The sequence below is a fragment of the Polyodon spathula genome, chromosome 2, assembly GCF_017654505.1.
Source record: "Polyodon spathula isolate WHYD16114869_AA chromosome 2, ASM1765450v1, whole genome shotgun sequence".
Classification (NCBI taxonomy): domain Eukaryota; kingdom Metazoa; phylum Chordata; class Actinopteri; order Acipenseriformes; family Polyodontidae; genus Polyodon; species Polyodon spathula.
The window spans coordinates 55,302,497-55,374,585 of NC_054535.1; the positions used below are offsets into that span (position 1 = coordinate 55,302,497).

A 72,089-nucleotide genomic window follows, 5' to 3' on the forward strand; every position below is an offset into this window, starting at 1 on the left:
TTATCACAATTATTTTCCGCAGCATACTACATGCCTAGAGGGTAACAATCAAATCGTTGCTTCACTTTTCTTTATGCGGCCATTGCTGTTAGGTGGGGGGTGGGGGTTGCACTGTATTTCCACCTTGATCTGCTGTAGGTGGGTAACAACCATACCGTTGACCCTCCATCATTATATGAGGCCACTAAGCATTGTTGTCTCACCCTGCGCAGAGGGCAGTGTTGGCTGCTGGGATCATCATGTAGTCAAATCATCTGGTTTTACGTTATTTAACGAAATAGCTTGTTATTTTGGAGGAGGTGAAGTCCTGCCTTTGCTTAACTATCAAAGGCCAGGTATTTATCATGCAGCAGGTCAATTGGGTTGGCGATTTAAACAGCCTTGTCTTTCGGGGAGGGCAGCTACATGCCCCCTGCCCATGGCTTCCCTACAGTCTGCCTCTCCACTTATCAGCGGGAAAATTTATGGGCAGGGGTTCCCCGAGGCGAGGCCAAAGATTTATTATATGTTAAATGTTTTATCCAAGAACGTATAATATGCATGAATGTGTTATTGTGTCTAATCTGTGATAAATATTTTATCTCTTGCATGAGTCCCTGACAGAATGGGAAGGGGGGGGGGGTGGTTATCACATGGTGATAAGTATATATATATATGAAGGATCATTGAAGACATGGGGTAGGATACAAATAAAATATATGACCTTGTACCTTGTGATCTCTACGTAAGTTTGAAATATTGAGATATTTCATTTCTATAACATTTATATAACATTTCTATTTCATTTTTTCCCACTGTCCTTAATGAGCCACCATATATATTAGAATTGTTATGGGGCTTTGTTGGCTGTGTTTGAGTAGTATTTGGGGTTCCAAATATTTTCTTTGAAATCGTGACACATGGTGGTGATGTCATCAAATTAACTTCTAAATAATCAGAAGGCCACAGACTATTAACGTATTAAGATAGTTTTGCAATCTCAACCCTGTAAATATGAAAATGGAAACCCTGCTAAACTAGGATACTAACTTTAAGGCAATAATACTTATGGTCACTTAGGCCCTCTTGTCTTGTAAAATACCGCTTCATTGTATTTGGGCATTGAACAGTTAAGGTACTTAAGATTCAGTAAAGCTATGAGGCAGTTTATTTTTTTATATTGAATAAAATAAAGGGAAAATACATGCCTAAGGGTGTCAGTGTATTGTGATTTCATTAACATTCTCATTTTCATAAATAAAACTCAGAGAGGTGTTTACCCATCAGTTAACATTTAATTTAACCCATTTACTGCTTCAGTCCAGTAATTGGGCCCTTGGCTTTTAAGTATACAGTTGATACAGTACAACATTATTTACCGGTCTATTGCAAATTATATAGTGTTCAAAACAATCACTAACTCAGATACTAGATTGCTGCAGGTCCAGTTATGTCTGTTGTGTAATGCCAAACGTTTATTACAGGTGCAAAAATTCAGTAAATATATAGCTGTTTAACCTGGAGATGTTATGGAAAATGATCATGTATATAGTTTAAAAATATTTCAGGCTGAAGATGAGTCTAGACACAGCCACACTATTCCAAGGAGACTTGGCTTATGGTGGCATGCAGTCACTAAAACAATTATAATTTAAAATAATGAAGCCATTGATAAAAATAGAATTGAAAGTGCCAATTAAGTAAAAACACTATCCACCAATGTATAATTTCCCAGCGGTTCTGTAACAGTGGTGTTTGTTTTGGCCTTGTTTAAAACTTCCTTTAGCTGTAGAAAATCAAAAACACGAATTTGGAGGAGATGGGACAAGAGCAGAAATGAGAATGACCATTAAACTATGAGACCAGTTATCAGACAGAATGGATAGCTTTCTAATAAAGACTATACAGTTATACAGGTTTAATAATGTATATTTCATAAAATATCCTCAGTTTTATGTGGATGTGTGGATGTTAATGCACTGGTTGAACGTATTGATTACAGTATTGATTCTGGTATACAGAAATGAATAAAAAATGGCAAAGCAACAGTGGCTTTAACCCTGTAATGCCCAAGCATTTTTGAAATGAAAAAAAAAAACACTTTAATTATTAAACTAGATTCTGTTTCATAATTAAAGTACTGCATATGAACAATTCTGGCTCGTGAGGCAAGATTTAAAAAATAATAACATAGAGGGGTGGTAAAGCATTGTATCATATGTGATACAGAAATGGGCATTACAGGGTTAAAAAAAAAAAACTTATAAGCAATATCTTTCAAGTCTCTTCTTATTTTGCTGTTAATCTTTATGCTATGTTTATTTCATATTGACTCTGGTAAAGCCAGTTTATCCTATGGGCTTTACCAAGGCTATAAAGTATATAGGTTGCTTGTGAGAGTGCTGATATGCTAATAAGATCTAGTAACATTACAACGTACATTGAAATAAAACAGCAAAGAACCATGAGATCAGCACAAGAAAAAGAGGGACACATGGTAATGTTGCTCGTGCCAGTAAGGTAAGGAATGTATGATAAAGCTCTGTTAATATAATATATGTTTTCTATTTTTTCGAAATTAGTATGTATAAAGTACGAGTATCATTACTTACAGGTCCATTTCTGTCATTGATATAAGTAAAAAGACAGCATGTGCAGAATGTGTGTAGCCACTTTATTTACATTAAATTAAAGGGGACTAAATGAAACTTCGAATGGCTGTTTTCAGCCTATTGACTGAATGATGCCTATTCCATCTATTATGGATTTAAAGCCTCTTATCTCAAAACCCAGCTATCTACGTCTTATTGTTTGATCATTTGAGACCCTCTTACATTTATTTGACAGCATAACTGCTGATTTCAGATTGTTAATCAGATAGTAATTAGCACAGTTGTCATTGGACTAGGAAACCATAAGATTGATCTCCTGACTATACTGCCTCAGGCTTGATGCAAATCCCAAATTTCTACCCTAGAGCAAGCTGGCTGCATGTTTGGCTGTTAGAGATTAAATCCTGTATGATAAGATAACAATGCCATGGGGAACTGAGTTACCCACACAATCTGCTAAAGAATATGGGTACTGTCTGTAATTGCACATATTGGCAGACAAATAAAATGTAATGCTGTTCAGTGACACAGAGAAAAATAGCCTGAATTGTGCATTTTACCCACAAGGTTCTCTTTTTTTCTTTCCTCTTTGAAGTGGAGATTGATTGCTTATACAATTTTAAATAATTGATGTTCTTAATTGGATGGTTTGGTTTCCGTTGTCTACACTGGGCAAACAGCATGGAATAGAATTGACCCTCACCATCACAGGAGCAGATCCAGACTTTCATGAAGGGGGCGGGGGGGATTCCTCATATGAAACATACAATATAAACAATATTTAGACATTTATTATATGGTATATTCTTTATTTTGCCTAGTTTGTCATGGGTGCATTCTGCATATAGCCTCGCTGTATATATCATTATGGGCTGGTTTTCTCATAAATTCTCAAAGAGTCGTTGAGGATGACTCTTTCAACAACCTCATTAACATCAATATCCATGTGATAATGCATGTTCATTAGAATTAGAGTAGCCAACCGATCTCCCATTGTAGACCTTAGCACTATTTTGGTATGTCGAAATAATTCTTTATTGCAGTGTCTTAAGGATGCAACGTATCAACATTTCTGATCCACCTGTCTCTCCACATTTCTAGCCATATTGCAACACTCTCATATTGTGGCATGTCATTCTTGTAAAGAATGAGATCAGATGCCAATCGGTCAGAGGCACCTTGACTAAAATTTTGGGAATCGGTTGAAGTAATTCTCGCACATTTTTCTTTGAGTCATTGGAAAATCTGGTTTTCATTTGACACAGACATCATCAACAAATGGAATAATGATCGATTTCTTACAGTGATCTCTAGGTGTTTCTGCCGCATGATTTGTACGGTGCAACTGTCTACTAGCTGTGCGAGACATTTTCTCGTCTGTACCCAAACGATTGCCAAGGTGTTTTACTTCAGTATACCACTGATTGTAAAGTCTGTCTGTATTTTCTGGATGTCCTGTATAGCCAAGTCGATGCTGCAGTATGCTCATAGATATCAAGGTCATGTTTTTGTAGCTTGTCAGTTTTACCCCGAAGAGGAGCTCTTTTAAAGTATGTAAACATAGTAAAAATACATACTCTTTAACACTGTACAGTGTTCCTGTGCACAAGTCTTTGTATCTCTGTCCCAGTTCCAGTTTTCTAACAAAATCTCAGAAAAATCAGGCTCGTTATTGTACAGATGGGGGGGACTATAATTTTGCATGCAGTAGTCACAGCTTCTGATAAATAAATGTTCTCTATGGCCTCGAATCTTTCGACCCATCGAGTCTTGTATAGTCCAACAAGCTTTTGGACTTTGCTCATGCTGTCCTTGTTTACAAATTTCTTCCTCTAAGAAACGCTGACGTTTCGGTGATCTGTTGAAAAACAAAAGCCCCTAGTTGATTTTTGCCATACAGTTTGTGATCTATGGAAGTTTGCTTGCTTTGGCTATTATTAAGTTGAGCTTGTAGCTCTTACATGGTGAGTAAACAGCTTCAGGAACTACTTGCCTGAAAAGACCTTGTAACCCATCGATATCTGAAGACATCGGTGAAGTTGTATCGTAAGCCTGACTCCTAATACTCTTTCTGGCAATGCACTCAAAAATAACTAAGTTTTGCAATATCGCTCTTTCAACCAAAACAAAGTCAATACAGCTTTCACAGATATATGGGCTAGTGTCTTTATACTGAAGATACCTTCGTCTTCAATGATACTGTAAAAGAGTGATTCCTGGCATATGTTTCTAGTTATCGACTCCCGCATCACTTCTCCATTTACGTAGATCATTTCATTCTCTTATCATTTTCGATGTATATCTCGCATTGGCCGGACATGCACCTCTTTCAACTTTTTAGCTCAGATCAAAGCTAATAGGTTTCCCTTGTTTGTCTCTGTTAGAGCTGTTCTGTCATCTCTATGGCCCTTATGAGGTATTCCCTGTTTACCAAAATACACAATGCAGTCTACTATGCTTCTCAGTGCTTTCTTGTTTGTCATGTACTTTTCTCTCTGGCTAAGTAGAATGCTATCAGTGTGTAAGAACGGTTCCTGCTGTTGCTGAAGAAAAGATTCTGCACTTAGCACTGCAGCTTGATAATACTGATTCTTTTCATGTAGAGCAGGGGTGTCAAACTCAATTTTACCAAGGGCCATATTTTAATTTAACGTTTGATTCACGGACCACAAAATGCACAACTTTTACATATACACATGTATTTTAATAAGTGATATAGGAAACAAATGTTTATATTCACAGTTTTTTAGGTACTTACACATGCATGTTATGTATGACATTAATTTAAAAGGTACGTGTTATCTATCTTACCTAGTTGCTATCCTGTGCGTTCTCATTTACTGATGAAATTGGCACATTTTTCGTGAGTCAAGCATGTCAATTTCAGGATACGTCTTTTGTGCTGAAACGATCTTTAGCATGGAGTGTAGATGCTTGTCATTCAGGCGAGCTCTTTGAGGGAATTTATTTATCTTCATCCAAGTATGTACTGCCAGACATTGACACGACGTGTGCAGCCTGAATGCAGAGCTGTGGGAATGTGAGCTCTTGTGAAAATCGGTAGCCAGGTCATCCACTCTTTCAGCCACCGTATTTCTTGAAAAGACTGGGAAAACACACACTTTTCTTAGGACAGACTATTTCTGTAACTTTATGCATGCAGTCTTTTACAAAAGCACCCTCAAAGTGATTTGACAACTTTGCGATTAGCTTTGACTCAAGGAACTGCCGCATCACTTTCACTTTTTTGCCTTTTTAAACATGTTCAGCTGTAAATCAAGGGTTCTTTTTAATTCGGCCAGCTTTTCTTGCCTTTGCTTTCCTTCAAAAACTTTCCATATTTTTTCTTTGTTTCGTTTCATAGTGGTGCCTTAAATTCAGTTATTTCATCACCGCAATACTTCCCTTACATACCAAGCAAATGGGGTTTTCTTGCTGCGCTACAAATAAATATTCAAACTCCCACCTTTCCTAAAACAAACTGCCTTCTTTCTTCTTTTCTTGGACATTTTGAGAGTTATATTATCGCTTTTGACGGCCAGTAGGCTACAGTGTCTAACAGAAAACACGCCTTAAATACCAAGCATGAGATGTGATTGGCTGTCTCTCGCTGTCTTCTGTTTCTTTAGCTCTGAGATTCCTGCTACTTTTCTGATGGCTGATGGGATTTGGAGTTCTTGCGTGTAATAACCCAATAGACTCAAACAGGGCTGGGCCAAATTACACTGTAATGAATGAAGTTTGCGGGGGGCCGGATAAAGTACCTCCAAGAGCCATGAGTTTGATACCCCAGATGTAGAGGAAGAACACCTTCTTTTCCGAGTGCTTTGGAGATTAAAATAAAACCTATGCACTGTTTTATTGTAGGTGAAAACTTCAAAAGATGTGCCTGCTCTGGTTTAGCTTGTTTAGAACAATGCTGGTCCGACATTAAACATTGTTATCTCTGACGAAATTCATACAGCAATAAGATTGATTTGTAGACACCACAAATAAAATTGAACATTATTGTCATTGGGAGCATCACCTCTAATGACTCATCCATTCCCCACTAACTAATACACGTTGTTTTTTTCTATAATGTTGGAGCACTGTGTGTCGTCGTTCAAGGAAAATTATTAAGAATAACTCAACCACCAATCCGATCTATATTTTAGCAGAATTTGTGTTAGACATGACAAGCCCTGAATTCAATTTAAATGTAAATTCTGCACTAGATTTACGATTGCATATTTAAGATGTAAATTGCTTACTAGATGTAATAAAAGTGCAATGCACGTAATGAACTGGAATGAAGTCTACCTTTTTGAAGCAAAAGCCAACATCGACCTTTATCTTTTACAATCCATGCTGCAGTCTGTCTGGCTCTGAAGTTTTATGGTGGGGACCGGGGCAGCGGTAGTGGGAAGTCCTTGCAGACAGATGCTGACACAGAAATTAAATTTAAAAAATCATCATTTAGTGGTATAAAAAGTCAGTCCAGTAACTTTAATTTTGTCTTGTACAAAAGTTTTGTTTTTTAATGAAGGGGGGTTGTTCCACCCATGCCTCACCTCTGTTTTTTGAAGTGCGAAGCCTAGTGTTGTGTTCAATGCTTAGGTCCAAAGTTCAAGGAAAGACAGTACCATCTGTTCTCAAGCAAGTAAATAAAGCAGCAACTGTGCACAGATGCAATTCTACGTAGGTAACAGATGCAAAGCGGTCACAGTTATTATCAGGTACAAGAGTAATGTATTAGCTATAATGGCTAATTAAGAACAGGGCAAATCACAACACAAATCAGGAATTTAAAACTGTTATATTGAGATTTCAACATAAAATATCTCAACATCGCAACATTTATAACCATTATGCGGAGATCACAATTTTTCATGTCTTCAATGACCTACCACATTTAAAATGTAGAAGTAATCACAAATCACATTTACTATTAACCGATCCCATGCGGAATTACTATATTGTTTCATGCATCAGTATAAACCAAATTGCTAACACAGATCTAAGAGTGAATGGAAAAGGGTCCAACTTTAAAGTACATGGCAGAAAAGAATTCCATGATATAAAAATTAGCATAATGAGTTTTCTCTGCATGTCATGCAGAATGGATTTGAACTAACAAGTTCAATGTTCAGCTGCGAAGAACAATACACAGGCATGATCTTATGAACTTGAAATACAGTAGATTTTGCAGTTTATTGATCTAACTTTAGGTGCACCATTCTTAGTGTTTACACCTGTGACTGCACTTTCAAAACACAGAACCATTAATTAAAATGATGTGAAAATACACTGTCCTGCAAAAATTCTGACTCCTGTGATCATTATGATTTGTTGAGCTCCCCTTCTCCCAAAACAGTTTAGGTATGCCTGGGTAGCCTGTGCATCTAGCAGACAAAGGCTGTCTATGAACTGGTGACCACACATACTTCAAGTGAGTGTCTTAAACATGACAAAAGAGACTTTTAACCTCTTCTCACCTGCAGGGGTCAGAATCCGGAATGGCAGAGCATTATACAACACTGTCCGTTAGTGTTACAGTATGATGAAAAGTATTTTCAGATACAGATACTGTTGTAGCTGATCAATGCTGTGCCTGAACAGGACAGTGTTCCAGGTGTACAGGCAGGCATGGTTACATAACAGCTGCACCTAAATGCAATGGCAAAGACAGGTTTTGTCATCTTACTTCCCTTATTGGTACTGCAACTTACTATCAATATAGGAACTGGCATGTAATAAAATACATTGATCATTTATGGTGGACCTTTATATTAAAGGGCAAAAGGCAAGAATGAAATTCTGTTTTTTTTTTCTTTCTTCACAGATAGGCCATGCTTATGATCCGTCTAAGTAGGGTGGTCCTTCCACCCTTCGGTCAGGCAATTTTTCTTTCTTCCAAGGAAACAATGCCCAGAGGCAAAACACATTAGTGATATTATATTACAGTAGTTCAGCTAAGTATTTAATTGATACCATTGGCAGATAAAGTGGAACCTTCATATATCAAATCTTTTATTACTTGATGCACCTCTCGAAGTTAATAATAATAATAATTCAGAAATTCTGGCGCAAAGCCAGGATTTAGATTCACCACAATGTCAAAAATACATTTTATTAACATGCTTCATTGTCCCTTAGGAAAAAAAATGAAACCGTCTTAAGTTTCAGTATGAAAGTGTTGATTTAAAATGGTTGTTAATGGACTTTTTTTTCTTGTGTTTTTTTGCTAATGTAGAAAACTGTTTTGGTCATGCAACTACTTCAAGATAATCTTTTGAATGAATACTGTATCAAGGTACTGGTGCCTTTCTCAGTGCTGTGGAATGTGGTAGTGGCATTAGGTTTATCCCAAAGAATGTGACCTCTTCCATCTCAGCCCGTGGCACTTAGAAGAGAATGAAAGCCCTGGTATGTGTTACTTATTAGTTGAATGCTCTGAATAGCACCTTGACATTTATATAGGTTGGCATGCCAGTTGAATAAGGTTATGAACAGGAGCCAAAAGCTCCCTGCTCACATGTATTCACTACCTGGAAAGTTGGCCATAAATCAGCTTCTAATCATGGATGGCTAGAGAGATGGAGGAGAGATCACCCAGTTATATTAGGAATAATGATTGCAACTGTTACACCTCGCAGTTATGACATACCTGCAGCTTGAATAAGCAGAATGAACTTGCTTATTCTATGCCTATGCAGTTACCCTTTGTTTATTAGAATTAGAACTTCTTTAGTAAACACAATTACATTAGTTTTTGTTAAACTAGAAATAGTTCATTGTTTATTTTAGGTAAGAATAATGTGTACACAACAACATTGTACGCACTTCAAATTGCAGGCAAATGAACTTGCGTTGTTACACTTTTGCTAAATTATTTAATATATTTTCTTACAACAAAATGATATGATGGAGAACGTTCTCATTACAAGTTATGAAATGGCTTGTTTAAATTAAAGGCCGTGATTGGCTGAACAAGATCTCAGACTGCAGGATCTGCAATCGGGGCGAAGATCAATTGCATTGGATCTTAACAACGAAGACCAAAATAAAAAAACAAAAAAATATTACACATATTGTAAAGTGTGTGTGTATATCTATATATATATATATATATATATATATATATATATATATATATATAATATTATTTAAAATGCATACAAATTCGGAACATGTAATTTGAAATTTAGTTTTGTCTGTTCATGTTAACCTTGGAAAAAGAGTGCTTGAAGTTGTATTGCCTAATTAGTATTGTAATCATTCAGTGGATTCTTTTTATTTTCTAATTCACACACACTTGTTTATGTTTTGTGTTTTAATTGTTTACCGATCTTCGATTTTGTGGTGTACTGCATTTTGATCTGAACTGTATAACTTTCAAAGGCGATGGCAAATTGTGTTTCTAGGTGTGCAAATCAGAGCATACATTTTTCTAAATTGTTGGTAAAAAAAAAATTAAATATGTAGACTATTAATTGACATGTGACTGCAACACCAATATAACTTCAGAAAATGCTGAAGTGCACTGATAATCTGAAATGAACCCCATTACTTAATTCAATTGATGTGGCTAAAGCTTTTCTGCATCAGTTATGGATTTCCCTTCCCCTAAAGTAAGAAATATTGTATCCTTTAAACAAGTGACAGAAGGCCTTTTTATACCTCGGTGTACAGTTCCTGCTTGTTGTTTTGTGAGTTTCATATTTGCTTTACTTTGCTTTGCCAGCGGGCAATTCACTGAACCTTGTGCTCCGTCTTTTGGGTGAGATGTTGTTGTAAGTGACTCTGCAGCTGATGCATAGTTCACACACCCTAGTCTTGTATCTTGTAAAGAGCTTTGTGATGGTGGTTCACTGTGAAAGGTGCTATAGAAAAAAGAGAGAGAGATTAGGTAAACATTTGGAATTAACCTCTTAATAAATAATACACATTTACAATGAAAGTTAAGAAACTTCAGCCTTTTACAACAGATCCTGATCCTGATGCAACCCCATATAACCAGATTTCTGCCAAGGAATGCTGTTCTAATAAGAAATACTAAGATATGGGAATATCCAGAACCATACTCCCAGAACATTTTCTGAAAAATTATGTAACAATTGTTCATTCTGGAAGAATGTTGTAACCTATCCAGATATACTAGGCACCATGCTTTCCTTCATGCATATCTACAGAGTAAAAGACTGCCTGTCATAGAGAACAGATGAACATAATGAAAATCCATCTTAAATTCATACAAACTAAATCTGAAAGTGCCTCGTGTACTAGTGCATGTGACTTAATAATGCCTGGACAATAATTTCCCTGCTATAGAGTAAGGTAATTAGTAAGTAATTAGTGGAACTGGAGCTATACTTTGATGCATTGGACCAGTGCTTGAACTCATCCACCATATTAGCATTGTCTAAGAATTCATATTTCATCAGTACATTAGAACTATCCACTTGTTCTTTTGCCATCCATTATCTTCTTGTGAGAGAGCAAAAAAAAAAAAAAAGGTTAATTTTAATATTGTAATAGTCCAGGTCTCACCAACTTCTAACCACAAAATAACAATGTATTACACTGTACTTAAAATGTCTTAATTTAATGCATAGAATACTAAAATAAAACACTTGCTAAAGTGGACAGTGGCTTGTGGCAGCTGTTTCTGTTTCATCCGCTGTCAACTCTTTCATTCTTGGAACTTTCTGCTATCTGGGATTCAGCTATATACTGTACCATTATCCTCTGGGGATGCATATCCCCAGCAACAGAGATATAGAGGTGGCAGCCATATGTACGTACGTCAGCACATTCGTGTGTATGTACGCCACACTTCAGGTTATCTAAGGAGTCACTCGTATCCAAAGTACTTAAAGGAATTATTTAGCACAATATATTAACAGTACTCTGGGAGGAATTTTTGTAGAAAAAATAGACATTTCATTCCCATGCCTACTAAAGATATTTATTAATTTGCTTAAAATCAATATGTAATCAAACTAAAAAACACAAAATACTTCAGAAATAAGTATCATAATCATTTGAAATGTAAATGTAATATTCATTAAATACATTATTGAAACAAACAACAAAAGAACATGCTAAACAAATACAAAATGTTGTTTCATATTCTGAAGCATATCCGACGGGTAGTAAAATAATCCAAAAGTTTTACATCACTCTATAGAATTAACAAAGTTTGCATCATAAAGACAATTGAAACCTGCTGAATAATGTTACGCTGCCATATTAAATTACATACTGCTTTATAGTTTCTTATACTTAATGAAAAAGTGACACAAATTGAAAAATGTGGCATTTCTAAATCTAAAAAGAAATACTGTACTACCATTATCGCTTCCAAAAGACTTTAGTTAACAAAGAAACTGTGTGAGTATGTCACAAAGACAGCAGTAGTGGCTGACGTCAGACCAGAAACAGGAACCAACAAAGAAGAGACATATAGAGGTGGAGTTTTGGTGAAGCTGAGCGCTTGGTTGCGCTCAGCATTTAATAAATGAACAGCAGAAAATAAAAGGTTGAAAGACAAACAAAACACAGGACATGGCACTCGTAGCCAAAACAAAGAGACAAACAAAAAGGAGTACACAGACAAACACGGTAAGCTGCTATTATATTTATTATTACCTCCGTCTCCAATCCCGTTCTCCACTCACCGAACACACAACCCCAAGTGAGCTTTTAAGCAGCTGTACAGAGACTCTATTGCTAATCAATCATTCAGTTGGAGTCTCGGTACAACTGCACGTGAATTAATAAAGTGCAATTCCCCGTGCTCACATATTATTACATTTTACCTACACGTGAAGCGCTGTGCAACATACAACACTGAAATACACACAGGGGCGGGACAACACTGCCACAGTATTGTAAAATTAAAATGCTGATAAAAAAATGTAATAAATAGAACATCCTAAAACCAACATAACACTATCACCAGGATCAATATCAGTACATATTATATACAAGAAGTCGAATGAAGTGCCATGAAAAAATAAATAAATAAACGGACAGATTTGGGTAGTTGTATTTTATTATTATTATTACACCGTGTAACATTTTTTTTTTTTTTTTTGTTCCTGGGTAGTAAGTGTTATTTCCTAATTGCTTATGCCTCAAAAGTATAGAAAATGGCACACTACCACAGGCGGGACTGGCCACAGCGGACCGAGTTCTCTGTGGGGAGGAACAACGTCAAGTGGGAGCCACTGGTGGACCCCCGGAAGGTGCTGATGCCACCACTGCACATCAAATTGGGCCTTATGAAACAACTTGTCAGAGCTCTAGATAAGGAGTCGGCAGCCTTCAAGTACCTTCAAAACTTCTTCCCTAAGCTGTCTGAGGCAAAGGTCAAAGCCGGTGTCTTCGTCGGACCACAGATAAAGAAGATCCTGGAGTGCAATGAATTCCCCAAGAAGCTCGCTAGTAAGGAGAAAGCGGCTTGGAACAGCTTTGTCACAGTGGTTCGGGGCTTCCTGGGCAATCACAAGGCCGAAAACTATGTGGAGCTGGTTGAGACTCTGGTGAAGAACTACGGCACAATGGGCTGTAGGATGTCCCTCAAAGTCCATATCCTTGATGCTCATCTTGATAAATTCAAGGAGAACATGGGAGCGTACTCGGAGGAGGAAGGCGAGCGCTTCCACCAGGATATACTGGACTTTGAACGTCGCTACCAAGGACAGTATAATGAGAACATGATGGGAGACTACATTTGGGGGCTGATTCGTGAAAATGATTTACAGTATAATCGTAAATCCCGAAAAACTACTCACTTCTAAATCTTTTGTAGTCATTTTTGTATTACTTTAGTATAAATACATGTTAATATGGATTCATATGTTGTTTTTTTCTGACTTTATGTGAACGAAAAGACAGTTTTCTCATTGGAAACAGGTAAATTTCAAAATATCACTGTCCTGGTAGAAAAAGCAAAGTTTGTGGGGAATAATAGCCATTTTCTATACTTTTCAGGCATAAGCAATTAGGAAATAACACTTACTACCCAGGAACAAAAATTGTGTTAGATAGTGTTATTATTTCTTCTGTCAAAAACCCAAAGCAAATTTAAAAACGTCATCTTGGTGCTTCCGAGATAACCTTTATAGCTATTACGTAATTTTGTTATCTACGCAGATTTATATGTTTCGAGGGGGCCGCTTGGCATGCTGACACGGTGTAATAAAAAAAAAAAGTGTGTTTTAGAAAGTTCTAGAAATGCGTTCGAGTTCTTCTTTGCCCTTGCCCTATAATAACCCCATATCTTATATAACTTGTTTTTGTCACGTTTATATAACTTGTTTTGGTTAGAATGTTCTAGGGAAAGGAAAAGTTTATTCAGAGGGCCGAGCCTCGAGGGAGTGATCTGGCCAATTACTCTCTCGCATGCAAAAGCCTAACTTGGTAAGTTATAAAGGACGGGGTTCTCCTCTGCTCTGATGAGAGTCAGCCGTGAGGATTAGCGCGCAGTCCTGCTCGGTAATTTCTTGGAGACAGCTGCTTTCTCTTACCAGGGTCGAAGGGCTCTCCCGATCCGCTTGGAAGGGTAAGAATTAGTTCAGTTGCGTCTCATGGATTGTATTGATCTGTGATTAATATAACCTTTGTATGTAACCTTGTTGGTTTGTGTCCCGTTAAGGATATCGTTATTCGCAGTATAGCATCTGTGTATGTAACTGCGTGTGTGTGTGTGTGAAATAATAAAGGACCTTTTAAAATTACTCTGTGAAGTAATTGCCTTATTTACTTCCACATCAACTTCCTTTTAAATTTAAAGTAATTAAATTTCACACAACACACGGTATAGCCAAAATGTGCTCCCTTGAACTGGAACAGTGGGCTTGTTCTTCCATGCCGAGGATTTGGGCTTCATAATGTTTTTGTGTAGCCCAACATTTTGAAGTACTTTACGAGAGAAACTAAAAGTCAATATCTTTTAAAGCGGTTAAAACATTCATACGTTCTTTTAGTATTTTAGTTTGTTTACGTTTGTTAGCCTTAAGTTTGATTGAAGTTCAATGTAAGGTAGCACTGTGCCTTTAAGAAATTAATAATTTGAACAGAGGTAGGTGACGTCACAGATGACGTGTGAATATGGCCATGGACTTAAAAATAGTGTAATGTCCTGTGAGGCGAGAGTGTATTAAATGGAATGTCCAGACAGTAATTTATGTGTACAGAAATAAAATAATTTATTTTTATTCTCTATACACAACAAAATGATTAAATAACAAAAGAATACAAAATGGTGTGAGGGAAGGAGTGCAGGGGTGAAATCCAAAACAAACCGTGATGACTCGTCTTTAATTGTCTTCGTGGCGACCCATACATAAACAAAAAAAGACAAAAGAAATGTTAGTGTTTTTTGTTTTAAAAATCCCGCTGCACCAAACCAATCTCTCCCTCCACCCGTTACTCCTCCTATTTTACTTTCGGACCAACCCCCAACACAGTAGTACGTTCCCTTTAGTATGTAATGTCCCGCCTCTGTAGTCAGTGGAACACCAATCCTCAACTGACAAGTGTCCTTCTCCTTCACTTGACTCCAGTGGCTGGAATTTACATACTCGTACTTCCGCCCCTCACCAAGGTGCTGCCCCTCAAAAGATGACTTTTGCCATGGTCACGAGATCTTGGTAAGGGAAGTCCCGAGTTGGTTTGATGCCATCTACTGTCGGGAGGCTGAATCACAGACCGAAAACCCTTTGACTCATCACATGTCCATAGTTGTAACTTACTACAAATATAAGAAATAAAAGAACATATACCTTAGAAGCTTTCCATCACTGAAAGCAACATTGCTTCAAGCAGACCTCTCTGTGAGTAGAAAAGAGTTTATTGTTTGTACGTATTGTAACGATCTGTGCTAAGTGTGTGTGTGTGCTGTTCCGCCATTTTTGTGTTACCCTGCATGAATCTGTGAGTAAAGAGGGTTTTGTGTCGAGGCAGTGCTCACACGCTGCCTGGGGTGTCACGAGCACAGTGCAGCTGCATGTAGATGGGGGGGGTTCTGTGTTTGCTGCTCTGTGATTTGTGTTCGGTTCTGCAAGTCAGCTACTTGCGCGGGTCTGAGTGTCTGAGCGATTGGTCAGTGTGTATGCAATTGTGCCCTTGTGTGTGTGAACCAATAGGGCTCAGGGGTTGGGGTGGGGGGATCTCTCTTTAGGAGCTGCCTGTGAACAGCTCAGGGCTGTGTTGTGGTGTCCTGACCTTAATAAACATCTGAATGAGATCTTACTGCAGTCGTCTGCCTCTTTTGTTTACCCTGAAACTCTACTGTAATAAAGAAATAATACTTATTGCTTTATTAAACATAGGCTCAAGAAATCTTGTTTAAGTTTGCAACAAACACAACATATATTATGATAATAATAGGAATAATACATATACCAGGATGTTTAGTGTTATTTTTACTTTTACTATTTGCGTAATACACAATAGCTTTCGACAAAGTTGACTATAAAATTCAGTCCTGCAAAAGTCTTGCGATGTAATTTATAGCTGGAATTGAGTAGATTTTGTTGGGCGATAGTAAACCACTCCCCCTTCTCAACCCACTTTTAGTCAACAAGCGATAACTGCTTTTTGAAGGCCGAAAAGGTCTTGTTTTTGCGCCACGAGAATTTTTCTTGTGTGTTGTTACCGTTAATGCTTTCGCATCCTCGTTCGCCAAGTGCTAAGTTTGATTTAGTCCGGCCCTTAGTAGGGAAAATAATGACCAAGGTAGAAACAGTAGAAGATAATTTTACAGAACACAATGTGACATTAAACAGGTATACAATTAAATATTAGGAACATTTAAAAGTATCCCTTGAAGTATCAAGTTTGTATTAAAAAAATTCATAATTAGAATGATTTCTGCTATCAGTTTTGTTCTGGCTGCTATTAAATTGTGACATGCATCCTAACAAATTTAAAAAGAACCCCAATGACATTGGTCTTCAAAGATGATCATCTTCAAAGTGTGACAGGGCAGAAGTCCTGCACATGTAAATAGTGGGTTTGTGTGGTCTTGTGTTTAAGCTAGGCAGGGATGGGATTAATTCCATCCCTGACAAATGCACATGTAGCATGTGGCTGGGTCTTGATTAAATAACTGATAACCAATCAAGTCACTACCACATGGTATAAAAGGAAGCAGAAATCATTTGTCGGTGAGGGTGAGTGTTTGTACTGTTTTTGGTAAGACATTTTAGGAAAGACCCTTGCCCAGTGTTATTTTGTGTGAACCTTTTTTGTTTTGGCCATTGTGCCATGTTTCTTTGTCTTTTGCTTTTGTTTGTTATGGCGCTTAAACTGCAGCCTGTTTCTGAGTTTCCTTCCTGCTAAGTAACAAAGCCTTGGCCACTATGCTGCCCTTTCATAAAAGCTAGAAATATGATGAACACTGATGCATCCTTTAGGTCAACAGACCCTTGAGGTTGAATGTCTGGACCAGATCTGGTCGAATCTATCGAGCAGATGTGACTGGATAAAGTAGGACAGTAAGAGAAAAAAGAAAATGCTCTCAACAGGTTTGAAATTGTGCATTGTTGAAGTTGCCAAAATACATGTTAATCGCAATGCTGAAAAAATCAGTACGTGACTAGAGACGGAACAAAGACAAACTTACAATGGCGAAAGAAAAGTGAGCTGATAGAGGAGGAAAGTGTTTATAGTGCAATATAGAAATGGAGTTACTTTAAATGACTTTATAACATATTGTAACTTGTTCTACATGTCAGTGCAACGCAGTAATACACTTGTAAAGTATGCATGGTTATGGCTCTGATTAACAAAATAAAATGAATGTATTTGTACAGCTGGCAATTGTACTGCACCATATGCAACACTGAAATGTTTTGTTTACTGGTTATTAAATGGTGCACTGTTTAGTTTTATTTTGCTTTTTGTTTGTTTTTTAATTGATAGAGCACCACTGTTTAATACTATTCTTTTAAATTTGAATTAATGCAATGAATTTGTAAAAGCCAATGCAACGGAAACTATTGTCTTAGTATGATTTTGGAAAGAAATGTTTAGTAAAGCAAGGAAGATATGTTCTTGAACACGTTTGGTTACTTGATAAGCTAAAATTTAACACAGATGTAATGTGCGATGTATAACTTGATTTTTACGCTCTGTTAATTACTACTTTTTAAATTCTGAAAAACGAATAGTTTCTAGTAGTCCAACTAAAAACGAAAAACATCAATGTAAAATGATTAATAGAATAAAATGTCGCAAACAAGGGTTATTTTGAAACTAAACCTGTGTATCGTTCTTTATTTATAGTGTAAGAAAAAATTAAATTGTAAAAAGGTATTTTAAACACAGAAAAGGTGTTTTCCAAAAATTGAAGTCTCAAAAACAGGGGAGTGACTTTTATGCCAGTGCGACCTATAAAACTATTTTTATGATAGCCTTTCCACGGACCACCTGAAGGAAGCCGGCGGACCACAGATTGAGAACCGCTGGTCTAAGGGTCTGTGTGGCTTTAGCAATGGTAGTTGACCTATGACAACATGCTAAGGCTTTGACATCGGTGGGAAGCGAAATATACATTTCAACTGGATAGATAAGTTTTATTGCACATTTATTATAGGTTGAAGAGGACAGTTGTGGTGTGTTCTGCCAGCTAGTTTGGTTGCCTAGGAGCGCAGCTGCATCTTAATCTTCATAGGATCGTTTCCAGGGCAAAGGTGCTTGTTCAATTTCCTGTTTTAATTGTACTGGCTCTGAGAATATCATGGAAATCAATGGGAATGCTACCAATATAATTGGCAAAAGTCTTTTGGCACTGCTGGGTATAAAATGGATGACTGTTCTGACTGTTAAGATACCAACTTCACTGTAACATCCAAATAATGACTGTGTGTTACTGTGTAAAACCAACAATCCACGATGTGGTACGGCACAGAAAAGCCAGAGCACTTCAAACCATAGCAATTCTGTTTGGAGCAAAGCCCCTCATTATTTTGTAATGTCTTACACAGCTCCAGAATGATTGACACATTGGATAGCCAATCTAAAACATAAAACTGTATAATCCCACTATCATGTGACTTTTTATACTCACATCACATGTTCCCCAACAGCCTGACACTGATTTGCTTTGGCGACAGCAAACAAAACACAATTCGTAGACTACTATAATTTCTTTGTTTTCTTTGTTTATGCGAAATGACTGATACTAAAAACTGAAGTGACATTGATAGTGATATGTCAGTAAAGGATGGAGTACCCTAAGGCCTACTCCACCAAAATATAAAGTAAGCGCCTGTGCAAATTCAGGACATAAAGTTTACAAAAGAGAGGCCATTCATCCCATCTTGCTCGTTTGGCTGTTATTAACTTATTGATCCCATAATCTCATCAAGCAGCTTCTTGAAGGATCCCAGGGTGTCAGCTTCAACAACATTACTGAGGAGATCGTTCCAGACTCCCATAATTATCTGTGTAAAAAAGTGCCTCTTATTTTCTGTTCTGAATGCCCCTTTATCTAATCTCCATTTGTGACCCCTGTTCTTTTTTAGGTCGCAAAAAACATTTGCATAACAAGGTGCAGATCTTTGACTCTCCCATTGGTTAAACCTACTCAAGACCTTCAACTGTTTATGTCCCGACTTCGCTCACTTATGATTGGACTGCCACAGAGAATGCAGATCTTCTATTGGTTGATTTTATTTTATATATAAAAAATAAAATTTTGTGTTATTAAATTGTAAAAAAAATAAATATATATCTTTAGTTGATTAATTGGCCCAATCAATCTGTTAATCAAAGACAGAAATACACCAATGCACAGGCTCCCGAGTGCCTCATCCAGTAAAGGCGCTCTGCCTGGAGTGCAGGTTGTGCCCTATAGCCTTGAGACTGCAAGTTCGAATCCAGGCTATGTCACAGCTGACCATGACCGGTAGTTCCTAGGGGGCAGCCCACAATTGGCCCAAGTGGGGAGGGTTTGGGTCAGCAGGGGAATCCATGGCTGAGCGACCCTATGGCCGATAGGTCACTTGTGGACCTGCAGTGGAGCCACCAGATCTGTGTTGTCCTCCAGCACTATAGGTCTGGTGGCATCACCGTGGATCCGCAGTGCTAAAAATGATGGCTTGGCAGGAGCATGTTTCGGAGGATGTGTGACTATTAAAAAGGTATTCAGGTTTATCAATGTATATATTATGATCCCTATTAATACAGTACTGTGATAATATTCACACTTCCAACTGTTATTGCTTAATTAATTAGACCTTTGTTTTCAATGTGACAAGGTAGCTGAGTGGATAAAGGTGCAGAAGTGATGCAATGCAGGAATGAAACAGACAGAGAAGATTATAATCCGGTTTGGAAAGGTTTTTATTAGTTGTATCCAGGTCTGGTGACCAAACAATAATCCCCCGGCAATACACAATATTGTGTTCTTCACAGGGTAAATAATAATGGGATTGCAGTCCCAAATAACAAACAGGTAATATCCACCCCACAATAATACAAACACGGTCACCAGTCCTGGGTGCGTGCAGCAGTGCTTGTGGTGGGTGATACAAGTTTATATCGTGACAGTGGTGAAGTGTTGTTCTGGCTTTGTGCTGGCTGATGGCGACAGCTCTGGAAACGTGTTAGCTGTCTGGTAATTTACAAACAAGACAAATTACTAACAACACGAAAACAAACAAAACACTCACAATACTGTTACGTTCTCTGGGGTCTCTCACAATCCTTCTAGGTTCAAATGCAAAACCAAAGTGATGGAACAGATTACGATTCTCTGTCCCCTTTTATGCTGTCACACATCACCCCTTGGTAAACGAGTGCAACCACCTCACCAATGGAGTTTCGCCTTCTTCCAGACTGACCAACTTCCCGATCCTGGGAAAGTACTGAAAGGCCAGCCCGTCCAAAGAGCTCTGTTCTTGCTGCTTAGCTCCCTCACAGGTTGGGAGGGAGATTTACAACCAAGATTAATTGTATTTCTGTCATAAATTCATATGGTCTTTTTTCTTGTAATATATTGTAGGTTCAGGAAGCAACACACTATGGGCCTGTGGCAAAGTGGTGAGTACATGCAGGTGAGTGCAGTGCAGAGAGGATTAATCACACAGACAGTGATTCACAGGTGTAAGGGTGTTTATTAATAATTATAATGTCCAGAGCCTTAGGGCAAAACCTGTAAAATATAATAATGATGGAAGTTGTACAGCGGTGTGTATCACTTCTGTTTTGTAAACTTCCATGGGTTTGACACGCAACCAAAAGTCCAGTCTTTTCTCGCCCACACAAAACACAGACACAGTTTCTACAGACCATAAATTAAGTGCTCATGGTGCAAAGACAATTCCGTAGTGAAAAGTGAGTGTTGGTGTCTGGGTTTGATGCTGACCTGCGGCTGCAGCTCCGGATCATGCTAGTAATCTTGAAACAAAGAACACAACAAACAGTGTTACAAGACAGACTGAACACTCACGGTTTTCTCACAAATTATAGGGACTCCTTCTAGGTCGTTGCTAACCGTATGCAAAGGAACAGATCACTTACGCTATGCCCCCTATTTATAACCTCGCCCATGACCCCTAGGTTAACGAGCGCATCCGCTTCTCCAATCATCGGATGCCACACCATCTCCCGTCCGGGTCATTGAGCATGGGTGCCGTAGCTCCATCCCCTTCCTAAATGACCGACTTCCACCTACTCTAAGGAATAAATTGTCATGCCATTTGATTAAGGATACTCTGTTCCTTTTTGCTAGTTTCCTCACAGGTTGGGAGGGAGATCCAACACCAAGAACCATTCGATCTCCGTCACAGGGCCCTATTCATAAAAGTACTTGCCGACAGCTATAATAAAATTAATTTAATTTAAAACTAATGAAAGTGATCCATATTGCTGTTCATAAAGTTACCTGAACAAATGGGTGACTTTCGCAAAGCACTTTATGAATGGGTATACAGTAGTTCAAGAATGACAATCCACTCTTTTGATGACATCACCATCATTATTAATGTTCCCTGGATGGTGTCAGCACTGTTGCAAAAAGAAAAACGGAATCCACAGACAGTACTACTGAAACCCGAGTCTGCAGCTGCCAGTCACGGACAGCTTGCAAAACCTGATTCCGATGCCCCTATCACATCTGCCAAAAATCCAGGACATCAGAATTTAGAAAAAATAAGTGTTTTTTAAATAAATACTTTGTATTTTCATTTTGTTTGGCAATGCTAGTAAACAGATTTCCAAAAAACAGCTAAACAAAAAGCACTGTAGGAGGACGTTTGACTAATACTATAATAATAATAATAATAATAATAATAATAATAATAATAATAATAACAACGCTATGTAACACAATTTTTGTTCCTGGGTAGTAAGTGTTATTTCCTAATTGCTTATGCCTGAAAAGTATAGAAAATGGCTATTATTCCCCACAAACTTTGCTTTTGTGACCAGGACAGTGATATTTTGAAATTTACCTATTTCCAATGAGAAAACGGGTGAATTTGTGTCTTCGTTCACATAAATTCAGAAAAAAACAACATATGAATTCAAATTAACATGTATTTATACTAAAGGAATACAAAAATGACTACAAAATATTTAGAAGTGAGTAGTTTTTCGAGATTTACGATTATACTGTAAATCACTTTCACCGATCAGCCCCCAAATGTAGTCTCCCATCATGTTCTCGTTATACTGTCCTTGGTAGCGACGTTCAAAGTCCAGTATATCCTGGTGGAAGCGCTCGCCTTGCTCCTCCGTGTACGCTCCCATGTTCTCCTTGAATTTGTCAAGATGAGCATCAAGGATATGGACTTTGAGGGACATCCTACAGCCCATTGTGCCGTAGTTCTTCACCAGAGTCTCAACCAGCTCCACATAGTTTTCGGCCTTGTGATTGCCCAGGAAGCCCCGAACTACTGTGACAAAGCTGTTCCAAGCCGCTTTCTCCTTACTAGCGAGCTTCTCGGGGAATTCATTGCACTCCAGGATCTTCTTTATCTGTGGTCCGACGAAGACACCGGCTTTGACCTTTGCCTCAGACAGCTTAGGGAAGAAGTCTTGAAGGTACTTGAAGGCTGCCGACTCCTTATCTAGAGCTCTGACAAATTGTTTCATAAGGCCCAATTTGATGTGCAGTGGTGGCATCAGCACCTTCCAGGGGTCCACCAGTGGCTCCCACTTGATGTTGTTCCTGTGGTAGTGCGCCTTGGTGTCCCTGCTGTCCCAAAGGCAAAGATAGCAGGGAAACTTGGTAAAACCGCCTTGGAGACCCATCAGGAATGCTACCATTTTGAAGTCTCCTATGACCTCCCAGAAAAATGCAGATATGTATCCACTTAGGCAGCTGGAACTAAACTGAACTGGTGGGCTTAAGGCCCCTTTATTTATACTACTATTTATATTACTGGAAAGTTCTAGAAAGTTCTAGAAGTTACTCCAAGTTTACTGGAAAATAGGTAAATTTCAAAATATCACTGTCCTGGTCACAAAAGCAAAATTTGTGGGGAATAATAGCCATTTTCTATATTTTTGAGGCATAAGCAATTAGGAAATAACACTTACTACCCAGGAACCAAAAAAAATAAAATGTTACACAGTGTAATAATCATTTTGAAAACTTTAAATGTTAATCTTACAAAATCTCAAATATTAATAATAATAATAATAATAGTTGAAAGATCAGTGAAGGTTTCATGCTATATTGCACAGTGTACTCAAAATGGATCATTTTGTAGTGCATGAAAAAGACTCCCTTTCGTTTTTGCAATACCAGGCAAGCCCAGATTTCCCACCGACTGCATCAGCAGCACTGGTATACTGTATAGTGTAACACTCCATGAAAATAAATGGGTTCACACAGGCAGTGTTCGTCCAGGCTTTTTATTGTGAACACAGGTAAAAGAAAAGGGCCGCTGTCGGCTGCGGATCATGGAAAAGATATAATAATAATAATAATAATAATAATAATAATAATAATAATAATAATAATAAAAAAATAACTGTCTATTCTCCGTCTCTCACTTGCTCTCCACTTCACAGCACTGTTTCAAATGTTTTATGTCAGAGAATATGTTCTTGTGTGAGTACATATTTATATTAAACATTTTCCTTGATATAAAGCTACATTTTTTATTTTTTTTTTTCAAAATAGGCAGTGTTAATCACGGGTATGTCAAACTGTATAACAGAGCAAGTGTAGTAACAAAATATGCCTTTAAAAAAATAGTCTGCCCAGACTGTCGTTAGTTTAGATTCGACTCTAGAAAGCGCTCAATAACTCCTAACTATCGACATCATTTTGCTGTTGTCCACTCTTATGAATAGCAAGTTGATGCTCAGGACTGATGAAAATTTTATGCTAATGAGGTCCTCGTTAACCTTTCTCTCAGTTCGTTACAAACATGCCTTCATAGACGAAAATCACTGGGGCTTAACGACGCATCTGAATTATGTCTTATGAATAGCAATTGCCGTTAAATAGGCGGCTATAGATTAACCCTTTACTAATATACCCCTATGAGTCCTGTTTTTGGTACCTGAGGCGCTTTATAAAAGGCTGCTCAACACAACAAGCCTCCCATACAAGCTCAACAAATGGGTAGTTCTGTACACAAAAGTACAATTGTAAACAAAATATCCACAGCCTTGTGGTAAATGTATTGGCTAGAAAGAGGCCAATGTGGGATCTTATAATTGTGAATGAACCTTAAATCGAACACTTGATGTCTTGCTTTCCGTGAAGGTCAAATCAAACAAAGGCAGTCTATTTCTGAATGCTATAAATATGGAAATGTATTCTACTTCCATGGCAGAATTCTCACATAAGTATAAGAGTACAATATAAATATAGAGCATGAGGACACCAACTACTGTTCTATTCACATTAATGTGATGCTGCAAATTAACTTCTACCCACTCATATAAAATACTGTAATTAATTCTCCAGTGCTTCAATTGGCACTTAACGTAATATTTATTTCTACAGTATGGTTTAATACTACTGTATAATCCTGAATTATTCACAAGTAGTGTTTCTATTTGAAGTGTAGCCTGGGTTCTGCTATTTTCCATGATGTCTGTTGTCGTTATATGCAAATATTTCACATATTTATAGCAGGAAAAGTGGTACAGACAACATTCTTTTTTCATAAAACTATGAATACATTTTCAACGTGCTTTTTTCGTGATGGAGCTCTGCTAATGCTCAGTGAAACAGTGGAGCGACCACAACTGAGCATATCTAGATATAATAAAACTGGCAGTGAAGTACCATTGGGTTGGTTCCTCTGCACACCCCCCCCCCCCCCCCCCCTCCCCTCCAAAAAAAAGTAATCTGTAGACGAATGCAAGAAAATACCTCTAATACCTCTAGAAAAGATTCTATATCTACTGAATTTATTGAGACAATGCATGCAGATTTTACATGTATTGCAGTGCATTATTGTTAATTGCATAGAAAAGTGTATACATTTTGCATATTCTGATTAAATGCATACAACTGTTAGGCACTTGGGGTATGTAATTAACAAGAAAGTACTGTAATATGCGTATGACTTAAAATGGTGTGCTTCTGGTAATATTTCAAATCGAATTTCAGTGTTACTTGCATGAATAAACATGAATCTATTGCATGTGAATTTTCATTAGAAATGTGTTTCATAGTTTTTTTAAGTTAACAGGAATATTCAAACACCATACTTGTAAAATTCTTAAAATGAACCTAATATTATATTGAAACACCATGGCTACATTGTAAAATCATTGGCAAAAAAAAAAAAAAAACAGCTAGAAAATTATACTGGCAGGTTAGTTTTTTTTCTGTAATTTTTTAATTATTATTATTTTTTTGTATATATTTTCTGACTGGTACAACACCTGTCACACTGCCATTACAATTAAATTAACTTCCTGTGCAACACGTATTAGGGACCCACCTTTGCCCCTCAAATTCTATGCAGCACAGACTCTGTGTGGGCCTAGGGGCCCTAATACCTGCTACACATTGATCTGATAATGTTGTGGCAGTTAAAGTAAATCTAAAGTCGGGTTATATAGAAATCTGTTGTCGCAAAGCAGAAGAGAACTGATTTCAGGCAGAAAAAAATCCTCAAATTAAAAATGTACCTTTAAAAAAAAAAAAAAAACTCTGCTCATTTCTAGACTGACTGAGTAGAAATGTAAAATCTCTGGCAGCACTCTTCCTGTACAATTGATAGCCCCCCCCATCCAAAAAAAACCAAAAACAAAAAAACAGCAAATGAGCCCCACATATAAAATGGAAGTGGATAATGTTTGAGTTAAAAAAAAAAAAAAAAAAATAGCTATACCCTTTTTCCTAGGGTGAGTGTTTTGTTAATCAATTAAGTTATCCTTACCACATGTTTCAAAGACACTACACTCTTAATAAAAATGCATGAAAATAACAGCTTCTGAAATGTATGGGTTTGTTGTGTGTGTGTGTGGGTCGTCACTGAACAATACTGAGGCAGATGCAGAGCATTGGGTGCTGACATGCCGCACAGGTGTGCAGATTTAATTAACACACGTGCTGTCACTAGGGTACCACCAGTGGTAGCCTTAGTGTCATATTTAATAAAGAAAACAAAACAAAGCTAAAAAAAAAAGTTTGCCACACAAGGTGAGCGCTAGTCTCACTAAAAGAGGCATCCCGTTCCAGGAACCTACTACACTACGCAAACCCCCTCTATGCATTGATTGGGATCAACCTCCCCTATAATAACCTATTCCTGGGCTCCCAGAGTCCCGACCTTCTCATGGCGACTCCTGCCTCGTCAAACGGCCTGGACTGGTCAATGCCTTCACGAGCACTGACTTGCAATTGAAGGGTTCCGCAGTATTTAATCCTCCGGAGCGGACGCTCTTCTCCTCGCTGTTAACAAGTGCAAGCTTCAATTCCGCACAGCCTCCCTGGGCACACACCCCAGCCATTCTGGACCTCCCAATCCGTTCAATGCTGGGAGAGCCTAACTGATCAATTGATTACCCAGAAACGTGACTCCTGTTCTGCATCCCAGCTACACACATTTGCACAGGAACCAACGACAAGGCTCTCTATCACAGGAACTGACGAAGTTTTCTTGACAAAACAAAGCCAAGCCTGCTGTGAAGTTCTGCTGGCATGTCACATCTTGTTATCAGCCCTCATTCCAACAGTGATGATCCCTATTTAAAATGTGCATATGATGTATCCTAAATTAGATTCAACCAGGCTGCAAATAAACCTGCCTCCCTCTTGCTCAGGCGATATGTCTTGCTTTCACACTTCCATTTTCTCAAATGAATGCTAGTTGCCTGGAATTGTAATTAACAAATTATGAAGAAAGTAAAAAAAACAAAGCTTCATTAGGGTCACACAAATTCAATTATGCTAAATTGTAAAAAAAAAAAAAAAAATAATAATAATAAAAAAAAGACTGACTGACACTGTTCGTCCCCTTTCACTGTACTGTAGTCGCACACATTATTTTTAGTGCTGAGCCAAATATCCGAATATTTTTTTACGTGTATTTGGATACAAAAATCAGATGTTCGTATTCGTTAGAAATGACCATGTATTTATTTACCACCTCACCAAAAGTTGCGTGACAGTTTCAAAAATGGCAAATGAAAAAGAGCTCCATGTGATATATATATATATATATATATATATATATATATATATATATATATATATATATATATATATATATATATATATAAACAACACAGGATCAACAAAGCAGCTCTTCAGACTCTATTTAAAAGTTTTAGAGCGAGTCAGAATCTCATGGAACAGAAAAAAGGCAAGAACTTCATTCTAAAATGCCTTGCTTAAACAGTGCCCAACTTGCTGGAAATGTTGTGTAGTGATTTTTATTTAGATCGTATATATTATGTATTTTTTGTTGCGACTTTGTTATGTGGAATGTAATAAACTAGAACCAAAATGCTAAGTTTTTTCCCCTTCATTTTACAACTCCATTTCCACGTTTGTTTTATTTGAAGTGTTTAAAGTAAAATTTTAATTTTCATTTGCTTGTTCAGCTACAAAAAGGCACAAGTAAACCTCACGTTACTACTTTATGAAAACATGTCTATGGCCACTGTTTAATGCGAAGAAACGACAATGGCAAGGAATGAAAACAAAAGTAAAAAATAAATAAAATGAGCTGTCAACTTTATGTACTGTTTATTTTGGGAATAAACAAAAAAACATTTAATTTGAACTGCTGTTTGGCATCCTTTGTTTTGTAGTAAGTAATTCAGTGGGGTAAAGTAAGGCCGTCACAACGTATTCTTTACTTCTGGGATATTTTTCTACTTTAATGTGTTACATAGCATAACATATTGCTGTAAAATAAAGACACATACAGGGGCCACGCCCCCTGCCCTGCTGCTATGCTGTCCCTGGCTGCGTACAGCACAATATAATGGCTTTTATTACTTTTTGAAAATGAATAAACGAACGAATATTTAAATTGAGTGAATATCCGAACATGAAAATCCTGTGTTCGTCCCAGCACTAATTATTTTAGCCGTCTTTGTTACCATTATCCCAAGTGATTAAATTGAACAGGAATTAAAAGTACTAGTCTTAGATTTGTGAAAGTTTGATCTTTTTTTTTTTTTTATTATGCAAGCAGCATTACATAATCCTTTTAAATCAGATTTAGAAATGCTAAGAAAAACATTGTCTTCATACCAAATACACATTTCAGAAATGCTGTAGTGAATTATGGTTTCAATCACATAGCAGTATTGCCTCTAGTCTTTCCAGTATTCAATGCATCTTTCTACACATCGGTCTGGCATAATTGGCTTTTCCAGCTGATAATAGATCAAAACACATGTGATGCATCACTCATGCCTGTTTAACAGTGGTAATTTAGACAAAACAGCACTTTTAGAAGAAGAAACATTTTTCCAGAACCTGCAAATCTCCTTGTTTCATGTGCCTGTACTTTACTGTCATATTGTACAGATTCATATCCAAGTGTATTATCCTACTCTTACTCTAAGTCCATCAGTATGTCATCCTCTCCCCCCATTTACTGTATTTCAGAGCTTTTATCAAGTACTCTGCTGATAGTCCATTTGTCAGTTGAACCTGCCAGTTCAATGCAGTATAGGGCAACTACAGTAAAAAGCAGAATGTTGACTACAAAAGCAGAATTTATACAAATGGACAAAGAGAAATTATTTTTTGAAGTAATTGCTTACTTAAAATGGTATCATTTTTCACATTTTGGTATTTTTTTACCTTAAACTACCATCAAGGTCTGGGATCAATTATATGTGTGTACCATTTTCCTTTTTATTTGAAACCAGCTTCCCACACAATTCACACTCATGTTACTGTATGTTTAGCATGACGGCTGTGTTAGACTCATTAGACAGGGTTCTGATGACAGCGTGACTGTGTACATTTTAACCAAAATACCCTCTGTAGTAAACAGCCCCTAAATGAAGTTCTGCTGTTCCTACTTTTCTGGAAATTATCAAATTTAATTTGTTACAAGTAATCTGCAATTGGCCTACTGAATTCTGAAACTGGAACTAATCATTGAACTGCTGATAAATTTTAGTTCTCTACCTATTGTAGCACATTCAGACATGCACGCTTATGTCTTTATTAATATAACAAGGAGACAGATTGAAGATGAATTGCCCATTTAGCCAATCACATCGTCAATAGAGCCTACAGTAAACACTGTGCAGTAGAACTATAGTAAATAAATAAACAAACACTGTGTGTAATTATGTCATCACATGCACTTGCTTTTTCAAGGAGCATTTGATTGAATTTCTAGAGAGCTGTAATTGTATATAAATAAATGTATGCTGTTTTTAAATGTAGATGTATATTTGCAGATCTATTGTGTATTGATATTTGTTTTTTTGTATATTCTTTTGTACTTGCATTGTAAGAGTATGTTATACTGTATCTATACAGCGCCCTGATATCTACTGGTGAGTGGCACTTTAGAAATTTTGAATAAATAAATACATAAACAAATAGATAATATGTATGTGATGGCCAATATATTATAACGTGCTGACATACTGATAACATTATTTTCCTTCAGTCTCGTTAAGCATTCTATGAGATAGTGCACCCCTTGCAAAAGTTGCATAAACTTTGCTACTTACTAGATATATACAGCACTACACTTAATAAAACATTGAATACAACATCTGGTTTTGTATACACTCATCGTTAATTTTGTAATACGAGTAAAACATTGTGTGAATAACTATGCCTACAGCAAAAGTACAGATGTGGGAAAAGCTTGCAAAGAGGAAAATGTACAACATGTGCTTGTTTCTTCTAGTTTTAAAATGTTAAAGTCAAGGTTTTTTTCATCATCTCCCCTTACATCGCACTGCTGCGCTGAAGGGGTGCGGATCATTCATAAGGTTGAAGTAAGGAAAAATTTTACTGTGCTTTTAAAACTTTGCATCAGTGATTAGTGCTTGTCATGCTGAAAGGTGAACTTCCGTCCCAGTTTCAACTTTCTTGCAGAGGGCAGCAGACTTCTTTGTACTTTGCTCCATTCATTTTCCCTTCTATCATGACAAGTGCCCCAGTCCCTGCTGATGAGAAACATCTCCATAACATGGTTTTTTTGGTTTCATGAGACCACAAAACGTTTTGCCACATGGCTACAGAATCTCCTGAGTGTTTTTTTGCAAACAAACAGGATTCAAGGTGGGCTTTCTTGAGTAATGGCTTCCTTCTTGCCACCTTACCATACAGGCCAGATTTGTGGCGTGCTTCGGATATTATTGTCACATGCACACTTTGACCAGTCTTGGCTATAAAAGCCTGTAGCTCTTGCAAAGTTGCCATTGGCCTCTTGGTAGCCTCTCTGATCAGTCTCCTTCTTGCTTGGTCATCCAGTTTGGAGGGACGGCCTGATCTAGGCAGGGTCTTGATGTGCCATACACCTTCCACTTCTAAATAATCTTCTTGACAGTGCTCCAAGGGATATTCAAGGGCTATTTGATATTTTTTTTATACCTATCCCCAGAACTGTGCCTTTCAACAACTTTGTTCAAGAGTTCTTTTGAAAGCGCCTTGGTGCTCATGGTTGAGTCTTTGCTTTGAAATGCACTACCCAGCATTGGAAACCTAAAGGAACTGCTGAAATCATGTGAATCACTACAATTTAACACAGGTGGAGCCCACTTGGTGTGTGATTTTGAAGGCGATTGTTTAAACCTGAGATAATTTAGGATTGCTATTACAAGTGGGGTGGACACTTATCCAATCAAGCTATTTTTTGTTTTTTTAATTAATGTTCTTCTTTAAAATTTTACAATTAATGTTCTATATATATATAGTATATATATATATATATATCTCATATATATATATATATATATATATATATATATATATATATAATTTTTTTTTTTTTTTTTCATTTTAAATTCCGGGCTATAAGGCAACAAAAGGTGAACATTTTGAAAGGGAGTGTAAACTTTCTATAGACACAGTGTGTGTGTGTGTGTGTGTGTGTGTGTGTGTGTGTGTGTGTGTGTATATATATATATATGAGAGAGAGACACACACACACAGAGTAGGTCACATATCTGGCCCCCTGTGGGCTGGGGTATAGGCAGATATGTGAAAAAGTAAGATTTGCAAACATCTATAGAAAGTGACATTTACACATGTATAAATAGGTTAGGGAACAAAAGCAACACGTAAACTGCTTTAAACACGGAGAAAGTCTTTGCTTTAAAAGTAATCAAACGTAAACAAGATTAGATTAATTAGGTTACAATACACAGTGTTGCTATGCGGTTTACTATAAGCTTTTTAAAAAAACAAACAAAAAAAAAACGGTAAATCTTAATATCTCTGTCACAGTACTTTGCGCTCTTTCTTGACATTGCCAACCAGAGTCGTAATTAGAGCTGATATTCTACCGAGGTCTAACTTAGGTTTCAAGCTATAGCTGGCAGTGTGTGTGTGTGTGTGTGTGTGTGTGTGTGTGTGTGTGTGTATATATATATATATATATATATATATATATATATATATATATATATATATATATATATATATATATATATATATATATATATGGACACACACACTTGATATTTACTATTCAACCTCCAAAATCTATGTTACACTGCAAACCAACAGAGAAAATTAAGGACTCTTGTACTTTACCAGAATTTTTACATGAACATCAGCCAACAGGAAATTCGGTTTAAATATTGCTTCGTCTATTTTAAACAAACGGCCATTAAGCATTGTGTTTATGAAGCTTGCTTTGTTTGATTCAAATGCATTTAAAACCTACAACAACACGCAGCTAATATCTGCAAGTGTGCACTCCATCATATAAACACATTGCATAATAAAAAGAGTAAAACACAAAGCTTTCTCAATTGGTGTACTGAAACGTCACTGTTACATACAGAAGACTTGACACACACACTCAGCCTGTCTCTCTTAAAGGGGAACGCACCAAAAGGCTGATTGCTATAACGCTTTCTTTCTGTTTCCATCGCGGACGCTGCACTTGCTGCCAATGCCATCACTCTCGTAGCCTAATTTTAATATTTATTTATTAATTAATTAATTTAGCGAGGCGGTTAATTGATCAGGACGGTTACACTACCAGCCTATGACGTCGGAAAAGTTTTTTCACATATCATAATATTATATATATATATATATATATATATATATATATATATATATACACACACACACACACACACACAAAAGTTTATTAACATTAGACATTTTGTAGGGTTCTGTCTTGTTTCAACTAAATATTTGTAACTTTTGTTTAGTTTCAAATGTTAAATTTCATGTGTGTGACAAGACTAGGGTTACCATTTTTCAGATCCTCAAAAAGAGCACGCTACCCAGGGGATTGCTGACTGGCATGACCAATTTGTGTTTACGGTTACTCTTTTGTTGTGCAAAATGAACACGGAAAAGCTAAAATTAAACTAAACTGTAAAGTTTATTTCTACTTTGAAAAAAAAAAAAAAGCCTGGATCAAAAATACGTGTAACTTTTTACAGTCAGTACTCTATTGCTTAGCAATCAAAAAAGCCTTTGTGTCAAATCAGTGCACCAAACATTCCTTCCCACTGTGCTTCTTTGTGTGCCCATGCATATTTCTCTGCACAGAGTATCTTTCTCAGCAGTGGTTGATTGCTCATCAGGTAGCTCTGACAGTCTTTGCAAGATGTGTGCCTGAAGTTGTGCTGTACAAGCAGGATCCCTTTTAGAGATTCAACAGTCATGCTGTTCCTTTCCTTTGTTCACTGGCTTCGCAGCAGTGAAAAAACTCGCTCTGCATTTGTGAGAGAGAACAGCAAAGAACTACAATCTTTAACAGTTCTGAGTGACATTCAGCGTTTTTAGACCTGTGGAAATGTTGGTCCATTTTGGTGTGCTAGCAAATTCTTGAACTCTTCATCGCTTTTGTAACCTTCCACACATTATCTTGAGGTTGCGGAACTGATCAAAGCACTTATCTAAACAACAGAAAAGCATTTTTAGTTTGGAATTCACCTTTTTTACATTATCATCTGTGACCTGCTGCAGTTTGTTCAAGCAACATTTACATATTGTAGTGATCTCGGTTCCCGCAGGCAGGCGCATCACATAAGGCAGGCACTTATGTCTTTGTATGTGATTAAGACACCTACCAGCCCTGCTGCTGCCTTCCCCCGTGCACGCTACAATATTTTAAGTGATTGGAAACTAAAACTTTTAAAGTGCTTTTTTTAAGAAAATACAATTCTTAAACACCAATATACTAGTAGAATTTTAATAGGACACTGTATTTATCTTACCTACTGGTTTTTAAACTTCAGCGTTTCCAGAAATACATTTAAAGGGGAATTATCATACCTCCCTGTGATAGAGAGAGAAAGGATAGATGCTGCAAATCTCCCTCCCGATTAGAAAGGGTGCTGTGTAAGGGGGAAGGTAAGCTGCCTCCTAGAGCTGCCACCTCCGTGGTAGGTGGAAACCGGAAGGTGACCATATTAGGAGGGGCGCGTAGCTGCAGGTACTCAGGACGATTCCATTGCAGTCAGCTGCGGGGCAGCCCTCTATTAGGGAAACCATGGCAACGCAGCGACTGCGGGGAGGAGTTTGCTGGGTACAAAGGGGAGCAGCTACGTCAAAACCTCCCCTTACGCTGATAATGAAAATAGACGGTCGGAGCCTGTATTGCTTTGTTTTTGGAATTACTTGTGTTTTGTGTTGCAGAGGAGGAGCGAGCCGCGGACCGATAAAACACAGAACACGTCCCTGCACTGCGCTGCACAGCACAGTACAGCACAGCACAGCATAGTACCGCACCACTCACGGCACCACGCTTCTCAGCACCAAGAGCACTGCGTGCACGGAGAACGTGGGGATGGACAAAGTCCCATTTTTGTTTACTTTTTATTTTCAACTAAGAAGAGCTGCTGCGTACCCCCCACTACCATTGCTGGTAAAGGGGTGGACTTATTTGTGGTGTTGTTTTGTTATTTTTGTTATCATTAAAACAAGCACTGTTTTGGGAGAAAGATTGTGTGGACCTGCTTCATTCACTGCACCTGACCACACTCCCATTAATATCTACATTGTGCCACACTCATAGCATTCAGGGATACATTTTAACATGAAAATTGGAACGTCTCAAACGTCCGTTGGTAGAAGTACAATTTGTCAACACAATATGTACATGTAGCCATTTTGTTATGCAAATCTTCTTGATTCATTTGTGTATTAGGGGCAACTGATTTAAATAATTCCTATTTATTTATTAATTTGGCAGACTACTTTATCCAAGATGATTTAAAAGTGTTACAGGACAATACAAGGTTACAAGAACAATATGTATATAATATATAGGCCTATATAATTTTTATTTATTTATTTTCAGTTTTTTCTAGTGCTGGCCAAAAAACAGAAAGCTCAATCAGATCTTTCTTTTGAATTGGTTACATGTTTTGACACAATGTACATATCTGGCTTGTTTAACAATGTGTGTTATATTATAGTTTACCAAACAGGTGTTTTGTTTTTGTTGCTTTAGTGGACTTAATGGAAATATATTCTGTGCATGCAAAAAAAGAAGGGCTATGCTGTTTTATCCTGTTTCAGTTTACTATATTTTATATTACACGGTGCATTTGTTTGAAGCAAAACTAAAGGATTGCAGAGCACTCTACAACGCAATAAACCTTTTGCTGATCACGAAACACACACTCTCGTCTCTCAGTCTATGAATGAGCCGCTGCAGTTTAAGTTCCTCCATTTACAAACGTTTGATCAAGCTCTGATCCAATTGTGATCCTGCTCTGAAGCAAGATCGAGTTAGGATCAGATTTTGGGCTCAAACTGAGCTCTGGGTCAGCCCTGATCCTTTTAGTACAAACCAATTTGTCACAGAAGCAAGATCAAATCCTGGATCCAGTACGACTGGCCCCAGTGAACAATACAACCATACACCATCTGTGCAGGCGTGGCGCTATTAAGCCACACAGGGAATTGCAGTTCTACAAGCATCAGCAGCAGCAAAAGGGCGAGCAGGCAAAATCCATCCTGATGGAGATTGGAGGCCCAAAAAAGAAGACATATTTGGGGGAAAAAAACGGACGTATAGTAACCCTATACTAGACTAGCAGCTGGGTTTTGATTTTTGTACTACTTTTGTGTGACTGAAAATCTGTCAACTAATATATATATATATATATATATATATATATATATATATATATATATATATATATATATATATATATATATATAGTCTTCACTTTAAAATGGCACAGATTGCAATTCAAAAGCCTGTCTCTATAATTAGTTATTTTTTTTTATGCAGCAGAGATTGATCAAGAGACCAACAAAGCAGGCACTGTATCATAAATTGCTACAGGACCGAAACATATTTGAATGTTCTGAACTTCCTAATAATCTTAATAAGTAGGTGAAATTTAATTCTAGTGGGAAAGGTTTTAGGTAATATTCAGAACAGTGTGACATTATGTGCTGTAATATTATCAGATATTCTCTTCCACTGACTTTTAGAATTCTCTTGCCTGGAGCAATTCTATATTTTATTACACTATTTTCTGGGCAATTAAGTACTTTGAGAATAAAAAGAGGGTGGTATAAACTGTATCTCTTAAAAAAAAAAAAAAAAAAAAAAACATAACTGACTACATGATTCCTATAAAATGTTGCAATATACATATCTGTGAATTTAAAAACATAGAGCAATTTACCACTTAAATAAGCAACTTCCCTTGAACCCCAACCTCTCTTATTTAAAGATTAGATATTACTAATATTATGAGCAGAGCGATAACTGAGTCGCACATGCCTCTCTGTTGCTGGAAAACTGTTCTCTGTATTAGAGATGTGCAAATCAGTTCCTTTGAACCAGGTACCCAGTACCTGCTTTGGAACCGACGGAACCCGTACCCGTCCCGTCCCCCCACACACACACAGATTACCGCACAAAAATATGTCTCTTGTTGATTTCATCTTGTTAGTAAAAAAAAAATAAAAAATGGGAACGACTTTGAATAAAGTTCTCTCTGAAGCATAGCAGCGTAACCTGAGCAGACATATATCTATATTTCTTTCACGATTTTTGTTTATGCGCTAAAAAAAAAAAAAACTCATGCGTATGAAAAAAAAAGCATAACTGTGATGGAAACGGGATAACGATAAACGAGACTCTGTTAATTCATGTGAGCAAACAAAAACATGTAAAAGTTTGATAGGGGTGGATAAAAATGTATCCTGTATATAAATGATGCGCACAAGTGCAATGAAAATAGTTTTGAAACTAATTTTATGAGCGAGCTCATATTTTTTTCAGTTATATAGTGGTATTTGCGTGGTCAATGGAACACATCTCCACACTGGCGGGGCACTTAATTAAAACTTAATTAAACGAAAAAGTCTACCTGCAGCCATAACAGTACAGTCAGCACTCACATATTCAGAAATTTTGATTTCAGTGATCAGAAAACTGGTGACGGAGATGGAAATCACACTATATATATATATATATATATATATATATATATATATATATATATATATATATATATATATATAAAATGGGGATTGATTTTATTCTTAATACAAGGATGGTAAAACAAGTATCTGAGTAATGAATATCCGAGTGCTGACTGTAGTACAGTATTTTATATTAGAATACAAAATGATACACTTTTCAATTTGTTAGTTTTTCGTTAAGCAAATGGAAAACTACAACGCGGTATGTAATTCAATATGTTAACGTAACATCATTTAGCTGATTTATTTGACATTATGAAGCTAAATTGGTTAATTATATAGGGCGATGTAATATAAAACTTGCTTGAGGACCATCGGACAGAGTAGTTCCGTTAATTCAACTTAAATAACACATGGGCTATCGTATGCAGGGGTCGACACAGTCATGTTATATGATGGACACGGGCGCTGGAACTAGGGGTGCTGGGGGTGCAGGTCTTCATTCAATGGCTTTCAGCATTTAAAACTTGTTCGAATGCCACTGGATGGACACCTTACAAAATACTGACCTCACTCGTTGACAACGTCATATTTCATGTATTTTAGTATTATGTACATTATAATATAAAATAAACATAACTCATAATGTTGTACTCGCATTAGTGATGCACCATCCGACTTAAACCACATAATTTTCTGTACTGCATAATTATTTTGTTCATTTTCCAAACAATTGAATATGGCTGCACTCAGATTTTTTTGCATTACAGCATGCAAATATTTCTGTTAGGATCCAAAACTATGTTGACTCCTATCACTTTGGTCAGTGCTTTCATCACACATTATGCTCACAAATGGTAGATCTACCACTGATTTCAGGGTTTTGCTGAAAAGGTAGTTGTCAATTTTCTCAGTCTTTCTGGTAACAGTTTATGCACTACAGTGCAATCTTTGGAAGGCAGTGGAACTGGGGTCAATTTTTGAGGCAATTTCTTTTAAGACGCTACCTGTTGTAAATTGTAACAGATTTTGCCAAACTATAGTGTTGGCAAGACAGAGATCATTATGTGTGTCTTTTTGGTCTATGTTTACAAATGCTAACATACACCTGACCCTCCTGTTTTCTTTTGCTTCTCTTACAAACAAACATCTGCTTTTGTGCTTCAAACATGTGTCATATTTTCAGCATCTTTTACACCATGTCACGATATGCTCTCTGGTCACTGTAGATTTTAATCGGGGGGGCTATAACTCATCACGCTGGCCAGATGGGTTAGTGAGTGCCCTTCCTCTTTGGCTGATTATGTTATCTAGGGCTTTCACAGCATAGTTGAACCTGCCAGAGTCAGGGGACCCCGCTGTAGTTCATCTTCAGAACCCGTTGTCACCCTCATGCCACTTTAAAGTTGGACTTTAGGAGGGTAAGTCTAATATATACATTGCAAAAGTCTTAGACATGTTGCATTGTTCTACTCTGATGCATTATAAGCATGAACAATTTACTCAAAGCCTCCACTAGTATTTTCTACTTTTCTTGTTGTAACAACCTTGACTTGCACAAAGAAGGAAAAATATTGAGTAAAATAGCTCGCATCACCAAAAAGCTGACTAACTAGAATGGGCAATACTTGAAGATAATATCCTTAAGGAACAGGAAGAAGACAAGCATTTTTTTTTTAAATCAATTTTTCTTTGCCGCATGGTTGCTGAACAAACCAAGAGTGCTTTTTGGCAACCTATATTCACGACAGATATGCCTGCGTTACTCCTTTTTTCAAACAATCAATAGTTTCCAGATTTGTTGTAACATAAAATGATTTTTGTTCTGGAGGCAGTTACATAGTGCACGCTTCTTATTAAGACAAAAAGTTGACTTCACTGTGAGGTGGCATCCTGTGCATACAGACCGGTATGTTGACAGTGTGTGTATATTGTAACAACAACCCTAAACACTGTAAGAATGAGCCTTCAGTCGATTCAGGGCCAAACTCTATATTCATTACACTTAAAAATGATTAAGGACAATCTGCCAAGTGTTAACTAATAATTAACAGGTTGCTGTGGGCCATGACCTAATTACTTTTTAAATGGAATCTCAGGGTGGAACTATTCGCTGCTCTCTCTGCTTCACAACAACAACAGACACACCTCCCGTCACTGGTCTTTAGTCCCAGTTAATCCCGCCTCGTCCCACCATGGCCAATCACTAGCAGCTCTTGTGGTCCGTGCCTGTCGCCCATAAGCTGTTTGACTGATGTGAAAAACATCCCCTCTTAATCCAAGCATTCCTGCACTTCACAGGCCTTACATACACTACAATATTATCTGGGCTATTTCTGGGGTCCAGGGGTCAGGTTCGTTATAGCCGCAGTTTCATAAGAACATAAAGTTTACAAACGAGAGGAAGCCATTCGGCCCATCTTGCTCGTTTGGTTGTTAATAGCTTATTGATCCCAGAATCTCATCAAGCAGCTTCTTGAAGGATCCCAGGTTGTCAGCTTCAACAACATTACTGGGGAGTTGATTCCAGACCCTCACAATTCTCTGTGTAAAAAAGTGCCTCCTATTTTCTGTTCTGAATGCCCCTTTGTCTAATCTCCATTTGTGACCCCTGGTCCTTGTTTCTTTTTTCAGGTCAAAAAAGTCCCTTGGGTCGACACTGTCAATACCTTTTAGAATTTTGAATGCTTGAATTAGGTTGCCGCCTAGTCTTCTTTGTTCAAGACTGAACAGATTCAATTCTTTTAGCCTGTCTGCCTATGACATGCCTTTTAATCCCGGAATAATTCTGGTCGCTCTTCTTTGCACTCTTTCTAGAGCAGCAATATCTTTTTTATAGCGAGGTGACCAGAACTGAACACAATATTCAAGATGAGGTCTTACTAGTGCATTGTACAGTTTTAACATTACTTCCCTTGATTTAAATTCAACACTTTTCACAATGTATCCGAGCATCTTGTTAGCCTTTTTTATAGCTTCCCCACATTGTCTAGATGAAGACATTTCTGAGTCAACAAAAACTCCTAGATCTTTTTCATAGATTCCTTCTCCAATTTCAGTATCTCCCATATGATATTTATAATGTACATTTTTATTTCCTGCATTATAATGAAGACCGTTAAAGCTGTTATATGTATGTTTTCTAGAAATGTGTTTGTCTTGTTGATGGAAACAGCTTATAAATGCAGCATTTTCTACAGAAAACAAAAAAAACAGCTTAAGAAAGAAGGTAAGAAACATAGAATTTATCAAATAATAATATGGGTCACACTATATTATCACACAAAAGTAGGTCTCTCATTAATTTTGAGTTAGCAATGCACTCCTGGCTGTGCAATACTGTTCAAAACCAACTTGAGACATATTATTGTGGGCTAATATATTCTGAACCATATACTAATCTTTTTGTATTCTGACCCATGTATATTGTAAACCGGGCTTCACTCCCATGGTTCATTTGCCCCTTTTAAAGCAGACCCAGACACACAAGTTTGAAGTTTCAAGTGCTTACGTGCACGTTTAATAATACAAAAATAAAACAAAACCTTTCTGAGCACGATCTGAACACAGGAACAGCCCTTTCTAGCCCGAGGCAGCTAACCTGTCTGCCCGACACAAAACAAAAAGTTATTTAACAAATAACAAAGCTATACACATCACTTTTGATACGATTGAGTACACTATTAATCAGGCTTCTTCACACAGTAGCAGCCCTGAAAAAACTGGTTCTAATTTACAACGATAACCAGATGAATGTGATAATTAACCAATAAAAACAATTGACACACATTTCTTGGCAGGGAGGATTTCAACCTCTATTTCCCCCGGTTGTGTGTGTGTGTGTGTGTGTGTGTGTGTGTGTGTATATATGTATATATATATATATATATATATATATATATATATATATATATATCCTATATATATATTTCATAAATAGTTAATATCGAAAAAGGAACTTTTCAAAAATTATACCTATATATGATTATAAAATGTTACAGTTGTATCGTTAAGAACATAAAAATATTGATTGATTTATAACTTAACCCGTCCAAAGTTCCATTGCCAAGTTTACTGTCTGTGTCTCATTATAACGTGCAGTTATTGGTGTGCATAAATAATATATAAATTACATTTAGAAGAGGTTTAGATGTATGCATTAATCAAGGTCTGTGTTTTTTCACTTTTTCGCTTATATCTTATTTGTCACTCTCCTTTTAAAAACTGTGCAGTCTACTCCGTGACATTTTACACTTAATCATCTGCATATAGTAAGCTTGAGTTACACTTTTTAATATTTACTCATCATTACTTATTAATAGAAAAACTAACTACCTCGGGAATAGGGCATGAGATTCGATGCTAAATAGAACTATAGGAGTAAATAAACGTAGCATTATATGTGCAAGAAAAAAGGTGTATACATACATTATTTTGAGCTGTATAAACATTTAGAAATGTATAGTGAATACTAAACCAAAAAAAGGTAACTAATGTTATTATGTACATATATCATATACAAAATTGTAATGAGTTTTTATTGTGTTGTTTATGGTTATGTATAAGCTCAAAAACAAAGACATTTGGAAATGAATACAAATGTATACGTGTGAAATTGGAACCCAGCTTTTCTTCCAGTGCTAAGTTAACACAACTGAATTACATTTTACAAAGCAAATAAGAAACAACATGAGCTGAAGCTGGGTTTGACATTTCTTACAGGTGACATTTCTTAACAGTGTAAAAACAATTCAGTGTATAATAAATAACTAATCAATATTGTATGTCAAATCACAGCACAAATATAAAAAGCAAAGTCTGCCAACAGAAGTGTGAATGCTGGTGCCTTCAGATCACAAACTGTCAGGATTTAGCCTGTAGCTTTTCTCACAGCATGTATACCTATAGTATCTCCTTGTATGTGCTGACTGCCCTGATTAATGCAGTTACCTTCTGTGTCAGTGTGATGAGTGCAGTAAAAATGATGTCACAAAGTCACGGGTTTGGTACAAATAGCCCCGATACCAGCAATGGTAGTCGGGGTGTATTTTATTCAAAATGGGCTCACAGGCCAAAAGAACTGAAATGTTAAACAAAAAGTCCCAAAAGAACGAGTCCCTCTCGGTTCTGGGGGCACTTCCCTGGTGTGGTGACAAGTGCCCATGCTGAAGTGCAGGGTGTTCAGGGCAAAGGTAAACTGCTCCAGGGTTTGGGTGAACTGGTAGTGGTGCAGCAGTTCCTAGTCACTTCCCGGTCCTATTAAAACCAAGCAAGTAGACAATGGACAAATAAACAAAACACACAGCAGCTCAGGTTACATGTTACGTCTAACCGCACTCACAGAATGACAGCCTTTATATATCAGGAGCCTCCACCCCATGATCAGTGCGACTGGACACACCTGCCCACGTCTAATGCAACACAGCTGATCACAGTAATCTCGTCCCCTAATATGGGCTTCTGTAACACCATAGAGGGTGTGTAACTTAACATGGTATAAAAACACATTCTCAAGCTTTGTAAAACCTGCATTTTATAAGGCAGGCCTTTTTTTTCAAGACAGCTTCGAAGTCGCTCCTTTGTAGAACGCTTGAAGATTTTCATAGTAATAACCCCCCCCCCAAAAAAAAAAATCTGTATATCTAGCTATTGGAAGTAATGCAGGGGTGCAAATCATTTTGAAAATTGGTGTTAAACTGTTTTGAAAGTTTAGCACCAAAGAGCCTACTGGTGCTAAATTCTCTAGCCCCGCACTGCAGATTCTGTAGTTAAACTTCCCACACGACACAAACCTTCTCTCTTGTGTATGTGTAAAATAAAATAACATGTCTACTGGCGCCATAAATGTTTGTTGCTGGCGTTATATGAGGGACCCTGGTGCAGGAATTTAGATTTTTTTTTTTTTTTAATAAAAGATTAAACTGAATTGCAAAGTCTAGTAAATCTCTGTGGGTACTTCAGTCACGTGATACTTCACTGTGTTTCATTAACTTTTGCCTGTTTTTTGTACAGTACAGTGCCTACAACACTTATATGCCCAAGGCACTGAAGTTGCTCACATAGTGACATACAGTACACTGCAACATCCATAAGCTAGCAATAAATCATAGGCGATGTCCTGATGTGGGCTACAATGCAGCCTTTGTTAAAAACAGATTGAAAGTTTCACTTTGCACATACTGTTGACCTTGTCCATTAACATTTTGTTTTTCCAAAGTCCAATATTGTTTGCTTTTTTTTTGTCTGATATATGAAACAGTAATTTTGTGCTCAAGACGAGTCAGCATACTTGTTTAGTGTGGGCACTGAACCTGCTTTTCCCTTTAACATTCCATTGCAGTTTAGAACTCTGGCAACCTGCTGATCGACCGCTTTATTACAGATATTATTTAAGCAAAAGAACCTGAAGAAGAGGGCTTTACCGCCTAGTAAAGCCCACCTCGTGTCGTTAAACGCCTCACGCCGAAGGGCCTTGCCCGATGATAAAGTCCTCTTATGAGGGTTCTATGGCTTTTATAAAATGTATATGTTAAACAAAATAACATTTACAATTTCTGTTTTTTTTTTCATGATTTTATCCAGCACTAGTTTTTGTTGCTAATAAATACAAACGTTGTCCTCATTATTCTGTGAGTAATGCAGTTTGTTCAGAATTCTGAGGTCTGGTAGCCTTCACCCGAGCTTTATTATCCCAGTGATGGATGCTTCATGGGTATTTCCAATTACAAAACAATAACGCAATACTAAAAAAAGATTCTACTTACATGGAGCTGTTCTTTAGTTCAGGTACCTCATGCAGAAAAGCGAACGTGATTTGTGAACTGCTTATAAAAGAGTAAACATACAGCTAACTTATTTTTAAATTAGGATTTCAGTGCATTTTTGCAAGTTTAATAATTTATGTTACCTTCAGGTACACATTTTTTTGTAATTACAAATACCTAGTTGTCCATGTGCTAACAAGTAGCTTGTTCACAGAGTGTGTTCATAAAGTTTATTCAAAGCCCCCTTCCTGGCTTTGTTATAGAAGAGAAAATTGCTGAAAGTAATCAGACTGCATTCAGTTGTTTGATTTCTTCAACTTGTCATTCAACCTGGATACAATATTCTCTATTTTTTTATTTTTATTTTTTTACTTGATATACTAAATTTAAATTGACAGCTAGGACAGCAGACGCAGAACTAGTCTTCATTTACAGACAACATTCATAGGGCATGTGTACAAGAAAGGAGACTATCTTTCCTCAAGCAGAAAAAAGGTAAAATACATGAATACTGTATTTACGGATTTTCCAGCTGATTGATTTGGAAGAGTGATTAAACATAGCTTGAAAGATAACATTTGAGGCTGTTTACCAGAGATTAAAGCCCTTGCATTGATCAATCAGGTCAAAGGAAATCTCCAGTCCATTTTCTAATTGGTCCATAATGATCTGGAATGTTAGCAAAAAGTCCTTAATTGGTCATTTGTTAAAAGTCGCAGCTGGATGGCAAAAGTACATTTTTTGGTGTACTTTTACAGCATATATAAAGGCATTTGCTACTGTAAATAAATTGTTGCATTTGTAGTGATTTAAAAATATTACTTTAGGTTCATTCTAACTTTAGATCCTATTTTGATCTGTCACCATTGCATTTTGCTTGGTATGTGGCAGTTATCGATCGTGTGTATCACTAATGTGAAAAAGTTGATAAATGGTGAAATGAGCTGGAAAGATATAACAAAGATTGGCACTGCATTATGTTTACCTCAGTGGGAAATTAATGGTGCTGCCTCGCCACACTTGTGTTTCTCATTTGAGTCGTGCTTTTAAATGCAAAGAATGAAGTCATTAAATCCCTTGTGTCCTTTCAGATGGGGAAAAAGCCCAAGATAGCTCATAGCATTTTAAGCAGGAGTTTACTCACATTGACTTTTAACAGAGATATTGCAATGTATTTCAACTGTTGAGCCAGAGGATGACACCTGTGCAGTATTATATAAAACTATTATATAAAAAAACAAACTTAAATGCAGTGCAGTTCAGTCTAAAACTATTAGTTTGAGATGAAAATAATTAAGCATTAATATCTGATGTAGTGGTCATTACCCACTAGATTACTGACTGCAGGCACAGTTAGCTGTCCCAGGCCAAAAAGGAGGGCACTTAATAAAACAGGTCAACTGTCTAGAGATAATGGACCATATTCATAAAAGATGGTGGTAATTTCTGTCCATTAAAAAGATTACTGGGCAGTATTTAATGCATGATGTATAAAACTACTGCCTGGTTATTTTACTGGACAGTAATGGGTTTAGATGTGATTTACTGTCACGTATTGTTACCGAGAGATTGTATTTAACCAATTGGCAGACGTATGCAAATGAGCTGTGTCCCCTACTTAAGATGTCAATGGCATACACCGTCTGTTTACACCGTCCCATTATGACTACAGGACATGTTTGGAGACAGGGTGACATAATAAAACAGATCTCAAAATGACAAGTGTCAGATTCCACAATGTGGAAAATATTTCTGATGATTTGTTTTCTCAACTCTGCAATGACCTGGAAAATGCTGAATATTTCAGTCTGGCACTAGGCAAGTTTACTGATCGCTCTGACACAGCACAGCTCGTAGTTTGGTGTGTTTTCAAAAAGGAGAACAATTTGTGGAGGAAGAGCTCACACTGCTTGCTCTTATAGAGCAGATACGGGGAGAAGATATCTATCAACAGCTGATGACATTTTTTGAAGGGCCTGGTAAAAATATTGACTTAAAGAAACTTGTTTTTTAAAATTGACATTTCGAAATCTGACATGAAATCCTGTACTGTTATTATGGCTTCCAGTAGACGTATGCAATATAATTTTATAATGTATTTGGTTACATGAGGTTAAATAAAAGATCAAAATTATGATCATATCATTGTTTTTTATGGTAAATGCTAAACATTATTTCTCAATGCTAACATTCTTCCAGGTGATGAAAAACGTTTGACTGTAGCTGTACAGCACAGTAGTAAAATCAAATGAATAACGTAGCACACTTTGCAATGCAAAAAACATGTTAAATTGAAACGAAATGATTTTAGCACGTCTTCTTTTACTGTAGCCTACTTAGTATACAAAACAGATCACAGTGCCACATTAACACATTATGATACTCTACTGTACCTTATACACACACTTTACAGAAATACATAATTTTTAAATGTACATAGAAAACTGTGCAGTGTGCAGATGGCTACAAGTAGCACATAGCCTACCTACTACTATTGTTTTCTTTAGGCATGAGACTTCAGAGTCAGAATATTCTAGTCCACATCTTGCATTTTGAACTGGTGGAGCCAAGCAGTATTTCTGAAAGCTTCTTGCCCTTTTCCAACCGATCGATCTCAGTTTGTTTAAACTCTGTAGAGTTTGTTTCTATGCCCCCTTTTAATCATCATCTTAATTTTAGTAATTTAGTAACTACTTGTATCTGTTGGGTTTATTTTCACCCAGTATATTCCTATGCAATTCCTACACACTAAATTGATTATGATCAGGACATCAGGCATGTAAGAATTTATGGCATAACGGTGTCTGTATAGCAAGGGACTCCTCTACAAAAAGGTGCTACAAGTTAGAAAACCTACATTCATTAAAGAAGACGTTCTTGTCAACGCAGATCAGCTGTTTAGAAATACAAGGTTCTGTGGCTGAAAAAAATATGATCGGGTTAATGCGATTGGTACTGTAAAAAGGGAGATTGTATACTGCCAGAAGCTACTGCGGGGTCTTCTTCACTTCTGAATCATGTTCCAAGATATCTCCCTCCTCTTGATTAACAGTCCACACAAGCACATCAAAGCCTGATATTTTCTTAGAGCAACAAATAGGCTACAAGAGTGATTTATGTTTTCCAACCAGTAAGTAGCCTATCTTGTGCAGACATCTTAACAATAACAGTGCAATTTAATGTATGTGTTACAAATAACAAAATACTTAAATTAAGTAATTATTGGATAATTAAGCATATACTTTTTTTTATTATTACCACAGGCTTAAAAACATTTTCTAAATGCAGAAATTAAGCTAGGAAATTATACTATTAAGACACATCTCATTAACCGCCTGATCTGAGGCACGTGTTAATTATGATGTCGGTAAGGGTTAATTAATGGCACAATACAGATTTATGAATCAGACCAATAATATGCTAATGAGAAAATTTAACTCTAAGGGCATGTTATTCTAACGTCATGAAGAATGCTGTTTTTTGATGATAAATGGTGTTTATGCATCACCCGATGAAACATTGTCATGTTAAACACTATTACTGGCACGGTAAATGAGACAGTTTTATTAATATGGGACAAAGACAACTACAGAGGATATGAATCCTTTTTTAAACCGAATAAATGTTTTTTGTTTATGAAGACATTTTTGGACAGATTTTTATGAAATACAGTAAATTGCAAATGTAAAGGACAAAGGGCCCGATTCACAGAATGTTTTTGTTGGTGTTAGTACCATCTCTGTCGTAATATCGGTGCTAATATTGCTCGGTGCTTTATTCAGCAAATTATTTAATCCACAAAGGTCAGTCTGTGCGCTTTAATTAGTGCTATTGACAAATTTTCTTAACCGCACTTTGTGAATGCATTTGGGGCTTTCCCTTGTTAATCAGACAATTCGTGCAATTCACAGTCTAGAAACTTGTTGGAACGTTATTAAAACCAAGTCAGCATTTTAACAAAAACTTGCTATTAACCCCATTCCTATATACTGTTGCAGTAAGAAGATGTCTGCCATTCTTTGGCAGGGGAAATCTTGTCCTCTCCAAATCAGACCCCCCAAAAATTTAAACAGTTTCACAGATTGTATGTTTGTTAAAAGGTTTCGCCTCGTATGGATGGCAATATCAGAATTATGCAAGGAGCTCACAGCACTGGAATCTACTACAAGGTGATCACATGTAATATCTTTTGAGCAAAGGTTTTATCTGCAAGTTTAAGTAGTAGCACTTTTTAACAGTGTATGTTATTTCCTATTACAATTATTAAGACCCAAAATACTATACGTTCCTGTACAACAATATACTATAAGAATCTTGCAGAATATTTACAAGACACACAAACTGATCCAATTTAAATGTTTGGTCAGTATGTGAATCAGGCTCAAAGTACTTTACGTTTCCATAGGACTGAGTGGTCCCCTCCGTGGTGTGATTTTGAAGGGAGTTTGAGCTGGGATCTTTAATAGCACCACTTGTTAATGCAGTATTTGGAAATATTTACATTCATTGAACAATTCGTGTGAATGCTGTGTTTCGTTATATTCAAAATATAATGCATACCTCCAGCTATTGGCAATGTATGGAAGGTGGCTCCATTAACTTTAGTGCTCTGAAAAATACAGATTTGTAAGAAACATTGTTTTCAATACATAGGCCTATACCTCATACTTCATAATTTCTGGAATTCATTTTGTGTTTTAAATTTGACTATGTACTTATTGTTTTACTGTCATCCGCGTATGTGTTTCAAACCTGACAAACAAAAGGTGCACTTCATACCGTAGATATTAGATTGTTCTTGTGACCAAAGGCTTAATAACTTTAGCATGTTGTGTTGTTTGACTTTTCACAGCATCATTGACATTTAGATATAAATCACATCTTTCCACTACAGCTTGTAGCACATCTCCATGGTGACACTATACAGGCAGCACTCTGCAGTATCCTACTGCTTCATAAACGTAAATGCTGCTTTTAAAATCATGTTTTGTTTTTTTAACTGCACCTTTGTTTCTTGTGTCAGGTTTGAAAAATTGCCACATATTTTATATGTGCATATTCAAATTCCGCAAGAAATAAATAAACTTCCAGAAATTATTAAATGAAATGTTTTTTTTTGTTTCTTACAAATCTGTATTTTTTCAGAGCAGCACTACAATTAAAATTCCACATCACAGTTGCCATAGCTACATTATTTATTTATTTTAATTTAAGAAAGATAGCTATATATTAAATAAACCATTGTTTGACTTTTTCTGTTGTTTTCTTCCTACTCCCAGATGTGGGTTTTAATGTTTCGGTTTTTATGTGTGTTTTATTCTTGTTTATTATGACCAGTGCTGGAATTTACTGGTTTTATTTATGTTGGTAGCACAGAGTAGAGGACCCAGAATAGAGAAAGTTATTTGTAAAATATCAATATAAATATGTATAAACATATAGAATTATATATTGCTTACAACACTTTGCTTTTATTTTACCATCCCATAATACATTTTATAAGGGAAATAAAAACTGAAAAATATATATAATGGTCTTAAAAAAATAAATATACCGTAGGGCCTGTTTTGAAGTCTTCAGCATCGGTTCCAGATATAAAAAAAATATCTCCTGGTTATGCATACTGTACGCTGTTAATTGCTAATTGTATTTCCGCAAGTAGTATACAGTGGTTTTGTCTTGATATACAATGAAGCAGAAACTTTATCAGTGTAATTCGGCTCATCATTTAATGTGCTAGTTTTGTCACAGAGAATATGACTAATTAGCCTAATTTTGCAGCATTTTACAGCCAGTCAATGAATAGAAGAAATCTTCTTTACTAAAGATGACTTGCTCACCTCAGAAACATTTGGTTGTTTGCAGATTGTCTGCCCATTGTACAGTTTAATTTGAGATGTTCTTCCTAACCCATGCTTAGCCTGCATCTGGCCTTTTCAAATGTCGTATGGAAATTAAAGAGAGTGCTGTCCAGTAGTAATAGCGACAGACAATTTGGATTGTGATCCACATTCTAGCAAAAAGGTCATCGACCATGAATTTCATGTGATTTGTTTACAATTTATCAGATCCAGGACAATGCAATACTGAGCTATGCTTGATAAATTATTTCTAAATACATACTCTGAAAATCTCAATTTAGATTGTGCCGTTTGCCATTGTGTTCAACATGGTGCTCCCACTGTCAAGAAAGACCAGCTTTAATCTCTTCTATTGTGCAACTGCTGGGTTACAAGGCTACAGCTATTGTTATTAAAATAAATACAGCAAGTTGGTCAAACCGGTCTGTCAGTGTTAAGAACAATATAAATCCTAAAAGATATGTTCATTGTCCAGCTGTTTCATTCAAAATGTGTCTGATTAATTCTAATAATTGATTAAAAGTTTTCACTTTGAATTAAAATATTTTGTGTGAATTTCCACCATTCTGTAATTTACTTTTTATATACCACAACTCTTTTAATTTGGATACACCATAAGGATTATAGCTATAATACAAATAATTTTGAAATATGGCTTTATTGCCTAAAGTAATTAATGCTCCTTTTGTAATGGGGGGGTGGGGGTGGAAATCACAGCATCAGCGGGGGCAACTACACTAAAACACCACCGCTGTGCCGTGCAGTAATCCAACTACGCCAATGCTATAACAGAGCATCAAAAATGTTCTGTTTCCTAATTTTGCTCCCTTAGGCTGGGACCAAATCAAAACTTTGACAACCCGCTAATCACTCTTAACAAAACTGTATTTAATAGTGTTTTCTTTTTATGAGTAGAAGAAATAAGGTTTTTATTTTCAAGGTAAAATATGCTTTTTGCATTTATGAAACAGATAATTTTACGGACAGCGTTGTTCACAAGCACAGGTCTCTAGTAGTTTTTTCTCTGAAAAAAGCAGAGAAAACCTTTCAATGGCCGAGTGAGACCAATAGGAGCTGAATGAAGATGAAAAAAGGGAGTATCTGATAGCCCCATGCACCGCAGAGATAAAACGGACACGAACAAAGGAGTCAGCTGCTTCTGCATCCAGAACTCAAAGAATATCACAGACATTTGCAGAGCTTTTTGAGATGTTATAGTAATAAAATAATGTCTTGGATCACATTATTGAGGAGTTTAGTGATAAAACGAATTATCAGGAGAGGATTTATCATTACGCACGTCTATAAAGAGGTATGTGAAAAATACAGTGAACAAAGGGTGGGCTTGGCTGGTACTACAGTACTGAGTGTCCTTTTGCGATTCAATGTCTTTTAAACCTGTTTGACTCAGAAAAGAAAAAAATATTCTAAATAGCGCGTTTAAAATAAACAGCTTTTGTGAAAATAAATTGGACCTGACGTGCCTGACAAGCATTGAATCAATGGACCGCAAAGGGTTAAAGCTTTTACCCTTGTTTTTTGTATTTATATTTGACATTTTATTTTTCTTCCTTCATAAGTAAGTTTTTATTGAATTTTTTAAATATAAACGGTTGCCGTGATAATTTTAAAAGAGCCCAATTATTTAATTTTATTGAGTTTAAAAAAGCCAATTTTATTCTATTGCAGGAAACTTACTCTGACAGTAGCAGTGAAGCAAGCACACTGGCTGTCAAGAGTGGAAGGGGAAGGCAATTTTAAGTCATGGCTCCAGGTTGGGAGTAGACGAGGTGTCTGTAGAGGCTTTTAAAAATGTAATTAAAATTAAATGGTGTTGTTATTTATCTTTTTACTATCTATGCTCCTAATTTGTGCAAAGACAGGATTTATTTTTTTCAAAAACTCAACCAGGTTTTAGAGAAGTGTGATCCAGAGCATTTTATTTTGGTGGGAGGGGATTTTAACTGTACTCTAGATTTTAAGTATTTAAGTATGTAAGGACTCATGATGAACCCAATCTCCAATCTGTGAGTGAGCTGGCTGGCATGCTGACAAAATATGATTTAGTTGACATAAACAATATATTTGGATTAAGAAAATAATGGCCAGTTGTCTGGAGCAGGGTTAGATAGATTTTACACCCAAAAGCACCACCTTAATCGAGTTATTAGTAGCAGTATTCATCCCACATCTTTATCTGATCATCACCTCATCACAACTGTTTTGTGTTTACCCACTGCACAGCACTCCACTTCCTATTGGCACTTTAACATTACATTATTACAAGACTCACAGTTAAACTGCTTTGGAATAACTGGAGAAGAGAAAATATGTTTTTTTCTTATTTGAGACAGTGGTGGCATGTGGGGAAAATCCAAATTAAGATTTTCTGTCAGCAATTCACCCAGAATGTCACTAGTGAGTTGAATGCAATGACCAGCCAGCTAGAGAATGAGATTTTAGAGATTGAGAGAGAGCTGGGCGGTCGAGCATGGAGGGGGCTTATCGCAGCTTGAAGGAGAGGAAACAGCACCTAGGGAGCCTGTTGGAGCAGGAGGTCAAGGGGTCCTTGGTAAGAGCAAGATTTGTGGAATTAAGAGACATGGATGCCCCCACGACTACCTTCATCAGCTTGGTGAAGAAAGAAGTTGAAAGAAAACAAATGCTTACACTGAGGCTGCCTGGGGGGAAAGAGCTCTCAAGCCCTGCAGAGCTTCATCAGGCTGCGGTGGAATTGTATCTGTACCAGGCTGAGGGCTGCAACCAGCAGGAAATGGAGCGACTGTTGGAAGGTCTCTCACGCCTGGGTGAGGAGGAAAGCCACAACCTGGACATGGTCATCACACTAGAGGAACTCACGATTGCTGTCACACAGCTCTCCAATGGAATAGCACCATTGTGGCAGAGGGAGAGCTGCCTCTGAGCTGCCGCAGGGCAGTACTGACGTTAATACCCAAAAAAAGAGACCTCTGTGAGCTAAAGAACTGGTGCCCTGTGTCATTGCTGTGCTGCAATTATAAGGTCTTCTCCAAAGCTCTGGCCAGCTGCCTTAGGGAGTGTATGGGTACTGTGGTACACAGTGACCAGACATACTGTGTACCAAAAGGCTCAATTTTTTGGTAATTTGTTTTTAATCAGAGATCTTTTTAATGTATCTAAACTTTTTAACTTAGATTTCGGGCTGGTGTCGTTTGACCAGGAGAAGGTTTTCGACAGGGTAGACCATGGCGTTTTATTTTGTACCCTAGAGGAATTTGGTTTCGGTCCTGTTTTTATTTCATATATTAGAATTTTATATTCTAATATTTTTTGCTTTTGTCTGAGCCAGCCCTTCCCAGTGCAGAGAGGGATTAGACAGGGCTGCTCTCTGTTGGGGTTGCTCTACAGCATCTCCATTGAACCGCTGCTACAGCGGCTGACGGAGCGTCTCGCTGGCCTGGCCATACCTGCCCTCCCCTCCACCCAGCCCTACCATCTCTCAGTGTACGCTGACGACCTGAATGTGTTTGTTACCAATGATAAAGACGTGGTGGTGCTGGAGTCCTGCATGAGGAGTTTGAAAGCGCCTCCTCAGCGAGGATGAATTGGGGCAAAAGTGAAGGGAGGGAGGTGGCTGAGAAAGCCTCCTCTTTCCTTGCCACAGATGTTGGAGTGGAATATGATTGGACTGAAAGTTCTCGGGGTGTACTTAGGAACTGAGGCATTCATGCAGCGAAACTGGGAGGGGATACTGGAGAAGGTAGCAGGAAGGCTACAGAGCTGGCGGTGGCTGCTAAACTGCCTATCCTTCAGGGGGAATGTATTTGTGATTAACAACTTGGATGCTCTTATCCCTGGATGCAGAGACTTTCACTCTGCAGAGAAGAGGCAGTTCTGTGGTTAAGACCTGGCATTATCTCAGACTTAAAGACCTGATTCATACCAAATGGTGGGCTCACCTGGCGATGGAGGAGTCTGTGCTGCCGTCCTGGAGGGTGCTGTACAAGCTGCCTCGGCCAAAGCACTCTGGGGACCTGCAGTGGCGAGTGTTGCACAGCATCGTCGCCACGAGCCACTGGCTGAGCCGAGTCGACCCAGGTGTGGGGGAGCAGTGCCCCTTCTGCCCCACCGTGGAAACTGAATTCCACCTTTTTCCACCGCGATTTTAAAATCCCGTAAGAACAGACTATCCAGCACTGGTCTAGATGATGGTTTTTGTGTTTTTAGAGTTCTGGTTGTAACCAGGGTAAAAGTTGACTTTTTCTTATTACAGCATAATAAATGACATGGATAATTTTATGACAAGGTGATGTATTGAGGTGTGTGCAGTGGGTGAAGATGGCTAATTTTTCATTTTTTAAATGTTTTTTTTTTTTTTTTTTATGTTTCGGTTTTTATGTGTGTTTTATTCTTGTTTATTATGACCAGTGCTGGAATTTACTAGTTTTATTTATGTTACGTTAATGTCTTGTTTTTCTTTTTTGTTGTTCAATAAAGGGATTTTAAAATTAAAATTAAAATTCTCTCTCTCTCTCTCTCTCTCTCTCTCTCTCTCTCTCTCTCTCTCTTTCTCTCTCTTGTTCTTCTTAATCAAGCTTTATAAAGTATCCGGCTATACACGATTGGACTAATTGATTAATTACACTATGATATCCTTTCACAAATTCACAAGTGCTTTAAAAAATACTGATATCAAATAATCAAAGTGCAATGAAAAAAACGAAAAATCTTAAATAGAAAAAAAAATAAAGTGCAAAGAAAGTTTAACCCTGTTACACTTTACCGTTCCTAGAAGAAACCTAGTAATAAAAAAGATTTACTTAACTGCATTGTATTGAAGTCTAAATGTGGGTAATTAAAAGTACCAATCAGATATGTTTAACATATCAGAGAATACAAGGCATTTTATAGGGGTTTGGCAAAACAGCTGACTAGTGAAGTGTGTTAAAATGGAACCACTTTTAATTTTTCACCAACAAATATCATCAAAAAATACTCTATTTCATGGTAAAACCATTGTCAATAATATGATATTATCATAACATATTTATATATCTATATATATATATATAGTCTTTATATATCTATATATATATATATATATATAGTCATCTCTTATAGAATATTTATAATAATATACACCCAGCTGTGCATAATAAGGCTGTCTATCAGTGGTTTCTGGTGATACTGTAAATCCTAAGAGTGCTAGATTAATTGAAACCTGAGATAGAATTCTAGCATTATATGCAGTTTTGGTGTATGTTGTTTGTTATAATGCATCGTGTTTTAACAGACAGAAATGGTAGAACTAGTAGTGTTGATTTTTAACAATTGTAATTGTTAATTTTTTAACAATAATTTTAAACTTCAGTATTTTTTTTATTTATTTTGTAAAAAAAACCTTTTTGTGTGGGGAAACCACATCTACTGTTATTAAGAATCGGAGTAGCACATTTGCTTGGCTTTTATGTAGGGTGAAGTTGGTTGATTTCCTCACCACTTAAGAGCTTCTGCTTTCTGCTGTTAGTCTAAATTGCTTAAAATCCCATGATGGGCATGTGACTGAGGTAATCTCTGACTAAATTTATGTCGCTTATTTGTTTATTCTGCTTTTCCACACATTTCTCCCTGTCTTCTGAGGTTTAAACTTTACATTTACATGCCATTATTTGTTTGGGTATAGATAGTGTTCCGTTGTGTTCATGTACTGGTGGTAGAGTTTGTTTTTAGACGTTTAGCAAGCTTACGAGACAGGGGCAATCTTATTTTGCTCGAGTCTCGCGCAACTAGGGCTAGAGCTCCTCCTGCCTTTCTGTCCCGCCAATAATATCTGCCAATCGCCCTATTTAAACCCCAAATCATGCCATTATTCTCTGTCTTGCTTTTTGTGTCTGCCTGTCGCTATGTTCATGTATCTATCTGTCCTCTACATCGCTGGACCCTGCAGCTCAAACGGCTGATCCCGCTGTGCTGGCAGCTTCCTCCGCTCCAGCAGTGCCAAATTCTGCACTGTCTTCTGTCATTTCTCTCCCTGAGTACCCCCAAAGCTTTTGTGTCAGTGGCAATAATTGGGTTCACACAGGAGGTGAAAAGGCGTGCAAATGCATCACAGAAAAATATACCTGATTAACAAAAATGGTTTATATTATTATTTAAACAATTCTTTATTGAGAATAATGCTTTGGAGGTGCCAAGCATTATTTAAATTTTTTTATTTTTTTTTTATAGACAAAACTGTGCTATCAATAGTAATCTGTTATCAAAGTTTCAAAGTTCTGTAGAGGGGGGCGCATTTACTCCAAATTGCTTGTGGTATCAGGGGTTGCACAATAGTGTTAGACTAGAACATGAAAGATGTATTTTTTATACTCATGGAGTAAAATCATATTTTTTCAATAATATACCGTCGGAGTTAATAAGCAGGGCACTGTAAAGAACTAACTAATCAAATACAAAGCTGGAATGAATGTACTACACATACATAGGCACTGATTCTATGAAAATTGTCTCCATAGAGCTAAATCAATCATTTTAGTAGTGATACACAGTGTAAACATTTCCCTCAGCTCCCCCACAATTCTCAATAATCTATTCTGCCAGTAAGCAGAAGCTGTGTTTGCTATATGTGAAAAAAACAAGGAAATAGTATCAAAATAAAGGTAAGCGATTTAAGTTTAATCACATATAGGGATATCCTGCGATCTTAAAAGAGTTCTGAGATATTTGTATTATTACCACACAGCCACTGATGAAGGGTTAAAATAAAAATATATAAAAAAAAAAAAACTCCTAGAATCAAAAATGGTAATGTAGGGTTTATGTGTACAGTGGAACTCTGCATCACAGGAGTATTTGAATTACATTAAGATTCTGTTATAATAGATTACTCTTCTTTTTTGTTAGTTTAAGCAGTGCCTGGAACATAAAAGTGTACATCACAAACCCAACTGATATTTACTAATCTTGTTTTATGCAGCCTCCAGTAAACCACCAGCTGACATCTCGCTGTCTGCAACTATTATAACCACTGCTCTCCGTTTTCATTTAGTAGTTATTGGTTATCAGTTTCTTCAGAGGCTAAAAAGTGAATCATAATGAGGTTGTTTGTCTCATTAAGATGCAGAGAAATACACTGTACTCACATTGAGTCAAAATAATGCATATTCAGTGCACATGATCTCATTGTGCTTATGCACAGAGGGCAGGTGCAAACCTTTCTAAACAAAGGGATCATCTAGGATCAAAACCTGACTATACATTTAAAGCTTCACTAAATCTTGGCTAAAAGCATCACTGCTGCCCATGTGCACAAATAGGTAAGCTTATTCAGGATTATAGTTTACTGGTTTACACTTTGAGCAGTCTCAAAGTTTTCCTATTACCATCCATCTAAACAGTTTGCCTCCTAAAATCCCACTGTAACTATTATTGCTGATAGAGGCTGTAGGTCTATGATAATAATTGTAATCATAATAACAGTAAACTTGTAAATAAATTACCTGTGGTATCCCACAAATGTTGAACACAAAGAAATCCCTTGAAAAAGTACATTTATCAAACACAGTATAAATGTTAACAAAACAAGAAATATTTCAGTTTTAAAATCAGATACTTCTTACCTCATATATATTACATACTGTCTACTGTTAAAAGCAAAGCTTTCTTTTAAGATGGACTTATTCCACTGCTAATAAGCCTAAAAGGATATTTTCTTTAAACAAAACTGACATTAGCACACAGGCTGCTCTTCACCCCTGAAATAAAGGTAAACGTCCTCACCAAGAAAAAGTAAGGCTCTGTTAGGGTTAGCAGCTGTCAGCTTGTTTGTTCTTATATCACTCTTTCAGGCTGCATTCTGTGCCATGGGGTGCAAGGCAGTTTATGCTGGGTTTGAGAGCACAATGCCCTCTGTGTGCTTCTCTGACTTTCATCTACTTTCCATTTAAAGACAGAAAAGACAAACAAAGCCTTCCGAATAAAAAGGGGATGATTCTTGCTCTTTCATACTGAACAGATCACAATTGCAGTATTTGCATAGCAGAATTAATTACTGTTACATGATGACAACCATCCTTGATAGGAGAGAATTTGAATGTAAACGGCAGAGTTGCAAGCCTTTCACTGTCTTTTAAATAAAACATGTCTGTTCCCTCATGTTCATACTGTCCTTAACTTTCTCATCCATTCATAATAATATTTCAAGACATAATGTTGTTTAGTAATGACAATCTGGCACCATGCTTCAGAGGGTTGGCTAGCAATACTTGGCTGTTTAGAAAGGATTTGGTCATAATACGGTTGATGTTCCTATAATCGCATATAAATATAGTTTAAGCACAAAACACAAATACATTTCATGTCTGGCAAGTAATATGTGCTGTTAATGCCTGTTTTAACAAATATTAAATTATGATGAAAGAAAAAGATTGTAAAACACCATTTGAAATGTAAGAAAATATAAATATAATAGCAAATTAGCAATCTATCTCCCATAATGGATACGTATAGTCACAAATAATAGAACCACCAACAAGTGACCAGTCAGGAACAGAACTTCCATACTTCCATGTTCCATACATATTGTATGCTTGCTGTATACTTGAATATTTCATTATTCATGTTCAGCAAGTAAACTGTACAACATCACACAAACAATCATAATGTACAGTATCTACAGTCTAAATATAGCCATGTTAATGTGTAGTATATGTATAGTTACGGGCCAGTAAAGATTACATTATATTTTCATGTTTGCTCAAATTGTCTTAAACAGTGTTCATTATATTTCCATTATGGGAGCTCCATACATTGTATGCAGTTTTATAGTTGGGCCTTTACCATGAAGAGCCACCATCTGCTCTGAGATAATTGAGAGCAGATCCCTTTATTCCCCAGTCAGGGAAAGGTCAACAGTCAGCGGGTGATTGCTTGTTATGAATGTTTACATTATACATGAGGTGCATCACAAAGGACTAGAAGTGTGTCCACAACAACATAAAGAAAACAAAAAACAGAATTCATTGTGAGTAACGTACTTCTCCATCTGTACTGAGGTGTTCTGAGAAAGAGGGAAGAGCGACAATAAGAGATATAAAATGTGAGGCACGCAAGAGGTATGTTTGTTAGTTTCGTGCTGTTGTACTTAACTATTTGTTTATAAGAATATGTGTAATTCATTCATAATTAATTAACTAAAAGGAGACAATATTATTGTACAGCCAACACATTTATTCTCATAAGACACTCCCCCTTGTTGTTGTATTGTTTTAGCTTGAAGGGGTGGTTTATTGTAACCTCCTTGCCCATTGTATTTTGGCCCTAGGAGTCTGTACTGAAGGCCCCAGAAGGCAAGAGCATTGGGCTAATTAATTGCAGCAATTACATCTATCCATTGTAACAGAAAAAAAAACAAAACAAAATAATGTAACCCTGTTTTTATTAAATTACATTTTTAGTATAGTGAACATGTACATTTTCAAAAGTATAAGACTTTCATTGCAGTCTTCACCAGTGAACATGTTTTTGTTCTTCGTTGGCAACATGGTATAAGTCAACCTGAAGGAAAATTGCTGTACTGCAGTGGAGGCAACATCTGCATCCACTTTGAAGTACTGGCATGCAAACATAAGACAGCCTACAATGTCCACAGTCTTTAATTGCATAGGTTTACAGTGTGTTCCAGAATGCTTAATTTAGCATCTAAATTCATCCCAATGGATACCACTCTTCTGGAACTAAGTAACTGGATGAAATCATTGGTTACGTCCAGGAACCTCGAATTAATCAGTGTTAAACTTACCCAGGTGCCTGAATATCATCCAGAAAAAGTCAGGCAAATGAACTACAGGGCTTTATTCACAAAGCTTTATGAGTTATTTAAAGAATGTCTGTTCTATAATTAAAAAAGTTAAAAGTAGATATTAAATAAACAATCCTATACAATTGTTGGCTTCGTTAACAAGAATGTACATTTCTGGTCAGATCAGGAGGTTGGCTCACGGTTTGCACTGATCACATGGCTTGACATGGCATGGCTTAGAGTCAACATTGTGCTGGAAGGTGTCTTGTGTTTTATGCAATTGATTCAGGAAGGGAGGCAGAGGATTGTGAAGAGTGTCGTTGAAGTTCATTATGCTTAATTTGAGTGAGGTCTCCACAGTTAGTGTTGGCCATTGAAGATGCTCCTTCTCAGTCATACTCCTTAACCATTCATACACAATTTGATTAAAGGTTGCATTATCCAACTCCATCTGGGTACAAGTGCAGAATTGTTGGGTGGTCTTGATCTGTAACAATACATTTGTTTGGCCTTCCAGAGTAATCAAGGGACACTGTGTACACAATAAGAACACGCCCCACACAAGGGTGATGCCTATCCAATTAGGTAGAGAGGTGTAAATAAAGGGGCTGGCCAGGCAGTGTAGCAGTGTGGCTTCATTGATCAATGTGTTTATTAACATAATATATTGTGAGTTCCTAGAACTTTTGTAGAAACTCACCACCGCAAGTGGGACTTGACGGTTTGAGCCCACAGGAGTGCATGTATTGTGTATAGTAACTTGCCTTCAACACTGAAGAAGACACATTTGTTCCATTGTAACAATGTGCCGGAAGCTACACATTTTGGGTAATTAAGTCAATTCTTAATTTGTTTGGCTTGTCAGTGTACTAAACCTGAGTGGGTGCAGGTGGCAGCCTTGGTGTGATGCAGCTGGTAACACTGCAAATATGATTGCTCTGATTTGTTCATCAGTCTTTGGAAAGCATTTCCATTTCAGAAACATCTCTAAATAAATCAACATTCAGTATGTTTACATGCAGACTAATATTCCATAATTATTCCAAATACTCAGTATTTGAGTAAGAATTCCAGTCAGGCAAACAACATATTCAGAACAGGATGAGCATTATTCTGAATAAGATATGTAGACTGCCTTCTATCTTGTGGATTATTAGTGGAATATTAGTTTGTATAAACACTGTATTCCAAATATTTGCCTTTCTCTGTCCCCATGCATGTGTGAGACAACAGTCTCTTATTGAGTGATTTAGAAACTTGTGATTGGCATTTGTTAACCAGGCTCCATACTGTTAGAGACTCACTGCCTCTGAATTAATAGTACATCTGGGTCACATAGCATTTCTGTGTCATCGTTGGTAGGAAGAATGTACTCTAAGTGGTAATGCAGTAAGTACCTTTAAAACTTCATAATGCAGATTATAATTAAAGGAGTTAAAGTTTGTTTATAGCAGCTATTCAGTATTATATGTTTTTGCTGTTAGCTTATATCTTACAGCAGAAGTTCCCAAACTTTTTTTCTGCAAGATCCCATTTTGAGACTTAAAAATGTATGTGACCCCAGAAAACAACAAAGCAACCAAAAAACACAGCAACCAACACATTTATACTTTATTTAATGTATTCACCAAGTCTATTGTGACATAACTTATCAAAACCTAGTGGTGTGGTTGAAACTGCACACCTAATTTCTGATGTTACAAGTGCAGAGACTCCAGCTTCACACAAATAAGTGCTGGCAAATGGCACTATCAGTTTTAAGGGGCGTGTTGAGAGTGTAGAATATTCACTCCTGACACTGAACCATTGAATATACATTACACCATATCGACTAAAGTGGGCAAAATTAAAGTCTCCATGTTAGGATGTGCCAAGTGGCCAAAGATGGTATTGCAGGGAAGCACACGGACAACAGAAGTTTCGTTTGCAAATTCTCTTTTTCTTCCCTTTTTATTTTTCTAAGTTCCAGGAACTGAACGGAACAAAATCATAACAAAATAATTTTAAGAAAAAAAAAAAACTTTTTACAAAACAAAAGAAAAAAATCCTAAGTGCAGGATGATTAAACTGTTTTTGGCAGGGAAACAGTAAAAAGTATTTCTATAGTTTGCTATGTGTAGCCGGGACACTCTTGCAGCACCCATCTCTCTAAACCCTTTCTCTCATTACTCTCTCACAGTCTCCATTTTATACCCAGGCTGAAATCACTCCTCCCCTTGGAAGAAACCAAAAAACAATTAACTTTAAAATCCATTTACATACAGTTGGCAACTATTATATAAATATATCACAGTTACATAACATCAGTACGTTTTACATTACAATTTCATGTAAAATCATTTTCAATAAATGTGCAAATGTATTTTTTTTTATAAATCACAACACCCCTTTACTTTAATCACGGCATGGTCTGCCCTTCAGTTACACACCGGTAACAATTAAGTTTGGCTTGCGCATTGCAAACAGGTTTTAACGTACATCCGAGGTATGATCTGCCCCTCACAAACATGGCACCTCATTGTACTGCTATGCTCGCACAAACAATGGCGCCGCTCATGCACCATACCAATGCTAACAAACACCATTTACAAACCATCAAGTAAGTATTTACTTTTCATCTCTATTTTAATTTCGGTTTTACATATATAGACAATTTAGGTTTCTGAATAACAAATTACATACATTCCTGCAAATGTGCACCTCCACGGGAGAACATGCACTGAACATTTAGCATCGCTTTAAAACCAGTTTGTTTCTGTTTGTCTTTCTTTTTTCCTATCCTGGCATCCACCCGCAGCCTCCTCCAACCCCACAGATAAGTGCAATACTTTGTTCTGTATATACTTTGTGCAATTGCTAATTTAAAACAATTCATATGTATTTAAATAAATACAGTATACATGTATTATCGTTTTCGTTGCAGCTCTTAATAAGAAAGTCCCGCTTTATTCCAGGATTCCTTTAAAACACGTTAGCTTGTTAAAAGTTATTATTTATTTTATAAGGGATGGGACGTGAACCATCACACTCCCCAATTGTGTAAGGCTTCTTGGCCTGTGAGATAAGATAACTCACCTCAAGTGAAGCCCATTGAGCTTGATCAGAGACACACAAGGCCCTCTTGAATTGCACTATTTGATGCGAAAGTCCCTCTTTATGGGGAAATTATGTTGATTTCCCCACGTATTCCTTGTGAAGGGTTTCCAACTGTCAGTGCAATTTATTTGGCTTCATGCTTTCGCTATGTAACACCTTGTGACATTTAGGCATTTCTTCGTTTTTCCCAAAAACACAGGTGAAACCGTACTCAAGAAATGCCTCGTCATATTTGTGAGCACATTTCTTGCCGTTATCTTGTTTTCCAGTCATATTCAAATCAGTAGACTCATTGTTAGAAGTTGATGCTCTTCGTAAAAAAAAAAAAAAAAAACAACAATTCTGTAACAATGAACAAATCAAACCAATTTTACCTAATTTAAGACTGTTTTATATATATATATATATATATATATATATATATATATATATATATATATATATATATATATATATATATTATAAATCCCATCAGATTCTATCAGAGATGAAGTCTCGAGCTAGTCAAATTAAATCATAAAACAATTTATTTGACAACAAATTAAACAAAGACTAATTACGTGTCGGTGTGTCTGCGTGGTGCACAGCCATAGACACCCCTGTTTTTTATTGGCAGGGACAAAAATCGGTGTATACCTGCCAGCCACAAACACATTTTCTGCCACTATATCATATATATATATATATATATATATATATATATATATATATATATATATATAAGATATATGCAACAAATATTAAAATTAGTACATTGTGGGTCTTTTCATTAACATATTTTCTCTTGGTACATACGACAAAATTTATATGAAAATGCAAATTGTTGCATGTCTGCACTGCGACTGGGCCATCTTAGTACATATACCCCTGAATCTCTGTTATATTGTGAAGGTGCTATTATTTCTATTTTTAATGCTTATTCTTACCACTCTTAATAGTATCAACAGTCTCAGCACTCATATCATTAACAGGATATTTATTTCTATACAATTTTAAATAATCAAAACTTTGTTCATTTCATTTTGAATACTGAGAAAAAAATTGTACCCAATCAGTATGTATTGTTTCAATAGTAAATCTGATACTGTATATAAACAAACAAAAGTAGTTTGATTGGATATCCATCACCATCATTTGTCATGGTAATTAATGCTCACAATTCAACATATTGATTGTTACTTTTAAGACAATAACATATCCTTTTGGAAAACTAATGTAACAATTAAAGTCAATATCATCAAACTCTAATAAGTAGTAATTGTTTCCCCACTGTGTATCGCCATTGTTACTGTTGGCGTGTACTGTGGAGTATCATCTACAAGTCTTACTAGAAAGGTGATATTCCATGGCTCGGCTATCCCATATGGCTATTATGAAGACAGAGTTGGAACTAATTGTAATGCCACCCAGTCTCTTAAAACAAATTGGCATTATACAAACAAACAATGGGCTAGGGAAGTACCCGGGCTGCCAATTATCGCATTACATTAACGCAGGCAAATTAGTTTGGCATGTGTCTTTATTGATAGGGAACATTGTTGCAGATATCCTACCTCAAGTTTTCTGAAGGAATTGTCCTACAATTTTTTGTCAAAACCATAGCAGGTTTTGCCAATTCTTTATCCAGCCCTGCTTATTATATCTATTAAATGTTACAGAATATATAGAATAAAGAATAAGGTAGCAAATCAAAAACAAGATTTCTATTTTTGAATTATATTATTAAAAGCAGAACAAAAAGTGTTGCCCTGCACGAACAGTATAACAAAACAAACAGTGTCAAAAAAATAAAAAAAAATCAGAATGAGGTCAAGGCTTACTGTATAAACCCCCCACTGTGTACAGCAGACATTGGGTTCTTTTATCAACCTCCAGGGAAAGGATTAACAGGCTCAGGCTCAGGCTCAAGCTAGAATTGCTACGCATCTTTTGTCTGCTCTCATTTACCATTTTCACACCTGCTCCATTCTGTTCTGCCCTCCTCCCTCTTGGCTCTGTAATGTAACTCCTCTTATCTCTACCCCTTAATTATCAATGTCACAACCCAGGCCCTCACATGTGCTAACCCAGTGGCAAGTCCCAACACAACTCAAACAACATGTTCGAAACTGATATATCTAATATATATATATATATATATATATATTATATATATATATATATATATATATATATATATATATATATATATATATACACACACACAGTACATATAGTGTGTTAATCTTGTTGCATTTACATGGGATTTTTGTTTCTTTGATTTACACAACCTACTCAACAGTTTCAATGTGTGAAAAAAAGGGGGGTGAAAAAACTAATCAATTAAAAATAAAAACCTGAAAAGTCTTCACCCCCTTTTGCTATGACACTCCTAAATAAGTTCAAATGCAACCAATTGCCTTCAGAATTCACACAGTAAGTTAAATGGAGTCCATCTGTGTGCAATGAAAGTGGTTCACATGATTTCAGATTAAATATATCTGTCTCTGTAAGGTCCCACAGTTGGGTAGTGCATTCAAAACAAAGATACTACCATGAAGACCAATTACCTTTCTAAACAACTCCAGGATAAAGTTGTGGAAAGGCACGATCAGGGGAGGTGTATAACAAGATTTCAAAGGCATTGACTATCCCTTGGAGCACAGTCAAGTCGATCATTAAGAAGTGGAAGGTATACGGCACCACATAGAATCTGCTTAGAACAGACTGTGAGCAGCCGGGTAAGGGAAGCATTTTTCATAGAAGCCACCAAGAGGCCAATGACAACTCTGCAGAGTACCATGGCTGAGATGGGAGAAACTGTCCATGTGTCAACAATAGCTGAGGTGTTCCACAGATCTGGCCTGTATGGAAGAATAGCAAGAAGGAAGCCATTTTTGAAAAAAAAGCCCATGTAAAATCCTGCAAAAAGGCATGTGGGAGAGTCTGAAAAGAGGAGGCAAAAGATTCTGTGGTCCGATTAAAAAAAAAAAAATGGAACTATTTGATCTAAATGCAAAGCTTTATGTCTGACGCAAACTCAACACAGCACATCACCCAGGTAACACCATCCCTCCTATTAAGCATGGTGTGGTAGAGGGCAAAATGGATGGAGCTAAATACAGGCAAATCCTTGAGGAAAACCTGTTTCAGTCTGCAAAAGACCTAAGACTGGGACGGAGATTTACCTTTCAGCAGGACAATGACCCCAAGAACACAGCCAAAGCAACACTGGAGTGGCTTAAAAAGAAGAAAGTGAATGTCCTAGAGTGGCCCAGTCAAAGCCCGGACTTGAATCTGATTGAGAATTCAGCATGAAGATTTTTGTTGCTGGTTGCTTTAAATATGTAGTCAGAACCCTTGGTATTTCCTTTATTCTGTTGTTATGACTTAATTGTATTATATATTCCTTCTACCTTCAGAGACCTTGAGGTCTCAAAAACTAGTATATTTTTATAAACATATTTCAGCTGATCCTATTAAAAGGTATTAACAAAAAAAAAAATCCTTTCTGGCACATATGTGGACAGGGACGTGTTGTAGCTTTAATCCTACATAACCTTTAATATTGAAACAAAGCCTTAAGTGCTGCATTAAAGGACCAAACAGGACAGACGTGTTACAGTGTTTCTATTTTGGTCTGACAAAATAATGTATCAAAAAGATTGAAGGCTCTCATTTTTTTGTCAGTTCCCGAAAGACCTTTGAAATGAAAACATTTGAAAAAAATGATAAATGCTCTATTGAGATCAGTCGTTGATGGATTCTTTTGACAAATGTATCACACTGTTTCTTTTGGCAGCCACCTGTACAACCTACTGCAGTCCTTAGAAATAGAGCAAAAGTGTTTCTGATCCCAACAACAAAAGTTCCTACATTATAAATAAAGAATTAATTTGACCAGTGTACCAGATCTGCAAGGTACATTTCACTGGGAACAAAGCCAACAAAAAATAATTTCCAGACTAAATAGCAACCTCTGGGACTATGTAGTGACAGATATAATGGAGTGTGATACTTTAAGGTGTCAAATAAAAAATAAAGATACAATTTGGCATGCAAGAGAAGATGTGTTAGAATTATCACTACTGTAGTGTGTTTGGGACCTTGAATTTGAAATACACAGATTTATGTATGTTTTGAGTTATTTATTTATTTTTTAAGTTAAATATTTCACAAAACAAAAATTGATCAGCAGAACAAAATCAAGCAAAAAAAGAAATTGCCCTCCTGCAGATCTGACTATAGTGTAGTTTTGACCTTGTGTTTTGGATCATTGTTCTGCTGAAAGGTGAATTTTCGCCCCCGTTTTAAGTCTTTAGCAGACTGAAACAGGTTTTCCTCTAGTATTCACCTGTATTTTGCTCCATCCATTTTTCCTTCAATCCTAACAAGTTTTCAAGTTCCTGCTAAGGAGAAACATCCCCATAACATGATGCTGCCAGCACCATGCTTGAGGGATAGTGCTGACTGAGAGATGTTCTGTGTTGGATCTGCTCCAAACATAACGCTTGGCATTTAGACCAAAATGTTCCAATTTGGTCTTGTCTGACCACAACACCTTTTGCCACATTTTTGCAGGATCACTCAGGTACTTTGTTACCAACTCCATGCGGGCTATGAGATGGCTTATTTTTAGTGGGGAATGGCTTCCTTCTTTCCACCCTGCCATACAGGCTACTTTTTTGAAGTGTTCTGGATATTGTTGACTGATGCAGATTTTCTTGCATCCCTCACCAGTTTCCTCCTTGCCTGGCTGCTCAGTTTGGAGGGATGGTCTGATCTAGGCAGTGTCTGGGTGGTACAATGCACCTTCCATTTGTTGATGATTGACTAGACTGTGCTCACAGGGATATTCAGAGACTTCAATATTTTTTTGTATCCTTCTCCTAATCTGTACTTTTCAATGAGTTTATCCCTGACTTGCTTTGAAAGCTGCTTCGTCTTCATGGTTGAGTCTTTGCTTGAAATTCATTACCTGACCAAGGAAACTCACAGAGACAGGTGATTTTATTCTGAAATCATGATAACCACTAATATTGCACACAGACAGAGGCCATTCAACTAATTGTGTGGCTTGATAAGGTCATTTTGTGCACCTGAATTAATTTAGGTTTGCCACAGCAAAGGGTTTGAATATTATATTATTGAATATATTTGAATTTCATATTAATTATCTATTTACTTCCTTCTTTTTGTGTTTGCTTTGAATGTGTGGAGTAGGCTGGGTATATAACACATATTAATTCCACTTTAAAGTGTCATGACTGCAAGCTTTAAAGCAACAAAATGTGAAAACTGTGAGAGGCTCAGAATACTTTTGCATGGCACTGTATATATGTGTGAATATAGCTGGTTCTCAAAAATATTCACCCCCTTGGACTTTTCCACATTTTATTGTGTTACAGCATGGAATCAAAATTGATTTAATCAGGAGTTTTTGCCACTGATCAACACAAAAAAAGTCCATAATGTCAAAGTGAAAAATAAAATCTACAAATTGTTCTAAATGAATTAAAAATGTAAACAGAAAATAATTGATTGCATAAGTATTCACCCCCTTTGCTATGACACACCTAAATAAGCTCTGGTTCAACCAATTGTCTTTAGTAGTCACATAACAAGTTGAATGGAGTCCACCTGTGTGCAATTAAAGTGTTTCATATGATTTCAGGTTAAATACACCTGTCTCTGGGAGATCCCACATTTGGTTAGTACATTTCCTAACAAAAACTACATCATGAAGATAAAGAAACATTCAAAGCAAATCCAGAATAAGGTTCTTCAAAAGTACCAATCAGGGGAAGAATATAAGAACATTTCCAAGGCATTGAATATCCCCCGGAGCACAGTAAAGTCTATTATTAAGAAAAGGAGATTGTATGGCACATCTGTGAATCTGTCTAGAACAGGCCGTCCTCAAAAACTGAGTATCCGGGCGAGAAGGGTACTAGTCAGGGAGGCCACCAAGAGGCATATGGCAACTCTAAAGGAGTTACAGTCTTCCACGGCTGAGCTGGGAGACACTGTGCATACGGCTACAATAGCCCTAGTGCTTCACAAAACTGGCCTTTATGGGAGAGTGGCAAAAAGAAAGCCATTGTTGAAAAAACTCACATCAAATCTCGGCTAGTGTTTGCCAGAAGGCATGTGGGAGACTCTGAAACCAAGTGGAAGAAGATTCTGTGGTCAGATGAGACCAAAATAGAGCTTTTTGACCCCAATGCTAAGTATTATGTTTGGCGCAAGCCTAACACTGCACATCATCCTGAGAACACCATCCCTACCGTGAAGCATGGTGGTGGCAGCATCATGCTATTGGGATTCTTCTCTGTGTCAGGGCCTGGAAAGCTTGTGAAGACAGAGGTCAAAATGGATGCAGCAAAGTACAGAGAAATCCTGGAGGAAAACCTGCTGAAGTCTGCAAGAGACTTGGGACTTGGGAGAAGATTAATCTCCTAGCAGGACAATGATCCCAAACATACAGCCAAAGCCACACTGGAGTGGCTTAAAAACAAAAAAGTCAATGTCCTGGAGTGGCCTAGTCAAAGCCCAGACCTCAATCCAATTGAGAATATGTGGAAAGAGTTGAAAACTGCTGTTCACTAAAGGTCCCCATCCAACTTGATAGAGCTTGAGCAATTTTGCAAAGAATGGGCAAAAATTGCAGTGTCCAGATGTGCAAAGCTGGTAGAGACTTATCGAAATAAACTTATAGCTGTAATTGCTGCCAATACCCTGCACCTGGCTCTAATGTACAATTACCACCAGGTGCAGGGGATAACTAAACAATAAAACAATTAAAACCCTTAGCCCATTCACCAAAACGTGCATTCTCACATGTTTTTAGCAAGGAGGAATTTTAACCCTCTCCCTGCTATCTATATATATATATATATATATATATATATATATATATATATATATATATATATATATATAATATATATATAGATATATATATCACAGGGCTTAAACCACTGGAATAATGATCACTCTACCCTGAACCTGACTGGTGGAGACAATCCATTTGGTTTACAAAAAAAAAAAAAAACAGTCTATGTTTTGTGTAACTCTTCCACCCATTTTGGGGAGATATTCACATAGAACCAAGTCCTCATTAAATTTCCCATCCGTAATATAACTTTAAACCACTAGTTTTATAAAGGTGGCAATGCCAGTGCATTCAACAGAAAGCTTTAGGAACATTATTTTATGTATTCCTTAATTACCATGTTGTAATATCTGAGTGACTGCTGCTTGGGAAGTAATTTCAGATCGATGTTGTCGCTGAAGGCGAAAATCAAGTTAAGATTAAATCTTTATTAACAGAGATTTAATTACTAAGCTGGGGTTAGTCTTTGTTAATGGGAGGCTTTATAAATAAGTAGATGGAATTAAATGTTCTCTGTGGAGCTCCAGTGCAGAGAAGTTAGGGACACCAAATTATCTCAACTCAGAGATAAAGGCATAGCAGAAACAAATTGATTTAAAAGGTAAAAAAAATAATTTAAAAATGTATGTGGATTTATTTATTTATTTATTTATTTTTTGCATCTGCTCAATACTCTTCCATAGATTAGACATGAAAATAGTGCATCTGATTAGAATAGAAGGCAGGTAATACTGAGGCTTTTCTTTTCAACCACATCCCATACTGTAATGCGTTCTTTTAAGGCAGTCAATACAGTCAACATGGATTGCTTCTTATTACCTCAAGGACAATGAATACTATTTAATCATTGTGGGTTTAAAAATGTGTGTGTGTGTGTGTGTGTATATATATATATATATATATATATATATGTGTGTGTATATATATATATATATAGCTTGGATTTACATAATTAGAAAGCTAATTATGAATCTGTGTTTTACATAAAAGGTTCAGGAATCTTAAAGTTTACAGGCAATCCAGTTGAAACAATAACTCAATCTCAGGGCCTCTCTCTGGCTCTGTGTTATTGAAATGTGCACACATTAAGGGCCTCCAAATCCACGCAGTGTGTCTAACTGCAAACTAAACGGGTCAATTTTACACTACAGATTTTGGCAGTATATTGAAAGCATGTCTTTGTGCTTGTGCACCTATTTTTTGTATTTTAGTTTCTGTTCTCAATATAACAAACACATTGTGCAATGCATATATCAATTTATGTTAACCATTTTAAAATAACTAAATAAATACATCAATAAACAAAACTTTCCCAAAGAATTGTTTTGCTGCAGATCATTGTAAATAATACTGCTGGAGATACAATTTGCTACGAAGTCGGGATAAATAACAAATAAATGAAAGAAAATGTAAAGTGGGGAAAAACAATATGGGACCCAAAGTTACTAGTTACAGTTACAGTTTTTTTTATTTTTTTTTGTTTACAAATAAGCCACTAAATAAAAACATATTGTTCATACAAGTGCTGAGGAGAAGGGGGGTGGGGGCAACAACTATACCAGGACATTGAGCTCAAGGGGGCCCCCAAAAATGACAAGTTTTTTTTTTGTAAAAATGTACACGATAATTTGACAAGTAAAATAATAATTTCAAGCTTTCTATAGAGCCGATTGACAGCAAATCTGCCAATCGGAACATAAAAAAAAAACATATTTTTTAGGCGGTATTTCAAACCATCTATCAGTCGCGCAAAAAGTCGTTAATACTATGTATCAGGAAAACATACCTCTTTGAATAATTAACCTATAATGGGTGGCTTCAGAGATGTAGGGGTGAGAATAAGTGAGGCGCATCCAAGCTTTACTGACTGTCTCGGTGACGGACTTGCTTCTCTTGCCTCTGCTGCCAGTGAATCAGAAGCAGCAGAGCCAGCAGGAGCCCAACACACCACACAATTCTGAAAGTCGCACAGTGGTTTAGTTTGTTTAATGTTGTTGAGCATAATTAGGGATAAACCATCACACATTAATCAAAGCGATATGCATTGAATCTACAAATTATAACAATTAAGTATAAACGGCGGGATGTAAAACAGCTCAACATTTAATATTTTACTCGTTTATGAAAATAAAATATAAAAAGCTTCGAATAAACAATGACAAATATATAATGACGTCAGTCAACTATGCATAAAATATTATGTTATGTCTAATCTTATTGCACTTATTATCGCACTAATTGAGAAAAAGTGTAACAATTGCACTGCTGTGTTATTGTAACCTCCAATTAAATATTAGTACTAATAATATACCATTTATAGTGTTGCACTTATTAAGAGATCATTTAGTTTTCTTTAACATAAGCATTTAAAATGACTTGCATGTGTTTTGACGCAGTACAGACTCTTGACAGGTGGTCTACAATGAGAGGCTGTGTTTTTAGATGCACATATTGTACAACCAAGTCAGTGATTTGCTATTTTAACCAAACAATGCAGCACACGTTCCCTTTTTTTATTCATACTGTGACACTATTTTACTATAATCATTGAACTTTTTTTTTTTTTTTGAATGTGGAATCGGCAATTATTTTCTCCCCAGTTTGGAAAGCCCAGTTATTTTTTTATTTTAACCAGGCTCACAGCTGCCAACCCTGTGCTGAATTGGGAGGGACAAAGATGGACACACATGTCCTCCAAAATGTGTGCCATCAGCCGTCTGCGTCTTTTCACTCTGCAGTACCGCCATGCAGCCACCTCAGCTCTACAATGTCGGACAACCATACAGCTTCGGGCAACTTAGAGGCAGGCCCGCAGATGCCCAACCAGTGTACAGGGGTCACTGGTGCGTGGTGAGACAAGGACACCCTGGCCGACTTAAGCCCTCCCCACCCGGGTGGCAATTGGCCAATTGTGCGCTGCCCCTAGGGAACTCCCATCCTCAGTTGGCAGTGGAATAGCTTGGAACGAATGTGGCACTCAGGAGCGGTATTTAACAATTACCTAGTGAAACTCATTAGTTCAACATGCACAGTAAATCTAATATGGACTTCCAGCTAAATGATAAGCTGATTTTTGTGCATTAAAAAGGGGTCCCACATTTCTCTCGACGGATCTATACTGTATTGATCTGCACACC

At 36.8% G+C, this 72,089-nt stretch overlaps 1 long non-coding RNA gene across 1 annotated transcript; it reads right to left on the bottom strand.

The window, feature by feature from the left end:
- Positions 1-41,581: 41,581 nt before the first annotated feature.
- LOC121328166 lies at positions 41,582-56,966 on the bottom strand. Its single transcript, XR_005951649.1, has 2 exons — positions 56,803-56,966; positions 41,582-41,835 (listed from the first exon to the last, which is right to left on the bottom strand). It is a non-coding gene; the product is annotated as an uncharacterized LOC121328166 (long non-coding RNA).
- Positions 56,967-72,089: the final 15,123 nt, after the last annotated feature.